The sequence below is a fragment of the Tachyglossus aculeatus genome, chromosome 18 (assembly GCF_015852505.1).
Source record: "Tachyglossus aculeatus isolate mTacAcu1 chromosome 18, mTacAcu1.pri, whole genome shotgun sequence".
Classification (NCBI taxonomy): Eukaryota; Metazoa; Chordata; class Mammalia; order Monotremata; family Tachyglossidae; genus Tachyglossus; species Tachyglossus aculeatus.
Window position 1 is genome coordinate 2826465 of NC_052083.1, and position 62161 is coordinate 2888625.

At 45.5% G+C, this 62161-nt stretch overlaps 2 protein-coding genes across 3 annotated transcripts; one reads left to right on the plus strand and one right to left on the minus strand.

Moving 5' to 3' along the window:
• Window positions 1-612: 612 nt before the first annotated feature.
• On the minus strand, window positions 613-27723 carry ATAD2 (ATPase family AAA domain containing 2). The gene is made up of 29 exons (XM_038760684.1): window positions 27670-27723; window positions 27493-27603; window positions 22240-22388; window positions 21572-21621; window positions 20671-20797; window positions 20026-20128; window positions 19630-19717; window positions 18645-18761; window positions 17960-18077; window positions 17107-17214; window positions 16577-16685; window positions 16180-16295; window positions 15681-15855; window positions 15110-15198; window positions 14678-14837; window positions 13871-13961; window positions 12359-12673; window positions 10736-10868; window positions 9788-9974; window positions 8841-9026; window positions 8382-8517; window positions 7515-7711; window positions 6760-6919; window positions 5199-5321; window positions 4927-5079; window positions 4033-4422; window positions 2703-2836; window positions 1946-2074; window positions 613-752 (listed from the first exon to the last, which is right to left on the minus strand). Exons 1-29 carry the CDS (start codon window positions 27721-27723, stop codon window positions 708-710), a joined length of 4053 nt encoding a protein of 1350 aa, XP_038616612.1. The 3' UTR covers window positions 613-707.
• A 9751-nt stretch (window positions 27724-37474) lies between these two features.
• Window positions 37475-47405, plus strand: NTAQ1 (N-terminal glutamine amidase 1). Of its 2 annotated transcripts, XM_038760390.1 has the most exons (6): window positions 37475-37607; window positions 40351-40450; window positions 40959-41009; window positions 44070-44218; window positions 45257-45381; window positions 47072-47405. In XM_038760390.1, the coding sequence occupies exons 1-6, from the start codon at window positions 37549-37551 to the stop codon at window positions 47176-47178; spliced, it is 591 nt and encodes a 196-aa protein (XP_038616318.1). In that variant the 5' UTR covers window positions 37475-37548; the 3' UTR covers window positions 47179-47405. The 2 variants fall into 2 exon arrangements, with proteins under 2 accessions (XP_038616318.1, XP_038616319.1); XM_038760391.1 differs by lacking the exon at window positions 40351-40450 and having other exon boundaries at window positions 37493-37607.
• Window positions 47406-62161: the final 14756 nt, after the last annotated feature.

Sequence of the window (62161 nt, forward strand, 5' to 3'; positions counted from 1 at the left end):
AGCCCGGGCGTTTTCCACTAAACCACGCTGCTTCTCTGAGGGTGAAGCTACTGTGATGGTGTGCTGGTGTCTTCACGTTCAGAGATTGAAGAATGACCCCTTAAAATGCTAGGGGAAAGAAGGCAGTCCCGGGGAAGAGGAGGATAGGGTGGGTACAGGATATGGGCCAAATCAAATGGAAAAAGCTGGCAGCAAATGTCTTTCAGATGCAACGGAGGGCTCTAACCCTGATTTAATTTTAAGACCTTTTCCTTACGAAAGGGAAGTGGGTGGTACAATCAGCACCGTCAACCGTTTGGAAACATTTTTCAATTACAAAAACAAGTTTAGCGACGTTTTGATACACAACTGCCCACCGAAACGAAAAACTACCTGTAGGAAAAAGGGTTTTTAATATAGGTAACGTGGGCCCTGCGAAATAGAGCTGAGCGCCAAGAGAGCTGAGCGGCTATTTGAACAAAGACGTTAAATAGCCATATAGGCGAAGCCCCGTGACCTTGTCCTGGTCTGAACTGACCCCTTAACTTCTCTCTCCAATACACAAAGTCCAAAAATTTTAAAAAACTTTATTTTCTTAACATATTTTAATTACATTTTTAAATATATGGGAAAATGATCTTGACTAGTTATACAGACCTGGCAAAAATTAACAAATTGTAAAAAAAAAAAAAGGCAGAATTTAAAGACTGCTCCATTTTCTTAGGATCTCATAATTTTGAACAATTAAAGTTTTTGACTTCTTGCTCCAGATTCTAGTGGGAGAAACAAAGAGAGAAATAAAGTTCAATACCAAAGGACAAAAAAAGAGAACATAAACGCATTACTGTATTTCAGTGTAGAAGAAGGAGGCCTTGAGGCCGTCGCTTTGTACTTTCCAAGCGCTTACAGTGCTCTGCACGCAGAAAGCACTCAATAAATCATCATCAATCGTATTTATTGAGCGCTTACTATGTGCAGAGCACTGTACTAAGCGCTTATAAATAAATAAATATGACTGATTGAATGAATAGTAATCCTAAAGATAAATTATAACTAGAAATATGTGCATATGGGTTTTTTATTATATTTTTATATAAATAAATACTATAAATAAGATAATAATAAATTATATATATTTTTATGTATGCACATATGAGATGTCCATCTCCCTTACAGTGCTATATTATCTCCCAACATTCAATCACCCACTCCCTGTAACATTACATGCAAAAAACAAAAACTAAAGTCCTGAAGACCCTACTCTAGCCCATGCTTCGAGGAAGTTGAAGCGACCTGTAGTCGAGCACCATAGTGAAATATGGGAATGGAATTGATATTCTGAGTTGCGGCTGGGGCCCAACTCGGGTGGTGGCTTATGGAAAGGGTTATTGGCTGCCACCAAGAACTGGTTCCTTGGCCTTGATTAGCACCCTATTAACGGGGACAGATATTGCCAAGACGCTTACAGCCTCAGAATGAGTGAAACTTCCCATTAGCAGGTAGCCAAGAAGAGATGGATTTGGTCCCAATATTGCCCTATCTCCTCCCACTGGGTCCCCACACACCAGGCCCATAGTGCTATTTTACGGTCAGTGCCTGTACAAGGCCTAGGAACTAGCCCTTTTAAAGGATAAAGGGTAAGCAGAGGCGGTCACTTTCTACCAGTGTTTTTCACCCAGGGACTGAAATTTCTCCAAGGGAAAATTTAAAAACCAGTTCAGCTGCTGGCCTTTCTGATGAGTTCCAAAAAGGGCCCCAAATGGACTTCACCAAGGAACACTAAATTCAATGATCAAAGTTAAGAAAAACTAAAGTAAGCAGCTTTTGAACACTGTCGACCGTGACTTCATTCTATTTTAAGAAAGCCGTTATTTGGCAGCAATTTTGAGCCCTCTTACGAGGCGTTTATGTTGAAGAATGTCAATTCTGCATTAGGCACAATGCATAATAATCTTAGACGAACTACCTGAATTAGCTGTGTCTTGTCATAGTCTTTGCGGTGTTGATAAATGCACTGGCTGATTATCGCATACAATTTTTCCAGCTGAAACACATTGTAGCCTTTACTTTTCTCAATGACAATTTTCAGTAGAAACTGAAAGGAAAGGAGAATGAATTATTAAATGCATTTTTAAATGGGCAAACCTTCTAGAATCTACATGTCGAAGGAAAGGGGGATGCTCTTAAGGAAGGAGATGAAAACCCCAACTAGAAATACGATTGAATGAATGAAGCAGGGATCTAAGAGTGAAAAAGACCCGAACGGATGGTATAATACGTTTGGATCACAATCGTATCCTATAGCTAGCCACTCAGCTTTAATTTCACCTTAAATTCCTACTCTTAAAAATAATACTAATAATAATAGTATTTGTTAAGCACTTACTATGGGCCAAGCACGGTACTCAGTGCTGGGGTAGACACAAGATAACTAGATCAGACACCAGTCCCTGTCCCACATGGCGCTCACAGTCTAAGGCAGAGGGAAGACAGGTATTACATCCCCATTTTACAGATGAGGAAAGTGAGGCACGGAGAAGTGACTTGACCTGCTCCTCTCATATTTTAGTGACCACATCTCTTAATGATCAGGCTCCCCGTCCCCCAACTCAACTCCCTAAGGGACTGAGATCTAGACACACGGGGTTAGAAAAGGGGTAAGAAGAGACACACAAAGGCAGGTAAATTGCAACTGAGACGGCGTTCGGCATCTCTCTACGCACTTTCAGCCGCTCGTGGTCTACCGTCAGTTGCGGGGTGGGCTCGGAGAGAAGCACCATGGCCTTCTTAATATCTATGAGCTGCTGCTGCTCAACTTGGGAACGGCGGGCGCGAGTCATCCGAACAACACACGTTTCTAGGAAAGAGGAGAATATTCGAAATGTTATATTGCCATTAGAGAGAGGAAAGGTCAGGACTAACAGGAAGCGAACCACTTGACATCAACTCCACCCAATGCAAATTATTCGATGATGGCTACTACTACCTCTCCACCATTCAGATGAAACGCACTGGTTCATTTTAAATTGAAATCAGCTTTTCTTTCAAATACTTTAGGCCTCAGATCAAAGTTTAATCTTGGAGAGTGACACAAACTGAGCATAAAACTAGTGCCACAGATTAAGAGACTAGGTAAATTTAATCTAGGTATAAGAAAAAGGCGCTAATGATGAAGATATGTCTATCTGAACTGGTGACTATGACATTCACCACAAAAGAGCCAACTCCACGGCACCTTCGCCATAAAATTGTTGAATATCGTTCAAATATGCCTGCAAACATTTAGAACGCTGCTGCAATAAAGAACTCAAGTTTGACATCAGTAAAACCCAAAGGTTCCCTAACCTAAAATAGATTAAAACAAACAAAAAAAACCAAAACAGCTTAACCTGCAAACCAAAATACTACTCAGGAAAGTAGTAAGAAAATTCAGATTCTGCCACTTTAGGTCCTATCTTCAAATTGACTAGAATTGTATGCCATCATCTTAGATGCCATCTCGCTCTAGAGAGGGGGAAAAAAAAATGAACGAATTCCTCTCCTCAAGGTGCCCATTTTGTGTGCCGTGAGGATTTGGGGTTGCTGACGGATGTGATTTCGGCAAAACACCCTCAGTCAAGTGAGAGGTGGTGTGGTGAAATCAGAGGCCGACCACGGGGGAATAGTTTCGGAGAACCTTCACGTTCTCTATCGCCTGCCCCGTGAGGGTAAGCTTTTCAAGAGCTGGGACCGTGTCTATCAACTGTATTGGGCCCTCCTAAAACGCTCAGTACAGTGCTCGGCCCACAGGAATTGCTCAATAAATACCGGGGATCGATCAATTCATTCAGGGGGCAGCCTTCATTCATTCATTCAATCGTATTTATTGAGCACTTACTGCGTGCAGAGCACTGTACTAAGCGCTTGGGCAGCAATGCCCCAAGACCACATCTCAGGTGTTGGCTAGGCTAAAAACAGAAAAAGAAGGTGCATTCTGGCATTGGGTCTCGTAACCTGGAACCACCACGGGAAAAGGCGGCTCACTGCAATTCACCAGTGAGGAAATCCACTTACCTTTTGCTTCACTCTCTTCAGAATTTTCTGTTTGAGAACTGGCACCGTCTCCATTACAGGCCAGGTTCTCTCTTCTCAACTCCGCTTTTTCCTTGTTGGGACCAATCGAAGTCTTGTCGTAAGCCGCCTTACTGTTTATGTTTTCTTCACCCTTTTCATTTTCGGTGCTGTTTTGCTGCTTTCCACCTTCTTCGACTGAAGAATCCCCAGTGGCTTCAGTTTCCGTGGGATCCAAACTTGTGTTGTGGTTTTCCTGATCACCACCATCGCTCTCCATTTTGTCATCCTCTGTATTTCTGCTGTCATCTTTGGCCTGGGAAATTCTCCTCCGTTTGGTTATGGTACCAAAGTACCACTTACTCTTTCTGCGAATTTTCCTCTTTGCTTGGGCTACATAAGTTTTTTTTAAAAAAAAAAAAAAAACCACAACTAAAAATGACTTGAGACTTTTAAGAACGTAAGCATTTTCTAAGGTACAAATTCTCACCTTCCTATTTGAAGCCACAAGTAGATTCACAGATGGAGAAAATGGCTATTACCATTAGAATTTTAAGACTATGATCTTGGACAGCAAATGTGTAGATTTGCTATTGCAAATTTAGAAACACTGCACATTTCCCACATTATTGCCTTCTAGGGAGATGGGGATTTTTCTGAGCAAGTTAATCTAGGACTTCTGGCTGCTAGAGTCTATAAACTGCTACACTTCAAAGGGTAGTACGACTAACACCGTATTAAATGAGTTTCCCTCAAGTGCACCCACATTTTATACATGAATTCCTTCTGCTGTTTCATCAGTGTGTAACAATTTTCCAGACCCAAACTTAAAAACAGCCAAGCCACCCCGAAACAACCCGTCTGCCCGCTCCTCGCCTCTCACACAAAGATCATCACCTGTATGAATGGAAGGAGTGCTACAGGCCAAAGGTGCATTAGGCATTTTCAGTTTTTCACTTGGCTCGGTGTCTGATCTTTTCCCCTCTGACGTGGGGTTTCCTTTCGGCATCACATAATAGTAGGAGGGTGCGTACTTGGAAGAGCTGCAACCTTAAAAAGAGAACAAAGCAGCTTAAAGATTTCCACTATCTAAAAATCACTCCCATGACTGGTTTCAAAACCCCACGTGAATACATTTATAGCGGAGGGTATGCCAAGAAATGCCATACCTCTTTTCTTGCGAGACTCCTGAATTTCTTCACAAAGCACTTCAAAGTCTTCATCCAGTTCTTCTTTAATTATTGCATATGCTGTGTCCCTTAGAGTACAAGCCCTGTGTCTGATGAGGCGATCTAAAGAAGGAAGATCAAACCAGATACTCTGGTTGTAATTGGAACCTGGAAGCTTGAGTGATTCCATTTCAGGTTTTAAATGGATAATCCTTAGGAGAACACGGTGGCAAAAGAGCATGAGAGTAGGGGCAGCTAAATAAATGAAAGCATTAAAAATTGAACACCCAAATTCTAATCTGAGTTCTCACAAGTATTGCTGAAATACCAGTGTTTAAAAATATTCTCCTACCATTCATTTTTCCATCTTTTTCTAGTTTGTTATGAAACAGAGAACTACTTTCAGAACGGAAAGCGTAAAGGTCACTGCCCCGGGGCAAATGAGGAAATTAAGTATCGGTTTTCACTACGGTTCCATTTTAGGCGATTGTGTACAAATACAGAGTAGGGGTGTTCTCAGTTTTGGTCCCCCTAGACTGCCAGCTTTGGGCAGGGAACATATCTACCAATGCTGTTATAGTGTACTCTCCCAAGCACGTAATACAGTGCTCTGCACAGGGTAAGCGTCTAGTAAAAACGATTGATTGATAGATAAAGCACGTTACACCTTTAAGAGGGAGGGGAACAAAACCTATCACTTTGCGGCACCCGCTCAGTCCCGTCTCCTCTGCCGCTGTACTGGGCAGGTTCTCGGTGGACGGTTAACGCGTAAGTTGCTGCTCGTGTTTTTTTTAAGGTATTTTAATCGCTTACTATGGGCCAGGCACTGTTCTAATTAATTAATTTAATGATGGCATTTATTAAGTGCTTACTATGTGCAAAGCACCGTTCTAAGCGCTGGGGAGGTTACAAGGTGATCAGGTTGTCCCACTGGGGGCTCACAGTCGTAATCCCCATCTTACAGATGAGGGAACTGAGGGGCAGAGAAGTGAAGTGACTTGCCCAAAGTCACACAGCTGACAATTGGCGGAGCCGGGATTTGAACCCATGACCTCCGACTCCAAAGCCCGGGCTCTTTCCCCTGAGCCACGCTGCTTCTCAAGCACTGGAGTAGATACGAGCTGATCGAGTTGGACACAGTCCCTGTCCCAGTGGGGCTCTCGGTCTTAATCCCCATTTTACCTACTAGGTAATCGAGGCCCGGAGAAGTGAAGCGACTTGCCCAAGGTCACAGAGCAGACCAGCGGCAGAGCCAGGATTAGAATCCGGGTCCTTCTGATTCCCAGACCGCTGCTCTAAGATCCACTAGGCCATGCTCCTTCCCCACGCTGCTTTGAACTCAAACCTCGCCGTCGCCCTGAGGTGGGCCAAAATAAGACCTCGCTGCTGAGTCGGGGCCACCGATCCCCTCTTGGAAATGTGGCCCTGTCCCCCTGCAGGGATTACCACCTGCCTCTGAGTCCCCCGCAGACACAGTTGGTAGCCTTCAGCAGTGCCTGAAATTTGCTCCCCTGTGATCGATGTGCAGTCAGTGTATAAAATGGAAAGGCATAATACTCACCTCCGGGATCTCTGTCTGGATTGTACTCCAAAGCGTTACTGCAGATCAGATCGATATCTCGCAGGTAGTCCTTGGCAGTCAAGTATTTGTGAAGGTCGATTTTACTGATAACAGACGAAAGATCCATCGGCTGCTTGATTACAGTAACGTAGTCAGGAACCTGTGATTTAAAGGACAGAAAACATAAATAGGTCAACCACTCTTGGGCAGTTTTCCCTCAGGCCCCCTAGTTAATAGCCATTTGTGTTACCCTGAAACAGTACTGAGTGTTGAAAGAGAAGTTCACATTTAAAAATTTCTTCAACAAAATAAGAACACTGCTGTTTTTATGTAGCCATAAATGTTGTATACCATATATACATGTACCTGTGTATACAGACAAAGATATATACATTTATACATATTTTGAAAAAACACACATGCATGCACGCATGGTAATCTCTGCCTGCTAATTTTATACAGAAAGCGTTCCTCTTACGGTGATGGGCAGGAAATAAAGAAATTCTAGCAATTGACTCTAGGAATCAGTATCAGACCACGAATGTATGCCAGAACTCATTTCTTTAGTTGGGTTAGGATGGCGACAAAAAACCACCTAAAAACCCACTGACGAACCTGGAAGTCCCCTTCTTACCCAATCTCAGATATTCTACCTAAGGAAAGTGTCTGTCGTGCACGGGTGATTATTTTATCTGCAAAGGGGTGGCGTTCAGAGGACTCATCAAAAAATGTAGGCCCAAATTGCAATTCAATACCTCATCAGGGTCAACAGGCTTGGTAAACACTCGGAAGCGTTTGTCGACAGCAAGCCTATGGGTGACATTCCTTAAAAAAATCCGAAGTTCCCGAAACGTATCTTCTTCTTGTTCCTCGAGCCGTTTCACTTCCTCTGCTGTCAGTTGCCTTGGCTCAGGAAGTGGGGCCACGGGTAGAACTTCCAATGCCTGCATAACTTTGCCAGATCAGAACATTTCAGAAGCCACATTTAGAAATCAATCAGTCAAAGGAATTTCTCAAGTGCTTACTATACTCTAAGTGCTTGGGAGAGCACAGTACAACAGAGCTGGCAGACACGTTCCCAGCCCATAACGAAGAAAGTGACAAAAATGTCTGCAAATACATTTTGCGGTATCCTCGTAGCCGCTGTGTTAAATATACAGAAGTCTTTGTTCAAATTCAAACACCTCCGTTGTGAAGGTTGTAAATTCAATTCCTCATTCACCTACTCATCTATGTCAACAAGATGCTTTAGTCCCTCTGGCATTTATTCCAGTTATCCAAAAGCATCCTCTAACGTAATGAAACAGAGGAACTCTGCAGGTTGAGACGGGCACAATTTGAATTTCAGCTTTTGTCCCTTACTTCATCAGTGCGTGCAGCACCGTGAGTGAACAAGAGAATAACTCGAGGAGCAGAAAAAATATCTTCATAGTAAACAGGGCTCTGAAGCCCCAGGGTACAAACTTGGATAACAGTGAATAACAGCTTGAGGAAGATCATTAGGTGTCGGACACCCAACTAATTTAGCAGAATGAAGATGTCCAGATGGCAAATTGAAAAACAGAACAGACAATTTGGGCAATGGGATTGGAAAATCATTCACATTTCCCCAAACAGCTAACCTGCTTTCTTCCTTGACGCTGGAGGCTTAGCAGCTTGATTAAGAATCAGATCCTCAAAAAATGTTGTTCTTTCTTCTTTACCAGGCAACCGGACGTTGTACACCTCTCCGTAATCTTTAACAAATAATTCCTGAACCTGAAACCCAGAAATACACGTTTCTAACGGCAGAGGAGGAGACTGAGGTTTGTGAATGTTTTGCAGTTTTGTACATGAGCATGATCTTAGGGATAGGCCTTTGAAGATGGGGAAAGGGTTGTGTGATCTACCACGTGGGCTGGGGGAGAGAGAGTGTCAGGCAGAAGGGAGGGCAGGAGCAGGTGGCCAGTCTCTTGAATGACGACAGCCTTTCTGGTGAATTTGACTACTGTTCGTTCCTTAAACTCGCGGTTTCTGAATAAGACAAAATAACGTCGATCTCTTTTACTGAAGCGTCGGTTTAGAGACACTGGAAAGCATACCTCTCCTGGAAGGTTACAATAGCGCTCGTCTGAAGTGGCGAGCAGCAAAACGGGAGCAAAAGATGGGATGTTTTGCAGCAACGTCGTAAAAGTAGCTTTGAGGGTGAGTGTGACGGTCTCCCACCATAAGTGAATATGTGGAACGTACACTATACTGGGTGCTGTCCTCTTAGCTTCGCGAATCATCTAAGGGGGAGAAAAGTATTGAGTCCGTCAGATGGGATTGAATGTCGAGATTAATGTCAGAGAAGCACTGAGGCCTACTGGAAAGAGAACGGGCTTGGGAGTCAGAGGACCTGGGTTCTAATCCCGGTTCTGCCACTTGCTTGCTGTGGGACCTTGGGCAAGTCCCTTCCCTCATCTGAAAAATGGGAATTCAATACTTGTTCTCCTTCCTATTTAGACTGTGGGCCCCATATGGGACCTGATGGTCTTAAATTTACCCAGCATTTAGTATAGTGCTTGGCACAAAGTAACAAACACCACAATTATTATCATCACCATCATCATTAATAATAATCAGTCTTCCTATTTGGAGTGGTGGACGTCTCTCAGGTGGATTTTAAGACCCATAGAAGACCACTGAAGTAGCGATTGTAAAAACGAGACTATCATTACAAGCTGGGTCAATATCTCCTTACAAGAAATTCTGACATCAAATGACTGTGAACCAAATAAAATTAAAGAACAGAGAAAAAGAATTCCCTTCATTGAAAAGAGTCCTAGTCGGCAAAAAAACAATACAATTAAATCCTACAATAATGACCAAAGTAAAATACCCAATTTAATCTGCTTACTTTTTTCAACAAACGTTTGAAGTTAAGTAGGGCAGATAGTGGGAAAACAATTGTTTACTTTAACAAAAACAAGACATGGAAATCCCAGTCTAATCTACAGGGAATTATTTTAACACTGAGTTCATCATTCTGGTCTTTTCTGTGAACTACCTGTGCACATGTTTCCTCGGGAGATGTGGCGTTTACTCCAAAAAGAACAGGAAGGTCCAGCGTGTATACTGTCAATTTTTCCAAAGCGTGAATTACAGCCGGTGCTAGGTGAGACCCCTGCCCAAATCCTGGCTCTCCCACTATCAAGATCCTTGGTCGGAAAGATGTAGGTTGGTGCCTGGCATTCCTAAGAAGAAAAGGGAAGCTTTGATCATTTTTTCCTAAAATACTTCCCCCTTAAAGAGCAGATATTGAAGTCTTACTACTACACCATTCAAAACGAAACTTCTCAAAAAAGATGGCCACAGCAATATTACTCTGCAAGAGGCAGTGTTGACTAGAAGGAAGCGCATGGGCCGCAGAATTAGGAGATTTAGGTTCTTAATTCCAGCTCTACCTCGAGTCTGCTACGTGACCTTGGTTTCAGTTTCCTTATCTGTGAAATGGGGATAACATACCCACTCTTGCTACCTACAGGAATAATGTCTGAACTGACCGTATCTACCTCAGGTCTTAACCTGTAGAAAGAGTCTAGTAAATACGACGATAAATTGTTGACAGCGGATTTTTATAGACAAATCTGCCATTTTTGAAAGTAAAAGTAGTTTCAAGACAATCTGAGAGGAAATTCAGGAGGAGTGCTTGCTGTTTTGACCAATGTAGTAGGACTTAGCAAAACGACAGTTCTAAAATGTCTCAGAAAATAAAGCTAAAGAACATTCCCTACATGGAGTCACTTGACAGCTAGGCAAACCAACCCTACTTTACGAGTCACAAATGCATTAGCGGTCAATCAGCGCTTAGAACAGTGCTCTGCACATAGTAAGCACTTAACAAATGCCATTATTATTATTTATGAACTGGTTCATTTTTATCTTGGTAAGTTCATTCTTATCTTTTCTTTTCAGAGAACTAATTTAACAAAAAAAAAAGACAAAGAAAACTTACCTATTAAAATTAAGGAAATTAAGTTGTTCTTTATGCCTATTCAAGGTTTTCTGAGAGAGTCCATTTTCACATACTGGTAGAGTTTCTTCGTCACTATAGGCTAAGTCGCTTTCCAAGAGAGGACCCAAGAAATCTAAAAATAAAACAAATATCCCAGGGTACACATTGGATGTATATATATATGTGTGTGTGTGTGTGTGTGTGTATATATATATGTATATATATATATATATATACACACCTGTATATATGTTTGTACATATTTATTACTCTATTTTACTTGTACATATTTATTCTATTTATTTTATTTTGTTAATATGTTTTGTTTTGTTGTCTGTCTCCCCCTTCTAGACTGTGAGCCCGCTGTTGGGTAGGGACCGTCTATATGTTGCAAACTTGTACTTCCCAAGCGCTTAGTACAGTGCTCGGCACACAGTAAGTGCTCAATAAATACGATTGAATGAATGAATGAATGATGTTAGTAACTCTCCTGGGATGTATCAAGCAGATGATTAGACGGTAACTAGAAGATCCATGCTCTGCCTGGGTAGTTTTCCCACTTTTCCTTTTCTTCTGTAATTATTTCCCCACATTCTCATCTCCTGATAACCTCTACTCTCACTCTGGTGCTTCGCCCTTGTGCTGGTCATTTGGTCTCATCCATTCCATGTCCTACTTTGTCGCTCCTACCCCCTTTTTATGCTCATTTCCACCCACTATTCAATTTTACTGTCTTTCACTGCCCCTCTCCCCCTGGGCCCCTCTTATCTTAAATTGCCTTGCAGCCTTTTTTTTTTTTTTTACTCCCCACTTTGTCCGTTGCTGGTTCTCTTTGCCTCTTCTCCCACTATTTCTTTGTACTTTTTCCACGTATCTCTCCCCATCCCCATCTTAACTCCTTCCCTTCCCCACAGCACCTGTATATATATATATATATATATATATATATATATGTTTGTACATATTTATTACTCTATTTATTTTACTTGTACATATCTATTCTATTTATTTTATTTTGTTAATATGTTTGGTTTTGTTCTCTGTCTCCCCCTTTTAGACTGTGAACCCACTATTGGGTAGCGACTGTCTCTATATGTTGCCAACTTGTACTTCCCAAGCACTTAGTACAGTGCTCTGCACACAGTAAGCACTCAAATACGATTGATGATGATGATCCTTGCCCTCTTTCTCACAGGCTGCCCATCTGCACGGAGGCAGAAGAGGGCAAGGCAAGTGCAGGCCACCAGAACTCCCCAAAGGCAGGCTTTTTTGGGGGAAGGGGTTGGCCTAGCCACCAGGCCCCAACTGGCCTCCTTGTACTCAGAAAGGAGGGAGTATTCCCTGGCCTACCCTGGAGGCAGGCCCGCATTGGTGTCCATGGGTGCAGACTATTTTAAAAGCCAAATTCATCAAATGGGCAAAAAGGATTTCTAAAGTTCTCGGGAAAGGTAAGCGGCCCTATCATCTCAGTTACTTTCCCCGCGATTCATGCTTTCCCAGCAATGTCACCCCCACCGCACAAAATATATTCCAGGAAAGCTAAAACATGTCAAAATTCAATCACTGGCAAATTCTTCACGGGCAACTCTGTTTTCCAATGTCAAAACCATGGCAATTGCATACCTGATTCCTGTCCTTTCTTTATCCCAAGCTCTGCATGGGGGAAAACTCTTCGTAGAGCCCCTAAGATCTCATTAACTGTACGTCCGAGGAGAGGTTTCACGATGGCAGAGAGGGCCTGCCCGGGTGAAGTCACGGCTCTTTGGGAGGCAGGAACGATCTTGTGCATGGCGACCAGAAAATCCTTCGCTGTGATGCTGATGGAAGAGAGATCCAACTGCAGCTTTTCACTGCTTGTGTATATCTGAGGATAACGCCTACGTAGAGCACACAGAGCGGCCTCAGCGCAGATGGACTTGATATCTGCACCACAGTACCCTAGGAGCAAAATGAGTAAGTACGTGAGCGGGAAAATTAGTTCCCCACTAACCTACAGATGATCTGCATTAAGGTGAGTGATCAAAAGGAAGCCTCTTGGGAGCCATCGACAAATTTTGGTAAAGAGGGAGGGGAGGGGGAAAAAAAAATCTGTCTCTTCCTCTCCATCCTCACAGTCCTTGCCCAGACTTCATGTAACTCAAGGACAAACGAAACCTCTTCCTTTTTCAGGGGATTGTGTCTACCACTGTATCATACTGAGCTTTCCCAACCACTTAGCACGGTGCTTTACACCCAGAAAGCGCTCAATAAATAGTACTGACAGGCTGAGTCCCCACTTTCACCCTCTTCCCTCTCTATCTCTAGCCAGATGATCACCACGTATTCTGTATCGATCACACCACAGCCCTCCTCGAATCCCTCCTTGTTACCCAAAGGATTAAGGACAGACTCCTAGAAGCAAGTTAAGGGCCTCCGATACCCTGCCGCCAACTAATTACATTTGATCCCTTATAAACTATCAGCTAGAATATAAGCTCCCTGGGGGCAGCGATCATATCTATCAACTATAATGTACTCCCCTCAAGCCCTCGGTGTCTTACACAAAGTAAGCACTCCATAAATACTACCAATTTATTGATCAGCATTCTTTACTCCAGCTAGGCAAATCTAACTTGCCCTAACTCAACTGCATCAAATCATTAACTAAAGCTGACCAAAATCTAGGTTTGCCCCCTCTCGTTTTTCTCCAGTACATTCAAACTCAAAAATCCATCCCTCTGAACCTAACCCATTCTTTCTTTGATGTCAAAATAAAACGGACTTACGGAGGATACCTAGGATATCCCCAGATGTGGTCATTTTGACACTTGGCTACTGAATCCAGAGTATCGCCTAGATTATGGGTTTTCCAATGTTTGTTGGTGTTCGCAAAAGCTTTCCCAACCTCTCAGTTGTTAAATAACATGCATAGACTGCACCTAGGTCACCCTGATTAGAAAACGTGCAAAGATAAACAACGGTGGCTAAAATCGTAGATATAATCTTTCACTCCCATGGGAAAGCAGGTTATACAATCAAGGGGAAGAAAAGAAGTTATTGAAATGTATGGGTTGGATATCAGAACTCATCAGATATCGGCCATTTTTGTGATTCATCATAACGTTTCTTTAAAAATTGGTTTCTAAAAATGTTTACCAACACATTTTTCTGCCAGTTCGTCAAGGAAGAGGTCCAGTGGTTTAGGATTCCAATCTCTCGTGTGAATCTTCAGAATTTCTTTTCGAGCCTACAAACAGAGGCATTCCTCTTTTTAAAAACCAAAAAGTGCTGCTAGATAATACAATTAAAACCAACTCCAAGGGTTTCTGCATATTATCAAAAAGGTCCATCTACAGCAGATTGCTCAAACGAAGCCAAAGAACCGATCTGTTGATTACACTGTACAACTATACAGTACTGAGAAGCGGTGGATAGAGCACGGGCCCGAGAGTCAGAAAGACGTGGGTTCCAATCCCGGCTCTGCCATTTGTCTGCTGTGAGACAGGCAGGTCACAACTTCTGTGCGCCTCAGTTCCCTCATCTGTAAAATGGGGATTAAGACTGTGTGCCCCACATGGGACACGGACTGTGCCCAACCTAATTAGCTTATACCTATCCCAGTACTTAATACAGTGCCTGGCACATAGTACTTGCTTAACAAATCATAAAAAAAATTTAAAAAACCTAAAAAGCAGTAGAGGGGAGAAAAGGAAGATGAAACAGACTTTTAAATTTTCATTAAACAACCCTCAATCGGAGCATTTTTTTTCTCATAACTATAAGAAACCGTCTCTGGTCTTCACTCCTGATTACTAAAGGACAACACTATTCAGAAATAGTCCTCTACTTGGTCAAGTTCATGACTCAAGTTTCCCAGCCTCCACCGTGCCAAGCCTTGGTTAACATCGAAGTTGGTGATCACTGACGTCTTTGTAAAAAATCTATTTGATTCACAGTTCTTACATCTTTATCTGGCAAATTGAAAAGGAATTCTCTGTCAAAGCGGCCGGGCCTTCGCAGAGCAGGATCGATAGAATCCAGCCGATTGGTAGCCCCGATGACCACGATTTCTCCCCGACTGTCCAATCCGTCCATAAGGGCCAGTAAGGTAGACACGATGGAACTGAAAAAGAAACAAGTTTGTCGGTAAATTTTGAACAAACGTAAGCTTTGCAGTTATAAGAAGCCACTTATAATTGCATCCATCCCAGACTTAACCCGTGCCCTCCAATGACCCTCTTCAAGGTGGCCCATTTAAAAAGAGCATTACACATGGCTCCATTTCCCAAGAGGTCATACTCCAGCTCCCGGCTTAATGCGAAACCCAGACTTGCGGAAAAAGTCATCCACAATTGTCGTTTCTTACTGTCAAGATTCTTTCACATGACGCTTTACCTGTGAATTTGATCTTGCCGGCTTGATCGGACGGGAGCCAGGCCGTCAATCTCATCGAAAAAGATGATGGAAGGGCGCATCTGATAAGCCTGAGAGACAAGATTTAATGTTGCATTTGACACTCTCAAATACATCTCAGAAATACATCCTGTCTTCACTTAATTACCACCCAAGTCAGTCGCACAAACCTAAATGAAACTGAAGAGCTTTTTGGGAGGGAGGGTTAAGGGAGAGGAGAGAGAAAACTTGTAACCTTACCTATCGAGTTGTGATAACGGAAGTGACAAACGACCAAGGTCCATCAGATAAAAAGAATGGTTGAAAATCTAACTTCGGTCCATCAATAACACGAATTGACCTCAATCCAGCCCGTTCTCCTCAGATAAATAGCTTTTGCAAAGTGGCACATTGACGGAATTATGTCGATAGAGACCGTTCAGTGTTTGACGGGACCGCGAGGTTTAAGTGATTTTCCAGCTTACGATTTACAGGCGTAATCAGCCCTCATCTCATCTGAATACTTCTAAGAAGGACCACGAGTGGACATGAGCAAATCATCTGTCTTTCTTACCTGATCAAATAACAGGCGCAGTTGCCGCTCAGACTCTCCTACCCATTTACTCAGACAATCAGCGCCTTTTCTCATGAAGAAGGCTACTCTTTTATCACCCCGACTGCACTCGTTGGCCAAGGCCCTGGCAACCAGGGTTTTTCCGGTACCCGGAGGGCCGTAGAACAAGCAACCCCTGAAAGACAACATTCAAATATTTTAGCTGCGCGTTAAAAACCAGAGACATGACTTAAATCAAATTTGTAAATGGAACTACCGAATCAAGCTCTTCAGAGTCTGTTTTTAGAGAAAGAAATCGCTGAAAACATTCACGCATCTTGTGGTTCAATACTACAGTTTTCAAAGGTGACAGGCTAAATCGTTTTGGCGGCCACCTTTGACGGGAAAGTTACAGCTAAGGCGTAGCTCCCCACGCTTAAGTAACACCAACCATTTTCGACAACAAATAATAGTATGTGCAACTGCCTTCAGGCATGGAGGCAAGCAATAACTGGATTACCTTGGAGGCTGAATTTTAAATCTTTCGAAGACCTCTGGATAAAGCAATGGAAAAACCACCATCTCCTTGAGCGCTGAAATATGATTAGAGAGCCCTCCAACGCTATCAAATCGTACCTAATTATGGGAGTGAAGATTTGAAATTTAGAATTAAAAAAAAAACAAAACACACAGAAAAAAAATCATACTGCATATAACATTTCCTAGATTAGACTTTGGGCATTAGAGCCCGTTATCTAAAAGACCAAATCGCTTTGGATTTAGAGCACTTAAAAACAACGATAATTTGTTTCTTCTCACAAGTTTCTGCTTTTTAGATAACTTCTCCCTTGAACCTTACACATAGCCAAAACAATCTCATACACCACCCTTTGAACCGAAGAGATGCTAGCACTCACTGAAGAATCAATTTGCATTGGATCAACATCAGCTAAACTTGCTCCAATCTTCATCCGGTCTTTATGAATTCCTTTTAAGTCATCTTTCCGAAAATTCAGTGGCAGGCATCTATTTAAAAAAATTTAAAATCAAACTAAATTATGAAAACAGAAAATCTGGAAAAAGGGATTTTTTTAAAGACTGTGCAGAGACCAATAATATGGAGTATTCACTAATATGGCTAAAAAGATGGCAAATGCATCTCATTATTTTTAGAAAAGGGCACTTGTCACCAAAATCTCTTCTTCCCTGCCTTAAATCAGTGACGGAATGAACTAAATGCAGAAAAATCATTGAGGTTAAGATTTTGGAGAGTGGAAGTCATACTGTAATTGAAAGTACAAACTTTCCCCGAAGATACGTGTTCTTTGGCAAACCAACTACTAACACCCTGAAATTGCTCCTGTTCTCCGATTCAACATTCATTCAGTGAACTTTTTCTGTGATGAGAATATAGATCTGCACTGTCCAAAGCAGCAGTGACGTTCACCTGCTTATGGCTATATTGCGGCTTCTTTTCCTTCGCCTCTCAAATTGTTGCTCATCGTCCGAAGAGGAGGAAGATGTAGAATCGCTATTGTGGATGGCATGTCTTCGTCTGCAAAATGGTTAAAGAGGAAAGTTTTGTCACTGGAGAACCACCATGAAGGTACAATAAATTAATTGATTCATCAGAACCAGAATCAAGACACACCACAAAGTTAACTCGTTTACCAGGACTCAATCTAACCCCCTCACCCCTCCCTGGTATTCAGGATGACGGCAATTTCCACACCCGGACGCCCGGCTCTGCAACTCCCGCTTTTTCCCGGTTATGCCAAGGATGACTGTATTTTTTCCTGTTGTTCTTTTTGGTTTTCCCACATACTGCTTTGGCTTTTAGCCTCCTCTTTCCAAAGCGGGAAACCCCCAATCCTACATCCCCGCCCTCACTAAAGTCACTCTGAATATCACACCCAGTGACAACTGACAAGATGAGTCAGGGCCAAGGGCCGATCGCTCCTGTTGAGGCCTCGGATTTTCTGTTCCACGACCACACGTCACATCCATTCTCCCTACAGCCGGGCTAGGATGGCGGTCAGTACGAACCGTCATCACTACTGCCAAGACGACTTCAAGCTCATGTTCTAAGGGCATACTTCCTCTCTTCCTGTCCAGGGCCTGAGCAACACTCTCTTTAAATGGCAGAGCGCCGGGAAAGCAGCACTCAGTGACTCGGATTCTCACTTTGTCGGACCATAAGGCCATCATCATCCATTGGAAGGGAAAAAACCCTCTGAACTGCCCTGTAAACTGAACAGGCTCCCGATATTCGGGAGGCCAATTAGCCGCTAACAACGAACCGGTTCATCCTTTTACAGTAGGGACTTCTTGGTCCTGCAGAACCAAACCGATATCGTTGTCTTTCAGGAGAGGCTGGGACACGATAAAACATGTTGCGTTTCCTCTGATGCTGGGGTTCTATTTAAAAAAAAAAAAAAAAATGTTATAACAGGTATATTGAACTTCAGCATTTTGCATCCAAAGGCTCAAGGGCTTATTTAGGAGATCCTAAAATGATCTTCCTTGCTTAAAAACGGCTGAAGAGAAATGATACAAAAATGTATCATGATTAAAGCATGATTACTAGAAGCAGTTAAAAGGAAATATAAAATAATTACAACATACATGACTACCGAGAGCAGTTAAAAGGAAACATAATTACAAGTTCACTAAGAAAAAGAACTTCAAAAAATAGCTGAAGAAGTGACTGCACATAATTGTTCAAAATAAGCCCAATTAGAACCACACTTTTAAAAAGCTGACCAGAGATGTAATACTGATCTCATGCCATCAAATCTAGCTTGCTTCCGAGCAGCTTCAATGGCTTGATGAGAGAGAAGCGGAAGGGCAGTGAGTATTGAAAAATTGCATAAAAAGAAATGTAAAATAAGTCTCTCCCCAACCGACATTTTCACATCAACCAGAAGATAAACACTTCTTAAAAACCCCTTTTCCATTCTGCCAACAAGTGCGTAAGATGCTCACTTGCCAATGGCGCCTGGTAAAGTACAGTGGCTTTTCTCTGCCGGAGGTCATAACGCTTCTGATTATCTCCTCCGTCTTCATCCTCATCTTCCTGATCTTCACCTTCTTCAGAAGACTCTGGAATTGCGGAATACTCTGTTTTAGTGTAAATGAAATATGCTCAAGCTAAAACATGACAGCGCTGTCGGTGTAAAAAAAGCAAAACAAAGAAGAAACAAAAACAAAAGCCGTAGAAAAGCCTTCAACTTGGCAATTCATATTGGGAAGAACTTCTTTAAAACTGAACGCCAAAAATCCCCAACACCTATGTTTCCAAAAAAAAAAAAAAAGAAAAGAAAGAAAGAAAAGGAAAGAAAAACCCACCAACCCTTCCACCACCTCGACTGTTAAATAACCCAGGTTAACAAATTAACAGAATAGATACTCTACTACATCCACCTCAAATGAAGGGGGGTTCTGAACAGTACAAATTCCTGGGTAGATGTGGGTGTCTGTGTGTAGAGCTACCCCCATCCAGCTTTGCCGACGACGCATTCTGCAAAGGCAGAATAGAACAAAATGGCATTTTACTTAAAATTCCACATCTTCTAAGTGTTAAAATGAATAGTCGGTGAATGGGAAGCAATCAGGAGCGACTGGAGCTATGTGGTTCTAAGAGACACTTCCTGTGAACATGCATGGACATTGGGTCTCGGTCACCTGCGTCAGCCAGTGCTACGCAGCTAAGCCCAACGTGTTTTGTTTGTTTCATGGTATCTGTCAAGCACTTACTATGGGTCAAGCACTGATCTAGGCACTGGGGTAGATACAGTTTGGACACAGACTTCTTTCTCCTGGGCTCAGTTAACTTGCTCGGGTCTGTCCCTACCTACGGATTTGCCTGTCAAAAACGGCCTGGCTGCCTTACAAAACGACTCGCGACTAATCAAAAACGTACTGAAATGGTTCACGACCTAACGGAAGCAACCCTGACATCGACACTAACCTTCACTGCCCTCTTGATTATCAGTGGTTTCTTCATCCGTTCTTTGAACGCTTTTCTGTTTTCCTCTAGAGTACATATCTAGATTTTCCTAAGAGTGATTTAATGGAGACTGTTAGGAAAATGTAAACGAAAGGGTTTCAGACCCAACAAAACAACAGTAAAAAGCATCACAAATCTACCTTGACGGACGAGGTACTCAGTCTTACTGAAAGATGGATCGAGTTGGGCATAACGGTTAATTTTTTCATGATTAACTTCCTCCTCCCCACCCTCCCCCTTTGGGAAAAGGTGGCGTTTGACTCAGTGGCTTAAGCGCTGGGCCGTTGCCAAGGATCGAAAGAAAGATAAGTTGGAAGACTCATCTGGCATTGTGAATAAAAGTTAACATATATTTACTTCTTCCGCGTCATTGAACACTCCTAAGTCTTCCAAGTCTATCATTCGACGTCTACGCATCTTCTTCATGTCATCCATCTTCTGAAGTACGGCTTCTGCGGTGCTTTATTAGAAAACAGCTTGATATGAAAACAGGCCGACAACCACCGGGGGGAAATTTAATAGACCCCAAATTTCAAAGTATAAAAACGGAGAAGTGTCAGTTTAGAACATTACGAGGGAGTTGCAATAAATTGCCTGAGAAGGTCTGGACTCAGCAACACTTTAAAGTAACTTTTGTAGCATTGCGCGTTAAGACCGAAAAGCGCACGACCCCTCTCCCTTTGAACAACAGGAACTTCTGAACCACAAATCAAACTGCATTTCAAAACGCGTGGGTTGTTATTCTTTGAGCTGGAATCGTTGACTACACCAAACCTCCAGGAACACGCACAGTTTAACAAGAAGCAAAATGAAAAAAGATGGGGTTTTGAGCAGACACATTCACCCCTTATTCAGGCAGGAAATTTGAGATCTCTAAATATCAAAGCACGTAGGGTAGAAAGAATCCAGATTTCCTAACTTGTCGTTTTCTGATTGGAAACATTTACCGTGCCGTGGGTAAAAATATGAGCTTGCTTCAGCGTTCCCACGTACTGTACTTACTTTGTTATAAGTTTGTCAAACAGCACGGACTGGTTCATCGAACTGTAGCGACTTCTGATCCTGCAACTTCGGCGAACTTCCACGTCGCCATTCTCTTCGTGGAGATTCTCTGAAGCTCCGACTTTGTCTACGGGAACAAAATTGAGATCCGTTGTTCCCCGAAATCCAAAAATCTTGCGGGAAAACTACTAATAGTGTGACGTGCTCTCTCAAGCGCTTAATACAGTAGGAGCTCAGTATCACTGATGATGATGATGTGAACGCCCTTTAACATCTAAATTTACAATTGAATGGTTTTACTATTACGTACTTAAAACGCTCCATTCAACCTTGGAAACCGATGATTAAATAATTTACAATGGCTTTTTAATACCAGGAGTGTTGAAGTTAAAGTGATCCAGAATGGTCCTAAAGCTTCCCGGCATTTAATCTTTTCCTCCTTAAGCAACAGAAATGAGATTTTCATAGTGACTCCTTCACTCGGAACAAAAATCAATGACGTTTGCAATTAGCTTAATGGAGAACCTTGAGTATTTTTGAGAATCTTTTCGAGAGTATCGCAATACCAAAGCAATGAAAACCTACCTAACTACTCCGGCCTCCTCTACCTCGTCGGCAAAATGGGGGCTACAGCCGTGAGCCCCATATGGGGCCTGAGCTGTGTCCACCCTGCTTGTCTTGTACCTACCCCGGTGCCTTGCACAGTGCCTGGGGAAATAGTAAGTGCTTAACAAAGACCACTGAGGGGAAAAAAAAGATGAATACTAACGCCACTAGTCAATGGCAATGTACTATTAGACTGTGGATCCAAAGACTCTTTGTGCAACTCGTATTGAAGGGGTCGAACTTAGAAACAGTGGTGTACGGACACGATAAAACTTTAAAAAGTCTTTAACATTACCTTCTTTGCGATCTTCATTTTTTTTGACAGCCTGTAACCTGGCAGTTTGCCTACATGAGAAAGAAAGTTATTCAACCAATTTTTTAAAAACCGCGTAAACGTCACCCTTAAATGTAAAAATTCTCTTACTTCCACAGGCCAAGCTAAACCACTTTAACCTTCCAAATATATTTAAAAGAAACACCAAACTAACACGGCGGAAGAAACTCTTTAGAAGCAATGAAAAATGGGTCTTGAAGAATGTTAAAATGAGGTGAATGCTCCTTAAAACAGAAATGAACCCATCTCCCTTAAACTCTCATCTCCTGGGGTCCTCATCCTGATAAACCAATGTATTCTTAAAACAGACGGAGAAACTCCTGCAGTTCTCCGATGGAGTAACTGTCCATCCTGTCTGGTATGAGAGGCAGCCAGCAGCTCAGTGAGAGTCGGAACCATTATTCTTACCAAATAAAGGAAAATCTAGAACTGTACTGAGGGCATCCACCCTTGTTTCTACCTCGACATAAACTCCAGAAGATACTACATTCTGATAATGGTTACGTTTGGGCAACACTGGCTTCTCTGGCCTGGACCACGGAAATGCGCTATTAAGCACAAACTGTTTCAAATCACACTTTTCATAGACAGCTAATCCAGAAATGTCAAAAACCATATTTTTTAATTACCTGGTAAAGTGCCTTCCGTTAATGTTATTTTCACTTGATAACTCCGTATTCTTGTCAAAGCTGGAATCTGAAGAGTGTTGACCGTTTTTCTTCAATGATCTTAGCCAGTGCGTATTGAAGTTTTTGACTTCTTTACCCAGAGAACGATCCTTTAAAGAAAAATGTCAGACTTTAAAAACTCTCAGTGGGTTGCACGTCAAAACTTTGGGAACTACTGCTCTGTTCCAAAACAGGACTCCTCGTTTCCCATCCAAACCCTGCCCACTGCCCCCATCTTTCCCATCGCTGCTAAACGCCACCACCGCCCTCCCTGTTTCACAAGTCCGTAGCCTTGGCGCTGTCCTCGACTCTTCTCTCGCATTCGACTCACACGTTCAGTCTGTCACCAAATCCTGTCGGTCCTCCCTTCGCCACACTGCTAAACTCTGCCCTTTCCTCTCTATCCAAACTTGTATTATGCGGATCCAAGCGCTTTTCAGCCTCCATGATGACCTGCCTGCCACCTGTCTTTCTCCACCTCATCCCATAATTTACTCTGCTGCCCAGATCATTCTGTATAAAAAATATTCCGTCCGTGTTTCCCCACTCCTCAAGGACCTCCAGGGGTGGTCCACCCACCTCCGCATCAAACGGAAACTCCTTGCTCAATCACCTTGCTCCCTCTTGCCTTTCGTCTCTGATTTCCTAGTATAACCCAGCCCGCACGCTTCGCTCCTCTGAGGCCCAATTACTCAGTGCCCTGGATCTCATCTATCTCACTGCCAACCCCTTGCCCACGTCCTCCCTCTGGCCTGGAATTCCCTCCCCGTCCATATTCGACAGACCGCCACTCTCTCCACCTTCAAAGCCTTCTTCTAAAACCTCATCTCCTCCAAGAGGCCTTCCCCGATTAAGTCCTCGTGGCCATCGTTCCCTGTCCCTTCTGTTGCCTATGCACTATCATCTGTACCCTTTGAGCACCTGATGGTCACCTCAAGCCCCACTGCACTTCTGTACATACCCGTAATGTATATACAGTAACGTGTCTCCCCCTCTAGACGGTAAGCTCTTTGTGGGCAGGGAGTGTGCCCACTGATTCCTTTGTACTGTACTCTCTCAGCCGCTTAGCGCGGTGCTCGACACCGAGTAAGCCGTCAACAAATACCACTGACTGATTGAAGTATTACCCTTCCCTGAAACGGAGTGCTTCTCTTCCCCTCCGACCCTTCTTTCCTGCAAAATCCCACCGTGCGTCAAATAGAAACTCCTTCCTATTGGGATCCCGGCTCCCCACCGGCCCTTTCCAGCTTCCGCATCAGCTCTTTCCCCACTTACAGCCCACCTCGCACCCTTCGCTCCTCCCCAGCTCGCCTAAAGGTACCTTGCTGATAAGTACCCTGCTTCTGGACCCTCGCCTGGAAACTCCTCCCCATTCAAAGCCACCAGACCACAGCGCTCTCCATCTTCGAAACACCCAGCTGAAAGCCCCTCAAATAACTCCCACCGCCCCAAACGGCATCAACCTTACAACCACCCTCAGGAGTTAAGGATTTAACTCCGTAGCCCCCATCCACGTTTATCGTTCCCAGAGGGAAATGGCCCGCCTCCTTTCGAGATGTATTTCCTCCACCTGCTCCCTCGACCCCATCCCTTCACACCTTATGAAAACATTTGCATCCTTCCTTCCTTCCCTCCCTGCCGGCTGTCTTTAGCCGCCAGCCCTCCAACAGCTCCTTCCCCTCCGCTTTCAAACACAGCCCTGTAACTTGTACCCTAAAAAAACTGTCCCTTGATGCCACCGCAGCCTCCAGCTATCCCCGCCGTCTCCCTCCTTCGATTCCTGCCGACGCCTCTGGAACCTGTGGTTTACTCCCTCTACCTCCTCTCCTCGTCCTCCCTCCGGTCCAGTCTCTGCCCCTCCGCTCCGCTGAAACTGTCCTTTCCAAAGTCACCGATGGCTCCTCCTTGCCGAATTTAACCCGCTACTCAATCCTAATTTTCCAGGATGATACCGAGGACCGCCCCTTCCTCCTGAAAACACAGTCTAATCTTGGTTTCTCTGTCCCTGTCCTCTTCTGGTTCTCCTCCTACTTCTCTGGCCGCTCCTTCTTGGGTTTCGTTTCCCGACCGCTCCTCTGCCACCCAGACTTCAAATGTGGGGTGGGGAGGAGGGGGTCCCTCAATGCTCTCCACTTACACTCGCTCCCCTGAAGAACCCACAGTTTCAACTGTGCGGCCAATTCCCAAACCTTCCTCTCCAGTCCCAACCTCTCTCCTCCGCAAGCTCACCATGCCTCCTGCCTTCAGGACATCTCCGCTTGGATGGTCAGCAGACAGAGCTAATCAAGTTGGGCAAAGGCCATGCCCTTCCCCTACCCGCAAAGTATTTTAATGCCTCTCCTCATGCTCCTCGCAGGCAGGAACCGTGTCTTACCAACTCTATTATACCGGACTCTCCCCAGCGCTTACTACAGGACTCTGCACCCAGTAAGTACTCTAGACTGTAAGTTCGTCGTGGGCGGGGAACGTGTCTACCAACGGTTACCCTGTACTCTCCCACGCGCTTAGTACGGTGCTCTTCAGCGAGAAGGCTCTCAGTCGATACCATCGATTGATCGTACGCTTGCTGTGGGCGTGGAATGCGCCAACCGACTCTGTTCCACTGCACTCTCCGAAGCGCTTAGCGCAGTGCTCTTTGCTGAGTTAAGCGCTCAGTAAAAAGAACTGATTGACTTCCAGCCTGCAGACGCTTTGTGGGCGAGGAACGCGTCTACCGACCGTCGGGGTGTCCTGTCCCCGGCGCTCCTCGGAGGGGTCTGTGCCCGGTAAGCGCTCAGTAAGGGCGATGGGTTGACAGTAGGTGCAGTGGGCTGCTTGACGGGGTGAGAAGGGGAGAACCCTGTCTTGACGGGGTGAGAAGGGGAGACCCCTGTCTCTCCCCACTTCAGTCTGCTTCACTTCACGCTGCTGCCCGGATCATCTTTGTGCAGAAACGCTCTGGGCATGGTACTCCCCTTCTCAAAAATCTCCGGTGGCTGCCTGTCAACCTACGCATCAAAAACTCCTCGCTCTCGGCTTCAAGGCTGTCCATAACCTCGCCCCCTCCTACCTCACCTCCCTTCTCTCCTTCTCCAGCCCAGCCCGCACCCTCCGCTCCTCCACGCATCCGCCAACTTAGCTCTCTTCCTCCCTTCAAAGTCCTACTGAGCTCACCTCCTCCCAGAGGCCTTCCCAGACTGAGCCCCCTTTCTCCTCTCCTCCTCCCCATCCCCCCCGGCCCTACCTCCTTCCCCTCCCCACAGCACCTGTATATATGTTTGCACAGATTTATTGCTCTATTTTACTTGTATATATTTATTGTATTTTGTTACTGGTGTGCATAGAGCTATAATTTAGTCTGACGGTTTTCACACCCGTCTACATGTTTCGTTTTGCTGTCTGTCTCCCCCTCCTAGACCGTGGGCCCGTTGTCAGGTAGGGACCGTCTCCACCTGTTGCCGACTCGTACTCTCGTAAGCGCTTAGTCCAGTTCTCTGCACACGGTACGTGCTCAATCAACACGACTGAATGACTGGGGGCAAACTGGGCCAGCCAGCCTCCTGTCCGGCCCCCTGCCAATCAGTCTGTCCGTCCCCCCGTCCTCCTTCTGTCCGTCCCCGGGCCGGGCAGTCTGTCCATCTGTCCTCCCCCGCCCTCGTCCTGCCCGTCTGTTCATCCTGTCCGTCCGTCCGTCCCCCTGCCCGCCCGTCTGACGCCCTGCCCATCGGTCCACCAGCCCGTCCGATGCCCTGCCCATCAGTCTGCCCATCCATCTGATGCCCTGCCCATCAGTCCGCCCATCCGCCTGACGCCCTGCCCGTCAGTCTGCCCGTCTGTCTGTGCCCCTGCCCATCTATCTGCCCGGCCGTCTGCCCCCTGCCCATCTATCTGCCCGGCCGTCTGCCCCCTGCCCATCAGTCTCTCCCCTACCCGTCCATCTGCCTGACTGTCCCCCTGCCTATCAGTCTATCCCCCTGCCCATCGGTCGGTCCGTCCGTCCCCCTGCCCGCCCGTCTCTCCCCCGCCCATCAGTCCGTCTGTGTGCCCCCTGCCCGCCTGTCTGCCCCCTGCCCATCGGTCCGTCCGCCCCCCTGCCCGCCTGTCTCTCCCCCACCCGTCCATCCGTCTGTCCGTCCCCCGGCCTATCAATCAGTCTATCCCCCCCCTGCCCATCGGTCCGTCTGTCCCCCTGCCCATCGGTCGGTCTGCCCCCCTGCCCGCCCGTCTCTCCCCCGCCCATCAGTCCGTCTGTCCGTCCCCCTGCCCATCAGTCCATCCCCCTGCCCATCGGTCCGTCTGTCCCCCCGCCTATCGGTCCGTCTGTCCCCCTGCCCGTCTGTCTGTCCCCCGCCCATCAGTCCATCCGTCTATCCCCCTGCCCATCGGTCCGTCGGTCCCCCTGCCCCCCTGCCTCTCCCCCGCCCATCAGTCCGTCTGTCTGTCCCCCCACCCATCGGTCCGTCCCCCCGCCCGCCCGTGTGCCCCCTGCCCGCCCGCCCGCCTCTCCCCGGCCCATCAGTCCGCCCGCCCGTCCGCCCCCCGCCCATCGGTCCGTCGGTCCCCGTGCCCTAGGGTCTGTCCCCCCCATCACCCTGTCCGTCCCCCCGCCCATAGGTTCGTCCGTCCCCCCGCCCATCAGTCCGTCCGCCCCCCGCCCATCGGTCCGTCGGTCCCCGTGCCCTAGGGTCTGTCCCCCCATCACCCTGTCCGCCCCGCCGCCCATCGGTCCGTCTGCCCCCCTGCCCATCGGTCCGTCTGCCCCCCTGCCCCCGTCTGTCCCCCGCCCATCGGTCCGTCTGTCCGTCCCCCCTCCCATCAGTCCGCCCACCCATCGGCCCGTCCCCCCACCCATCGGTCCGTCCCCCCGCCCATCGGTCCGCCCGTCCCCCTGCCCGGCCGTGTGCCCCCTGCCCACCAGTCCGTCCCCCCGCCCATCGGTCCGTCCGTCGGTCCCCGTGCCCTAGGGTCCCCCCGCCCCCCGGCCCGTCCCCCGCCCGCCCCCCCGCCCGCCGGCCCGTCTGTTTTCCCGCCGATCAGTCCGTGCCCCTGCCCCTCGGGCCGCCCGCCCTCCCTCCCGCGGGTCCCGCCCTTCCCGCCGCCCGCGGGGCCCCTTCCTCTTCCTGCCCGCCCGCCCGCCCCGGGACCCCGCCCCCTCCTTCCCCCTCCCCCCCTCCTCCCCCTCCAACCGTCGCCCCCCCGCCCGCCCGCCGTGGGCCCCCCCTCCGGGGCACTCACCGCGGAGGCGGCCCCTCGCTCCGCCCGCCCCGCCCGGGGGCTCCGGGGGCTCCGCGGGCTCCGGGGGCTCCGCGGGGTCCGGAGAGTCCGGGCCGGCGGCGGCGGCGGCGGCTGCGGCGGGCCCCGGGGGGCCGGGCGGCGGAGGCGGAGGCGGCGGCGGGGGCCGGCGGCGGCGGCGGCGGCGGCGGCGGCGGGGGGGTCCAGGGACAGGAACTCGGAGCTGGAGTCCATGAGGTCGGACAGGCTGCGGCCCGACGGGTCCGCGCTGCTCCGGAGGACCACCATCTCCCACCCGCCGACCGACCGACGGGCGGGCGGACCCGTCCCTCTCCTCCTCCTCCTCCTCCTCCTCCTCCTCCTCTCCGTCCTCCTCCTGCTCCGCGCTCCGGATTCTGGCGCCCCGAGCCGCCCGCTCTCCCCCGGCCGCCGGCAGCCCCCTCGCTCGCGCGCGCGAGTCGGATCCCTCCGCCGGAGGCCCCGCCCCTCGGTGACGTCACCGGGCCCTCGCCGCCCGCGGCATCCCCTTCCCCACGCGCGCGCGCCCGCCCGCTCGCTCAAGTCCCGGCACCCCGGCGCGCGGCGGAGGGACACCCGGGCGGTGAAGCGGCTTGTTTAGAATTTTGGCGCGTGCGAGGCGCGGGACGGGGGGTTGGCGCAAGCGCTGATTGGTCCGTCACACACACTCTCACACACACACACACACACACACACACTCACTCTCCCCCTCCCTCCCACTATCATTCATTCACTCATTCAGTCGTATTTATTGAGCGCTTACTGTGCGCACGGCACTGTACTAAGCGCTTGGGAAGGACAAGCCATCATCACCATCAATCATATTTATTGAGCGCTTACTATGTGCAGAGCACTGGACTAAGCGCTTGGGAAGTACAAATTGGCAACACATAGAGACAGTCCCTACCCAACAGTGGGCTCACAGTCTAAAAGGGGGAGACGGAGAACAAAACCAAACATACTAACGAAATAAAATAAATAGAATAGATATGTACAAGTAAAATAGAGTAATAAATATGTATAAACATATATACATCTATACAGGTGCTGTGGGGAAGGGGAGGAGGGAAGATGGGGGGGATGGAGAGGGGGACGAGGGGGAGAGGAAGGAAGGGGCTCAGTGTGGGAAGGCCTCCTGGAGGAGGTGAGCTCTCAGCAGGGCCTTGAAGGGAGGAAGAGAGCTAGCTTGGCAGATGGGCAGAGGGATTGGGGGCATTCCAGGCCCGGGGGCAACATATCGTCGTCATTATTCTCATTATTGATAGTAGTTGTCACTAACAGTTGCTTTCGTGTGGTGTGTCAATGTCATCGTCAAGTGCCACGGTTCTCATCATTATTATTATTATCAATCAATCATCAATCGTATTTATTGAGCGCTTACTATGCGCACAGCACTGTACTAAGCGCTTGGGAAGTACAAGTCGGCAACATATCGTCGTCATTATTCTCATTATTGATAGTAGTTGTTATCAATAACAATTGCTTTCGTGTGGTGTGTCAATGTCAAGTGCCACGATTCTCATCATTATTATTATTATTATCAATAAATCAATCATCAATCGTATTTATTGAGCGCTTACTGTGCGCACAGCACTGTACTAAGCGCTTGGGAAGTACAAGTCGACAACATATCGTCGTCATTATTCTCATTATTGATAGTAGTTGTCACTAACAGTTGCTTACGTGTGGTGTGTCAATGTCATCGTCAAGTGCCATGATTCTCATCATTATTATTATAATCAATCATCAATCGTATTTATTGAGCGCTTACTGTGCGCACAGCACTGTACTAAGCGCTTGGGAAGTACAAGTCGGCAACATATCGTCGTCATTATTCTCATTATTGATAGTAGTTGTTATCACTAAGAATTGCTTTCGTGTGGTGTGTCAATGTCAAGTGCCATGATTCTCATCATTATTATTATTATTATCAATCAATCATCAATCGTATTTATTGAGCGCTTACTGTGCGCACAGCACTGTACTAAGCGCTTGGGAATCAATCAATCAATCAATCAATCGTATTTATTGAGCGCTTACTATGTGCAGAGCACTGTACTAAGCGCTTGGGAAGTACAAATTGGCATCACATAGAGACAGTCCCTACCCAACAGTGGGCTCACAGTCTAAAAGGGGGAGACAGAGAACAGAACCAAACATACCAACAAAATAAAATAAGTAGGATAGAAATGTACAAGTAAAATAAATAAATGAATAAATAAATAGAGTAATAAATATGTACAACCATATATACATATATACAGGTGCTGTGGGGAAGGGAAGGAGGTAAGACGGGGGGATGGAGAGGGGGACGAGGGGGGAGAGGAAAGAAGGGGCTCAGTCTGGGAAGGCCTCCTGGAGGAGGTGAGCTCTCAGCAGGGCCTTGAAGGGAGGAAGAGAGCTAGCTTGGCGGATGGGCAGAGGGAGGGCATTCCAGGCCCGGGGGAGGACGTGGGCCGGGGGTCGATGGCGGGACAGGCGAGAGCGAGGTACAGTGAGGAGATTAGTGGTGGAGGAGCGGAGGGTGCGGGCTGGGCAGTAGAAGGAGAGAAGGGAGGTGAGGTAGGAGGGGGCGAGGTGATGGAGAGCCTTGAAGCACAGGGTGAGGAATTTCTGCTTGATGCGCAGATTGATCGGTAGCCATTGGAGGTTTTTGAGGAGGGGAGTAATATGTCCAGAGCGTTTCTGGACAAAGATAATCCGGGCAGCAGCATGAAGTATGGATTGAAGTGGAGAGAGACACGAGGATGGGAGATCAGAGAGAAGGCTAGTGCAGTAGTCCAGACGGGATAGGATGAGAGCTTGAATTAGCAGGGAAGGACAAGTCGGCAACATATCGTCATTATTATCATTATTGATAGTAGTTGTCACTAACAGTTGCTTTCGCGTGGTGTGTCAATGTCATCGTCAAGTGCCATGATTCTCATCATTATTATTATTATCAATCAATCATCAATTGTATTTATTGAGCGCTTACTGTGTGCACAGCACTGTACTAAGCGCTTGGGAAGTACAAGTCGGCAACATATCGTCGTCATTATTCTCATTATTGATAGTAGTTGTTATCACTAACAATTGCTTTCGTGTGGTGTGTCAGTGTCATCGTCAAGTGCCACGGTTCTCATCATCATTATTATTATTATCAATCATCAATCGTATTTATTGAGCGCTTACTATGCGCACAGCACTGTACTAAGCGCTTGGGAAGTACAAGTCGGCAACATATCGTCGTCATTATTCTCATTATTGATAGTAGTTGTCACTAACAATTGCTTTCGTGTGGTGTGTCAATGTCAAGTGCCATGATTCTCATCATTATTATTATTATTATTATTATTATCAATCAATCAATCATCAATCGTATTTATTGAGCACTTACTGTGCGCACAGCACTGTGCTAAGCGCTTGGGAAGTACAAGTCGGCAACATATCGTCGTCATTATCATTATTGATAGTAGTTACTAACAATTGCTTTCGTGTGGTGTCAGTGTCATCGTCAAGTGCCACGGTTCTCATCATTATTATTATTATCAATCATCAATCGTATTTATTGAGCACTTACTATGCGCACAGCACTGTACTAAGCGCTTGGGAAGTACAAGTCGGCAACATATCGTCGTCATTATTCTCATTATTGATAGTAGTTGTCACTAACAATTGCTTTCGTGTGGTGTGTCAATGTCAAGTGCCATGATTCTCATCATTATTATTATTATTATTATTATTATTATCAATCAATCAATCATCAATCGTATTTATTGAGCACTTACTGTGCGCACAGCACTGTGCTAAGCGCTTGGGAAGTACAAGTCGGCAACATATCGTCGTCATTATCATTATTGATAGTAGTTACTAACAATTGCTTTCGTGTGGTGTGTCAATGACATCAAGTGCCATGATTCTCATCATTATTATTATTATCAATAAACCAATCATCAATCGTATTTATTGAGCGCTTACTGTGCGCACAGCACTGTACTAAGCGCTTGGGAAGGACAAGTCGGCAACATATCGTCATTATTATCATTATTGATAGTAGTTGTCACTAACAGTTGCTTTCGCGTGGTGTGTCAATGTCATCGTCAAATGCCATGATTCTCATCATTATTATTATTATCAATCAATCATCAATTGTATTTATTGAGCGCTTACTGTGTGCACAGCACTGTACTAAGCGCTTGGGAAGTACAAGTCGGCAACATATCGTCATTATTATTATTAATATTGATAGTAGTTATTACTAACTTTCGTGTGATGTGTTAATGTCATCGTCAAGTGCCCTGATTCTCATCATTATTATTTTTATTATTAATAGTGATTGTGATTACTAACCATTGCTTCGATGTGCTGATGGGTTACATGATGTCTTCATTCATTCAATCGCATTATCATTGTCCAGGGCCGTTAATAATAATAGTGATGGTATTTGTTCATTCATTCATTCATTCATTCAATCGTATTTATTGAGGCTTACTGTGTGCAGAGCATTGTACTAAGCGCTTGGGAAGTACAAGTCGGCAATATATCATTATTATTATTATTGATAGTAGTTGTTATTACTAACAATTGCTTTTGTGTGATGTGTTAATGTCATTGTCAAGTGCCACGATTCTCATCATCATCATTATTATTAACAGCAATTGTTATTCCTAACAATTGCTTTGCCGTACTGGTGTCTTACATGATGTATTAATGGTATTATCATTGTCAAGGGCAGTTAATAATAATAGTGATGCTATTTGTTCATTCATTCATTCAATCGTATTTATTGAGCGCTTACTGTGTGGAGAGCACTGCACTAAGCACTTGGGAAGTACAAGTCGGCAACATATCGCCATTATTATTATTATTATTATTATTATTATTATTATTAAGAGTACCCGTTATTACTAACAGTTGCTTTCATGTGATGTGTTAATGTCATTGTCAAGTGCCATGATTCTCATTATTATTATTATTATTATATTGAGAGTACCTGTTATTACTAACAGTTGCTTTCGTGTGATGTGTTAATGTCATTGTCAAGTGCCATGATCATCATCATCATCATCATTATTATTATTAATAATAATAATAGTGATTGTTATTACTAAAAATTGCTTTGATGTCGTGATAATAATAATAATGGCATTTATTAACCGCTTATTATGTGCACAGCACTGTTCTAAGCACTAGGGTGGTTACAAGGTGATCAGGTTGTCCCACGGGAGGGGCTCACAGTCTTAATCCCCATTTTCCAGATGAGGGTACTGAGGCCCAGAGAAGTGAAGTGACTTGCTCAAAGTCACACAGCTGACAAGTGGCGGATGCGATGATAATATCCGATAGCACATACTATGTGCAAAGCACTGTACTCAGCGCCGTGGTGGCTGTAAGAGGGACAGGATGGAAACGTAGCCTGTCCCACATGGGGTTTACGATCTCAATCCCCATTTTATATTCAAGGAAACCGAGACACAGAGAAGTGAAATGACTTGCCCAAAGTCACACAGCTGACAAGCGGCGGAGTCAGGATTAGAACCCACGACCTCTGACTCCCAAGCCCGGGCTCTTCCCACTGAGCCACCCTGCTTCTCTGTACTCTCCTAAGCCCTTAGTTCAGTGCTTTGCACACAGAAAGCGCTCAATAAATATGATCGAAGGAATTAATGAAATAGTAGAGATGGAAAACCTGTATATATGTATATATGTTTGTACATATTTATTACTCTATTTATTTATTTATTTTACTTGCACATATCTATTCTATTTATTTTATTTTGTTAGTATGTTTGGTTTTGTTCTCTGTCTCCCCGTTTTTAGACTGTGAGCCCACTGTTGGGTAGGGACTGTCTCTATATGTTGCCAACTTGTACTTCCCAAGCGCTTAGTACAGTGCTCTGCACACAGTAAGCACTCAATAAATACGATTGATTGATTGATTGATTGAAAACGACATGAACAGAAATGCGACAGCTCCTTGGACTTCCCAAGCGCTTAGTCCAGTGCTCTGCACACAGTAAGCGCTCAATAAATACGATTGAATGGATGAATGAATTCGATTATGAGCTTTTTACTCCAAGGAGCTGTCGCATTTCTGTTCATGTCGTTTTCAGTCAATCAATCAATCAATCGTATTTATTGAGCGCTTACTGTGTGCAGAGCACTGGACTAAGCGCTTGGGAAGTACAAGTTGGCAACATATAGAGACAGTCCCTACCCAACAGCGGGCTCATAATAGTAATAATGATGATTATTAAGCCCTTACTATGTGCAAGGCACTGTTCTAAGCACTGGGGAGGTTACAAGGTGATCAAGTTGTCCCACGGGGGGCTCACAGTCTTCACCCCCACTTTACAGATGAGGGAACTGAGGCACAGAGAAGTTACGTGACTTGCCCAAAGTCACACAGCTGTCGGCAGTTGGCAGAATCGGGATTCGAACCCATGACCTCTGACTCCAAAGCCCGGGCTCTTTCCACTGAGCCATGCTGCTCCTCATGTCATATGTCTAATGTCATACGAAAGTCATATGCTCGAGAAAAGTATGATCTCATGGTATATGTATATCATTAAGCGCCTAGTCCAGTGCTCAAGCGCTTAGTCCAGTGCTCTGCACACAGTAAGCACTCAATAAATACGATTGATTGATTCATTCATTCATTTATTATACTTCCATCGAATGCTACTTGATGACACTGGTTTTTGCGTTTGCTGATATTGTTAACTGTCGTTTGAGAAGCAGCAGGGTTCAGTGGAAAGAGCCCGGGCTTTGGAGTCAGAGGTCATGGGTTCGAATCCCGACTCCGCCACATGTCTGCCGTGTGACCTTGGGCAAGTCACTTAACTTCTCTGCGCCTCAGTTACCTCATTCGTAAACTGGGAATTAAGACTTTGAGCCCCACGTGGGACAACTTAAATCACCTTGTATCCCCCCCAGCACTTAGAACAGTGCTCTGCACATAGTAAGCGCTTAACAAATGCCATTATTATTATTATTATTATTGTTATTATTATTAAATAACCTCGATAGCAGGGCTTCCATCATTAATCTCCTTTACAGTAATGTGCAAATCTAGCCACCAGATGGAAGAAACAGCCGAGTGGATGTCTTCATCCCTGCCGTAATTGCTGCTAGGAAGAAGCCAAAGTTTTACAGATATTCTCACTATAATAGTAATAATAATAATAATAATAATAGTATTTGTTAAGCACTTACTATGTGCAAAGCACTGTTCTAAGCGCTGGGGAGGTTACAAGGTGATCAGGTTGTCCCATGGCACTATCTGAGAATAGTAGTTTTGCAGAGATTCTCAGGATCTGAGAATAGGAGAGAAGCAGCGTGGCTCAGTGGAAAGAGCCCGAGGCTTTGGAGTCGGAGGTCATGGGTTCGAATCCCGGCTCCGCCAAGTGTCAGCTATGTGACTTGGGGCAAGTCACTTCACTTCACTTCTCTGGGCCTCAGTGACCTCATCTGGAAAATGGGGATTAAGACTGGGAGCCCCACGAGGGACAACCTGATCACCTTGTAACCTCCACAGCGCTTAGAACAGTGCTTTGCACATAATAAGCGCTTAATAAATGCCATTATTATTATTATTATCTGGGCCCCTGGCTAATCTCAGCAGTGAATAGCAGAGAAGCAGCGTGGCTCAGTGGAAAGAGCCCGGGCTTTGGAGTCAGAGGTCATGGGTTCGAATGCCACCTCCGCCAAGTGTCAGCTCTGTGACTTTGGGCAAGTCACTTCACTTCTCTGGGCCTCAGTTACCTCATCTGGAAAATGGGGATTAAGACTGGGAGCCCCACGAGGTACAACCTGATCACCTTGTAACCTCCCCAGCGTTTAGAACAGTGCTTTGCACATAGTAAGCACTCAATAAATGCCATTATTATTATTATTATCTGGGCCCCTGGCTAATCTCAGCAGTGAATAGCAGAGAAGCAGCGTGGCTCAGTGGAAAGAGCCCGGGCTTTGGAGTCAGAGGTCATGGGTTCGAATCCCAGCTCCGCCAAGTGTCAGCTCTGTGACTTTGGGCAAATCACTTCACTTCTCTGGGCCTCAGTGACCTCATCTGGAAAATGGGGATTAAGACTGGGAGCGCCACGAGGGACAATCTGATCACCTTGCAACCTCCCCAGCGCTTAGAACAGTGCTTTGCACATAGTAAGTGCTTAATAAATGACATTATTATTATTATTATTATCTGGGCCTCTGGCTGCTTCAATCTCAGCAGGGAAACTTTCGTCCCTCGGAGCTGTAGAAAATACGAAAATTTGGGAATTTCCCTCCCCCCAAAAAAGTTAAACAAGTCACACACTGACCCCAGAAGGCTTGGTTTCGAGACTGCTTCCTTTCATTCAATCGTATTTATTGAGCGCTTACTGTGTGCAGAGCACTGTACTAAGCGCTTGGGAAGTCCAAGTTGGCAACATATAGAGACGGTCCCTACCCAACAGCGGGCTCACAGTCTAGAAGGGGGAGACAGACGACAAAACAAAACGTATTAACAAAATAAAATCAATATTTCCCTGGTCACTAATTTCAGGGTTCACCTTGCCACCTGGGATGGTTTGTATCGACCCCAGGGCGGAGAAGCAGCGTGGCTCAGTGGAAAGAGCTTGGGCTTAGTACAGTAAGTACTACAGTAAGTTACAGTAAGTACTAAGCGCTTAGTACAGCGCTTTGCACACAGTAAGCGCTCAATAAATACGATGAATTGATTGATTGGGCTTGGGAGTCCGAGGCCCCGCCCACCGAGGTCAGGCCACGCCCCCTAAGGTCGGACCCCGCTCCCATAGGCCAGGTCCCTCCGAGGCCCCGCCCACCGAGCCCCCGCCCTCATAGGCCAGTTCGCTCCGAGGCCCCGCCCACTGAGTTCGGACTCCACTCCCATAGGCCAGGTCCCTCCGAGGCCCCGCCCACCGAGCCCCTCTCCCATAAACCAGGCCGCTTCGAGGCCCCACCCTCTGAGGTCGGGCCACGCCCCCTTACGTCAGATTCCCGCTCCCATTGGCCAGCTCCCTCCGAGGCCCCGCCCACTGAGGTCGGGACACACCCCCTAAGGTCAGACCCCGTTCCCATAGGCCAGCTCCCTCCGAGGCCCCGCCCACTGAGGTCAGACCGCGCCCGCTAAGGTCCGACTCCGCTCCCATAGGCCAGCTTCCTCCGAGGCCCCGCCCACCGAGCCCCCGCTCTCATAGGCCAGCTCCCTCCGAGGCCCCGCCCACTGAGGTCGGGACACACCCCTAAGGTCAGACCCCGCTCCCGTAGGCCGGGTCCCGCCGAGGCCCCGCCCACCGAGTCCCCGCCCCCATAGGTCGGGTCCCTCTAGGGCCCGCCCCCTAAGGTCAGCCCCCGCTCCCACAGGCCAGGCCCCTCCGAGGCCCCGCCCACCAAGCCCCCGCTCCCATAGGCCAGCTCCCACCGAAGCCCCGCCCACCGAGCCCTCGCTCCCATAGGCCAGGCCCCTCTGAGGCCCCGCCCGCCGAGGTCAGGCCACGCCCCCTAAAGTCAGGCCCTGCTCGCATAGGCCAGGCCCCCTCCGAGGCCCCGCCCACCGAAACCCTCGCCCCATTGGCCAGAGCCCTCCGAGGCCCCGCCCACCGAGCCCTCGCTCCCATAGGCCAGGCCCCTCCGAGGCCCCGCCCACCGAGGCCAAGCCCCGCTCCCATAGGCCAGCTCCCTCCGAGGCCCCGCCCACTGAGGTCGGGACCCCCCCCCCCCAGTCAGAGCCCGCTCCATAGGCCAGGCCCCCCAGAGCCCCGCCCGCTGAGGTCAGGCCACGCCCACTAAGGTCCGGCTCCGCTCCCATAGGCCAGGCCCCTCCTAGGCCCCGCCCACCGAGGCCAAGCCCCGCTCCCATAGGCCAGGCCCCCCTCTGAGGCCCCGCCCACCGAGGCCCGGCCCCGCCCCCGCCCCTCGCGCTCGGTCAGGCCGGGGCCGGGCGGATCCCCCGCGAGGGCTGTGGGCGGCTCCTCATCCCCGAGGCCCGGACCGGCCCGGACCGGCTCGGACCGGATCGGACCGGACGGGACCGGACAGAACCGGCCCGGCCCGCCCGCCATGGAGGAGGCGGGGCCCGTCCCCTCCCGGGGCGCATGCGCCTACAGCAGCTGCTACTGGTGAGGCCGCCTTCTCCATCAATCAATCAATCAATCAATCAATGGTATTTATTGAGCGCCTACCGTGTGCAGAGCACTAAGCAAAGCGTCAGTGCAGTGCTTTGCACGTAGTAAGCGCTTAATAAGTACCATTATTATTATTGGGAGCCGGAGGTTGTGGGTTCTAATCCCACCTCCGGCACTGTCTGGACCTCAATTCCCTCATCTGTAAAGTGGGGGTTAATAATAGTAATAATTTGGGCATTTGTTAAGCGCTTACTATGTGCAAAGCACTGTCCTAAGCACTGGGGAGGATACAAGGGGAACCAGGTTGTCGCACGTGGGGCTCACAGTCTTAATCCCCATTTTACAGATGAGGGAACTGAGGCCCAGAGAAGTCAAGTGACTTGCCCGAAGTCACACAGCTGACAAGGCTGGATTAAGACTGTGAGCCCCACGTGGGGCATCTTGATCACCTTGTATCCACCCCAGCGCTTAGAACAGTGCTTGGCACATAGTAAGCGCTTCATAAACACCATCATCATTATTATTAATCCCCATTCTACGGATGAGGTAACTGAGGCCCAGAGAAGTGAGGTGACTTGCCCAAAGCCACCCAACTGACAAGTGGCGGAGCTGGGATTTGAACCCACGACCTCCGACTCCAAACCCCAGGCTCTTTCCACTGAGCCACGCCGCTTCTCAAGCAGTGCAGTCTTAAGTAATAATAATAATAATGGCATTTATTAAGCGCTTACTATGTGCAAAGCACTATACTAAGTGCTGGGGAGGTTACAAGGTGATCAGGTTGTCCCTTGTGGGGCTCACAGTCTTCATCCCCGTTTTACAGATGAGGGAACTGAGGCCCAGAGAAGTGAGGTGACTTGCCCAAAGTCACCCAACTGACAAGTGGCGGAGCTGGGATTTGAACCCACGACCTCCGACTCCAAACCCCGGGCTCTTTCCACTGAGCCACGCTGCTTCTCAAGCAGTGCAGTCTTAAGTAATAATAATAATAATAATGGCATTTATTAAGCGCTTACTATGTGCAAAGCACTGTACTAAGTGCTGGGGAGGTTACAAGGTGATCAGGTTGTCCCATGTGGGGCTCACAGTCTTCATCCCCATTTTACAGATGAGGGAACTGAGGCCCAGAGAAGTGAGGTGACTTGCCCAAAGTCACCAAACTGACAAGTGGCGGAGCTGGGATTTGAACCCACGACCTCCGACTCCAAACCCCGGGCTATTTCCACTGAGCCACGCTGCTTCTCAAGCAGTGCAGTCTTAGGTAATAATAATAATAATAATGGCATTTATTAAGCGCTTACTATGTGCAAAGCACTGTACTAAGTGCTGGGGAGGTTACAAGGTGATCAGGTTGTCCCATGTGGGGCTCACAGTCTTCATCCCCATTTTACAGATGAGGGAACTGAGGCCCAGAGAAGTGAGGTGACTTGCCCAAAGTCACCCAACTGACAAGTGGCAGAGCCGGGATTTGAACCCACGACCTCTGACTCCAAACCCTGGGCTCTTTCCACTGAGCCATGCTGCTTCTCAAGCAGTGCAGTCTTAAGTAATAATAATAATAATGGCATTTATTAAGCACTTACTATGTGCAAAGCACTCTACGAAGCGCTGGGGAGGTTACAAGGTGATCAGGTTGTCCCGTGTGGGGCTCACAGTCTTCATCCCCATTTTACAGATGAGGGAACTGAGGCCCAGAGAAGTGAGGTGACTTGCCCAAAGTCACCCAACTGACAAGTGGCGGAGCTGGGATTTGAACCCATGACCTCCGACTCCAAACCCCGGGCTCTTTCCACTGAGCCACGCTGCTTCTCAAGCAGTGCAGTCTTAACTAATAATAATAATAATGGCATTTATTAAGCACTTACTATGTGCAAAGCACTGTACTAAGTGCTGGGGAGGTTACAGGGTGATCAGGTTGTCCCATGTGGGGCTCACAGTCTTCATCCCCATTTTACAGATGAGAGAACTGAGGCCCAGAGAAGTGAGGTGACTTGCCCAAAGTCACACAGCTGACAATTGGCGGAGCCAGGATTTGAACCCACGACCTCTGACTCCAAAGGCCGGACTGTTTCCACTGAGCCATGCTGCTTCTCTAGCAGTGCAGAATAACTATTGTGTACTGGGAAGAGCCAGAAATAGATCTATTATCATCTATTATCTATCTATTGAGAAGCAGCGTGGCTCAGTGGAAAGAGCCCGGGCTTTGGAGTCAGAGGTCATGGGTTCGAATGCCGCTCCGCCACATGTCTGCTGCGTGGCCTTGGGCAAGTCACTTCACTTCTCTGAGCGTCAGTTCCCTCATCTGTAAAATGGGGATTAAGACTGTGAGCCCCACGTGGGACAACTTGGTCACCTTGTATCCCCCCCAGCGCTTAGAACAGTGCTTTGCACATAGTAAGCGCTTAACAAATACTATCATTATTATTATTATTATTATTATTGTTATCTATCCACTGTCATGACAGCTCTCTTTGAGCCAAGGCCTCACACGGTCCACATGTCCAAGGATCATAGCGAGAACTAACTAGACGCCTTCGATCAATGACTGTAGTAGCCAACTGGCAGACTGGCTTCCTTCCTTAGGTACAGATGAACAAATATATATTCTATATTGTTATGGTTTTTTATTTGTTAAGCACTTACTATGTGCCAGACACTGTACCAAGCACCTGGGGAGGTACAAGAGAGGTTGCACCGAGTCTATGACAAAATATTCAGAATATTAATCTTATTTCAGTGAGGAAAATATTTGGAAGCTATGTGAATACATCCAAACCCATAGTCGGTATCCTCTGGAAGAATTTTATGCTGTCTTCATATCTAATGAGAGAAAGATGGTAAGTCGTTGATTTTTGGTGGAAAAAAGAAAAATACTTTATGTGGGCTATATTGACGAATAGAGTGGGATGTAGATATTTTGAGTTTTTTCCAACTTTTGAAAGCTCCCATTAATACAGTTGCTTTCTTTTGTCTGTCTTTCCATTTTTTAAAAGATGAAATCTTACAACTATAATATGGTATTAGGACATTGCCGTCCCATGTGCCGTATTAGTTCCCAAGATCTAATCTGTGGTGGGAAGCATCTGCAGTTGAGATCTCTTTTGTCGCTCGTTTTTTAATGATTTATTTTTTAATTTTAGATTATATAGTGATGCTAGCGGTCAAGCCAAACCTCCGATGAATTTGTATCTTTTAAATAATCAATTGGAAGGAAAATCAGTGCAAAAGAAGATGATGTAGTGCTCTCTATCCTAGCAGACTAGTCTATGCTCTTTCCATGTTTATATTCATTTAAGAGGTGTTAAAAGTGTTTAAACTGACCTTAATCCCCCCTGCATTTTGAAGGTTCCAATCTGGAAGCAACAAGCCAAGCCAGGAGATGGACCCGTAATCTGGGTGAGGCAAACCACATACGCACCAAAAACTCATGAAAATTGTGCACGCAAATGGTGACTTTTTTATGGCATTTGTTAAGCGCTTAGTATTTTTTTTAATGGCATTTATCAAGCGCTTACTATGTGCAAAGCACTGTTCTAAGTGCTGGAGAGGTTACAAGGTGATCAGGTTGTCCCACGGGGGGCTCACAGGACACAGTCCTGCCTGGGTCTCATATATATATTACATTATATTATATTATATTATATTATATTATATTATATCATATATTATATTTTATATTGTATTATATTATTATATTATATTGTATTATTATGTATTGTATTATATTATTTTATATTATATTACATTATATCATATATCATATTATATTAAATATTATATTATATCACATCATTATATTGTATCATATTATTATATCATACATTGTATTATATTATAAAGATATAATTATATGTTATATTATATTATATTATATATTATATCATATATTATATCATATTATATTATATTATATTGTATTGTATTATATTATTTTATATTACATTATATTATATTGTATGTCATATTAAATATTATATTACATTATTATATATTGTATCATATTATATCATATTATATTATACATTGTATTATATTATTATAATATATTATGTATTGTTTTATGCTACGTTATGTTATGCTATGCTATATTATATTATATTATATATTATATGATATATGATATTATATGATATTATATTATTATGTTATATTTATTATATTATTATATCTATTTTATTTGTGCATATTTATTCTATTTATTTTATTTTGTTAATATGTGTTGTGTTCTCTGTCTCCCCCTTCTAGACTGTGAGCCCACTGTTGGGTAAGGACCGTCTCTCTATGTTACCAACTTGTACTCCCCAAGCGCTTAGTACAGTGCTCTGCACACAGTAAGCGCCCAATAAATACGACTGATTGATTGATTATAAATAGGAGGGAGAACAGTGGCAGGTGAGCCCACTGTTGGGTAGGGGCCGTCTCTATATGTTGCCAACTTGTACTTCCCAAGCGCTTAGTACAGTGCTCTGCACACAGGAAGCGCTCAATAAATACGATTGAATGAATGAATGGTAAAATAGGAGTGATCACGGCATCCTAGCTCAGACTAAACGAAGCTGATTGTGGAAGCCTAAAATAATTTAGTCACGGGCCAGAAGGAATGGTTTGAAGTTGCCAGCCTGACACAGCTGAAGTTTCTCTTGAATATTTGTCTTATTAGTGTCAAGACCGAAATAGTTTTCCCTGCCAATGGTAGAATTCAAACCTCAAGTTGTAATAATAATCATTTCTTGGGTTTTTTTCCCCCATTTGGAGAGTAAACGCACTGTAATTGAGGGCTAGAAGTCAAATGAAATATCTTCCTGCCTCGCCCCGAGGTGGGGATGGGCAGACAGCCAGGGAGGAATTACCCTGAAGCAGTCGCACAACCTTCCCTGCTCAATTCCAAATCATCGATCGTATTTATGGAGCGCTTACTCTGTGCAGAGCACTGTACTAAGCGCTTGGGAAGTACCAATTGGCAACCTATAGAGACAGTCCCTACCCAACAGTGGGCTCACAGTCTAACAGGTAGCTAGTGGATGGGAAGGGCACAGAGTAAAGATGCTGTCAGAAACGAAAGTCCAACTTGGCTTCTACTCACTCAGTGGGTGGCTAAACTGAGACCCCCCACCAACACACAGCTAGATTTAATATAATAATTATGGTATTTTTAAGCCCTTTCTGTGTGTCAAACACTGTTTTCAACACCATGGTAGATTGCAAGGTAAGTGATCAATCAGTCATATTGAATGCTTACTGTGTGCAGAGCACTGGACTAAGCACTTTGGAGAGTACAGGATAAAATAATAATAATAATAATTCCCTTCCCCACAGCACCTGTATACATGTATAGATGTTTGTACATATTTATTACTCTATTTATTTATTTATTTATTTATTTTATTTGTACATATCTATTCTATTTATTTTATTTTGTTAGTATGTTTGGTTTTGTCTCCCCCTTTTATACTGTGAACCCACTATTGGGTAGGGACTGTCTCTATATGTTGCCAATTTGTACTTCCCAAGCGCTTAGTACAGTGCTCTGCACACAGTAAGCGCTCAATAAATACGATTGATGATGATGATGATGATGATATCTGTAATTTAGCGCCCCGCTCGAGACTCTAAGGTCGTCGTGGGCAGGGACTGCACCTACCAATCCTATTATACTGTACTCTCCCAAGTGCTTAGTGCAATGCTCTGCACACAGTAAGCGCTCAATAAATGCAATCGATTGATTGAAAATCAAGAGCGAGGAACGCACCGAGTACTGCGTTCGGGTACCTCTCTGCTTCGGTGGTTATTTACTGCGTTGGCGCTGATCGGGAAGTGCTGAAGGCAGGGAAACCAGTAAGTTAGGTTTGTTACAATCAGCCAGCTGGGTGGTGGTGAGGTGTGTCACCATTGTGTTAGTCACAGGTGTTAGAGGAAAGGAAGCATCTGGGAAGATATTTAGAAACCAGTAAGGTGGGAGTAAGTGACTGACAGGAGTCAAAGATAGGCATTGTGTGCCTGAAAAGGTGATTTCCCAGATGTGCTAATTAATCCAGCAAATTAGTTTGTTTTTCAGTGCTCACTTCTCCTTGGTTAAACTACATCTCTCTTGACTGTGTACAGATAGGCATCTGAAAAGCCTCTGGCCCGCAAAGCACTTTCCTCCCACTCCAGGCCTTTTATCTGTAGCTATTTTTTTTTTTAAAACCTTCAACTAGTCCCTTCGTGCTCATTTTTACCACAAATAGATTTCCTGTCAGTTTACGATTAATCTTCTTGCATCTCAAAGAACAGATTGGTTGAGAAAACCAGCATTATGATAGCTTAGTTTTCTCAGGTACAGCGGGTCTCAAATTAGTCCTTTTTGTAATGGAGATTATTTTACAGAGCAAGTACACGGCTCCATCTGTAGTAATTCACCTCCACTTGCCTGTAATTTGAATTTATCTCATTAACTGAAGGAACCTTCACTCGTAGGATTACCATGTAGTTCTGCTTCATGTTTCCAGCGGAGGTCAGAGCTTCATCTATGACCTTGACACCGTGTTGCCATTTCCCTGTGCCTTCGACACGTATGTAGAGGACAGCTTCAAATCGGACGAGGACATTCTACCTCAGTTTAGAAGGTGAGCAAACGGACGCGACCCCAGTTCTTTTTTCAGATATCCAGTCATTCTTCGTCGTTCGGTCCCACTGTCACCCTCGAAGACCCTGTCAGGGTAAAGGACGAACAGGCCTTGGTCCCATCACGGAGACTTTGGGGGTGAGAACGTGTGTGAAGGAATGGATCGTAATGTGAGGGATTTGCACGACGGCATTCGCACTCGCTCCCTCCCCGCCTCTCGTCTTCCCACTGGGGCACAGGGCGCAACGAGCGAGCAAGGCTGCACATGATAGAGTCCAGTCGTGGTCCTAGAAATAATAATAGCGGTATTTAAGTGCTTACTATGTGCCAAGGACTATTCCAGATGCTGGGGTAGATACAAGATAATGAGGTCAGACACAGTCTCCGTCCCGGATGGGGCTAAAAGGTAGGAAAGAGTTCAGGTTTCGAATCCCCATTTTACGATGAGGAAACTGAGGCACCGAGGAGTTAAATGACGTGGCCAAGGTCACACAGCAGACAAGTGGCAGAGGGAGGATTAGAACCCAGGCCACGCTGCTTCTCATATAGTACTGTATTCAGCTATAGTCGTACACTGCCTTCTCTGGGTTTTGTTGTTCCTTTGATTTGTGTTTGCCTCGGTTTATGTACCTGTCCTTCTGTAATTTATTTTATTGCCTGCCTCCCCCTCTAGTCTGTCAGCTCCTTGTGGGAAAAGATTGTATTCATCTACTTTATTGTAGTGACCTCTCCCAAGCGCTTAGCACAGTGCTCTGCTCGTAGTAAGCACTCCATAAATGCTACTGATCGACTGATGGTAAAGTCTCTCTTTGTTATTTGTAACAATTCAGGTCCTTCAACCTCCTCCCACGGGGAACTTACACTCTGACAGAGGAGACGGACGTGCGTTAACGAATAGCGAAACCAAAATAAATAATGGACCGTGCAATCGAATAAACAGACACACGGGTGCTGAGAATGGGAATAGGCAAGGAGAGAAGTGGTGGAGATGGCGGGTGAGGTGGTTGGCCGAGCTAAGAAGCGTTCGGTTTGTCTCTAGGAAACTGAGAGTGATTCGAGCAGATTCTTATTTGAAGAACTTTGCTTCTGACCGATCGCACATGAAAGATTCCAGCGGCAATTGGCGGGCTCCTCCTCCCCTCTACCCCTGCATTGAAACTGCAGGTAAAGTCCAACCCTTGACAGTTCTGATCTCCGGGAGGCTGAAGAACAAGTTGAGAAAGATCTAATGCCTAAATATGGAAAGATCATCTATAGTAATCATAATAATCATGGTATTCAAATGCTTAGTATGTACTAAGGACTGGGGTAGAGAAAACATAATCAGGATGGATACATTCCCTGTCCCACAAGAGGCTCACAGCCTAGGTAGGAGGGAGAACAGGTATATAATCCCTTTTCACAGCTAGGGTAACTGAGGCACAGAGAAGTTAAGTGACTTGCCCAAGGTCACGCTTCAGACAAGTGGCAGAGCCAAGATTGGAACCCGGATCTTTCCCACTTTCTTTTCATTAGGCCATTCTGCTTCTCATTGTTCACATGGTGAAAGTACAGTTTTTGACAAAACCAAATTACTCCTCACCTGTGCCCTAGTCTTAACCAATCAATCAATCAGTCAATAATATCGATTGAGCAACTACTCTGTGCAGAGCACTGTACTAAGTACTTAGGGGAATGCAAAACAACCTTAACTCTACCACTAATGCTGATACTGTTAGGTTGATTTTACATGGGGGAAATGCTGATGACTGAAATTTGTCAGTGTCTGGTGATAAATGTTCTGTTTTAGGCCATTTGTTTGCCTCTGAGGAACTCCCAATCACTTTTCCACCAAGCCAAATTTATCTTCGGAGTCTTTAAGATGTTGAGAGGTGGCTACAGCCATAATTATGAAAAACTGACTGTCAGGGAAACCGAGGTTCAGAGAGGTTGAGTGACTTAGTGCTGCTACCCAGCTTACTGACTTACCACCTCTTCAGATGGGTTGGCCCCATTCCACAGCTCAGTAAATTCATTCATTCATTCAATCATATTTATTGAGCGCTTACTGTGTGCAGAGCACTGTACTAAGCGCTTGGGAAGTACAAGTTGAATCCAACTGCAGGAGAGACAGGCACTAAACTGTAAACTTCATGAGGGTGGGGAGCCCACCTTTTCCTCTGCTCCTCCTCCCTTCCCTCTGCTTTACCCCCTTCCTCACCCCACAGCACTTGTGTATGCATGTACATATTTATTATTCTATATATTTTATTAATCAATCAATCAATCGCTCAATCAGTAAGCACTCAATAAATATAATTGATTGATTGATTATGAGACACCCAGATGCCAGTCCCGGGAGGCAGATGTGTTCAGCAGTGAGGATGGGCCAGGTTTATAAACCCTTCCTACACCTTTTCATACTTAAGAAAAACACTGCCCAGAGTGCTGTAGATTTTCTCATTCATTCAATCATATTTATTGAGCGCTTACTGGGTGCAGAGCACTGTACTAAGCGCTTGGGAAGTACAAGTTGGCAACATATAGAGACGCTCCCTACCCAACAGTGGGCTCTCATCATCATCAATCGTATTTATTGAGCGCTTACGGTGTGCAGAGCTCTCATCTTATAAGATGGAAAATAAGCCGAGCAACTAAGCTGTTTCCCCAGTGGTATCAGTTCGATGGGGTAAGACTGATTACGATAGTTTTCCTCCTCATCATCAGTGATCAATTATTCCGGTCCTGGGCCTAAGGGATCCCTTATTGATGTATCCTGTTTATTATAATTACGTCCGAATGGTCTCATGCTGTCCGTTTTATTGAGAGAGTTGACAATGTGAGGTAACATTCTCTCCTGTGATATTTTCTGTAGACAGCAAGATGAACCTGGACAATTTTATCAGTATGAATCCTGAGACGGGGTGGGGGGCCGTGTACCCCCTTCCCGACTTCGTGCGTCGATTCAGCTGCAAGTGCTGAGCTCGGCAGCTGGACGTGGAACCGTGGCGTGATGCAGGGCCCGGTGCCTGCCTCCTCTTTGCGACGACTTCAGATGCGGTGCCGTGGGTCTGTAAATCCTTGACGAGGTGGCTGGTTTGGCGTCATCTCCGTTTTCACCCACTCCAGTGACCGCGGGGGTCCGGCGGAGATTAGGAACTGAACGAAAGAGACTTTGAGGGGACCAGAATTAAAGGGCGTCCAAGAAAGTCCAACTTTCTCTGTTTCTGTTGTTTAGATTCCCTGCCTCAGCAAATGATGGTCTGTCCGGGGAGGAATACTGTAATTTTGGTAGAAGAGATGAAAGTATCTGTCCACTGTAATTTGTTCGCCTGGTTTCTGTCTTCTTGGACTGCACTGAAAGGAGGGATCAGAACACAGGATCATTAATAATAATGACAATTACAATAATAATAATAATAATGATGGTGGTAATTACCAAGTGCTTACTATGTACCCAGTACTGTGCCAAGCGGTGGAATAAGTACAAAACAATCAGATCAGACACAGTCTCTCTCAATCAATCAATCAATCAATCAATCGCATTTATCGAGCGCTTACCGTTTGCAGGGCGTATCCCATGTGGGGCTCATAATCTCAGAGGAGACCTAGGCCAGAGAAGCCCTTGGTGGGCTTCACCTCTTCATCACCTTCATCTTCTTCCCCTGCCCCCTTCTCACTTTCACTTTCTGCCCCTCCCCACCTTTCACCTTTTCACCCTCCCCACAGAAAGCAAGTGGTAGAGTCAGGATTAGAACCCAGGTCTCCTGACTTCTTCTAGTCCACCCTGCTTCTTAATCATTGATACTCAAACCAAAGTGGCAGGAGGGACAGCTGTTATTTGGGTTTTGCCTCAGAGGTTGGTGAGTGTTGTAACGTCGTGGTTCATGTGATCGTCATCTCTTTGTCTTTAGACTTCAGATCAGCTTTTTATCGATTCCTTGTTTTATTTGGCCTCTCGTTTTGAGCATCTTCCTGTAGAGAGAACATCCGTTTCCGAACCTCCACCTGAGGAGCAAGGAACAAACATTGATCCAGATTTCAAACTCGGGTTATGTCTGGTCCCAGTTGCCGCAGAGGAGCTGAAGATGCTCTTGAGAGACAGTCTGTGACAGTTTGATGGAAAACAGTTGCATTTTTAGCCATTTTCACTGGCTTCCAGGAAAAAGAAAATCTTATATACAGTTTGGAATCAATCAATCAATCCATCGTATTTACTGAGCACTTACTATGTGCAGAGCACTGTATTAAGGGCTTGTGAGAGTACAAGTGAAGCAGCATGGCCTAGTGGAAAGAGCACGGGCCTGGGGTTCAGAGGACCTGAGTTCTAATCGTGGCTCGGCCAGTTGCTCTGCCAACTCCTAGTTTGTTCAAGTCACTTAACTTCTCCGTACCTCAGTTTCCTCAACTATAAAATGGGCATTCAATACCTGATCTCCCTCCCCCTTAAGACTGTGAACCCCATGTGGGGCAGGGACTGTGTCCAACCTAATTGACTTGTATCAGTGCGGAGAAATAGAACAATGTAACAACCAAATTCCCTGCCCACAATGAGCTGACAGTCTAGAGGGAATAAGAGTTGCCTTTCATAGAATAATTTGGAGACTTTTCTTGGTAGTTAGATCACATAGTTATTTTGAAAGCTTAAAGTCTGTCAGCAGTCATATAAAGAGCAAAAATTATTTGCGTTCATTTTTCCTCTTGTATTACTAAGCCTTTAAAAAGGGAAAGCTACATTTTTTTTTCCAGTTTTTCATCTGTACGATTGAGACAACCACCTACCTCACCTGCCTGATAGGAAGAAATCCCTGAAAATCAATCAATCAGTGGTACTTATTGAGCACTTAACTGGGTGAGGAGCACTTTACTAAGAACAAGGGAGAGTACAATACATTACAGTTGGTAGACACCTTCCTTGATTTACAACAACAGTTGTAAAGTAGCTTGCAAGGTGAAGCTCTGTGGGTCATTACTTTGAAATGGAAGAATAAAAAACAACTCTGATTTAATGAATCAGGAGCCCTGACATGTTTAACTTCAGGAAGTAGCTAAAATCTCCCTTGATGGTGACATGGGAGCAGGAAGACTGGGAAGGGTTTTCGGACTTCCGAATGGAAACTCACGGATGGTTTATTGTCCTGGAATGAGATATTTACCGAGCTACAGATGGGATGATCGTCAGAAAACAGATCATTGTTTCTCTTGCTTTTTGGACAGAGGATATTGAGACTGAGACCTGGAAGGGACTTTGGTGGGAAATTAGATTTAATCCCCGAGGAAACAGTGCAGTGTGACCCATGAACCGGAGTCAAATCCACCCACAAGAGCGACAAAAAGGAGGAACTCCCTTCTGTGTCGCCCTTGCGTTTGCTGCCTTTATTCTCCCCGCCCTCAGTCCCACAGCACTTTTGTACCTATCCAATATTTACTTACATCAACATCTGTCTCCCCCTTTAGATTGTCAGCTCATTATGGCCAGGGAACGTATGTAGGTACGTTCAATTCTGTATATTCTGTACAGAATATTACCTATTCTGTAATATTGTAGTCTCCCAAGCGCTTAGTACAGTGCTCTGTACACACTAAGCAGATTGAGCCCCAGACTGAGCCCCCTTTTTCCTCTCCCCCTCCCCTCCATCCTACCTCCTTCCCTTCCCCACAGCACTTGTATATATACTTGTACAGATTTATTACTCTATTTATCTTGACCATATTTACTATTCTATTTATTTTGCTAATGACGTGCTTATAGCTTTAATTCTATTTGTTCTGACGATTTTGACACCTGTCTACATGTTTTGTTTTGTTGTCTGTCTCCCCCTTCTAGACTGTGAGCCTGTTGTTGGGTAGGGACCATCTCTGTATGTTGCCAACTTGTACTTCCCAAGCGCTCAATCATCATCATCATCATCAATCGTATTTATTGAGCGCTTACTGTGTGCAGAGCACCGTACTAAGCGCTTGGGAAGTACAAATTGGCAACATATAGAGACAGTCCCTACCCAACAGTGGGCTCACAGTCTAAAAGGGGGAGACAAAACCAAACATACTAACAAAATAAAATAAATAGAATAGATATGTACAAGTAAGATAAATAGAGTAATAAATATGTACAAACATATATCCATATATACAGGTGCTGTGGGGAAGGGAAGGAGGAAAGATGGGGGAGATGGAGAGGGGGACGGGGGGGAGAGGAAGGAAGGGGCTCAGTCTGGGAAGGCCTCCTGGAGGAGGTGAGCTCTCAGTAGGGCCTTGAAGGGAGGAAGAGAGCTAGCTTGGCGGAGGGGCAGAGGGATTGGGGGCATTCCAGGCCTGGGGGAGGACGTGGGCCGGGGGTCGATGGCGGGACAGGCGAGAACGAGGCCTAACGGGGAGGAGATTAGCGGCGGAGGAGCGGAGGGTGCGGGCTGGGCTGGAGAAGGAGAGAAGGGAGGTGAGGTTCAATAAATACGATTAATGAATAATGAATGAATGCAGCACAAAGCTGGGTCCATAGCTGGTTCTCAGTGGTCCTCCTTTTTTTATGATAGTTGTTAAGCGCTTACTATGTGTCAAGCACTGTTCTAAACACTGGGGTAGATACAAGTTAATTAGGTCGATCACTGTTCCTATCCCATAAGGGCCTCGCAATCTAGAGAAGCAGTGTGGCTCAGTGGAAAAGAGCCCGGGCTTTGGAATCAGAGGTCATGGGTTCAAGTGCCGGCTACTCCAATTGTCAGCTGTGTGACTTTGGGTAAGTCACTTAACTTCTCTGTGCCTCAGTCACCTCATCTGTAAAATGGGGTTTAAGACTGTGAGACCCCCGTGGGGACAACCTGATCACCTTGTAACCTCCCCAGCGCTTAGAACAGTGCTTTGCACATAGTAAGGGCTTAACAAATGCCATCATTATTATTATTATTATTATAAAATAGGAGGAAGAATAGGAGAGCCGAGGCCCAGAGAAGTAAAGTGATTTGCCCAAGGTCACAGAGCAAACAGCTGATAGAGCCGGTATTCGAACCCAGGTCCTCTGACTCCCAGGCCTGGGCTCAGTGGAAAGAGCACAGGCTCTGGAGACGGAGGTCATGGGTTCAAATCCCGGCTCTGCCAGTTGTCATCTGTGTGACTTGGGGCAAGTCACTTCACTTCTCTGTGCCTCAGTTACCTCATCTGTAAAATGGGGATTAAGACTGTGAGCCCCACATGGTACAACCTGATCACCTTGTATCCTCCCCAGCGCTTAGAACAGTGCTTTGCACGTAGTAAGCACTTAATAAATGCCATTATTATTATTATTATTAGGCCTTCCTGCTTCTTCCTCTTGAGTCTGAGGAGGCTCGCTTTTCCGCCTTTGACTGCATTTCTGATTCTCCCACCGTGACTCTACTTTACCTTTCATTCATTCATTTCACTCATTCATTCAGTCGTATTCGTTGAGCGCTTACTGTGTGCAGAGCACTGGACTAAGCGCTTGGGAAGCCCAAGTTGGCAACATAGAGAGACGGTCCCTACCCAGCGGCGGGCTCACAGTCTAGAAGGGGGAGACGGAGAACGAAACAAAAACCGATTAACAAAATAAAATAAATAGAATAAAGATGTACAAATAAAATAGAGTAATAAATACGGATATACATATATACAGGTGCTGTGGGGAGGGGAAGAGGAAGGAGGGGACTCAGTCTGGCAGCCTTTCTCCTTTCCCCATCTTCACCTTCTTCTCCTCCCCACCTTCACCCCTTCACTCCCTTCACCTCCTGCTCCTCCTGGTCGTCATCTTTTCCCCCTCCCCATCTTCTGCCCCTCCTTAGCCATTCCACACCATTTCTCAGGGTCCGAGGCTACTTCTCCGCTGCCCCCCTACTAGCCCCGTGTGACTGAGCTCGCTCAGCCCTCCATACCGGGGCTGCCCATCCAAAACGATCGAAAAAGAAAAAAATAACACCCGGGAAAACAAATGAGCCGGGCAAGCAAGAGTGAAGAAAAAAACCGTCTAAACCGCTGTCCCACAAGAAACGTCTTTGAATTGGTCCACCCCATTTTGGTTAAAAGTACAGGGTGCAAATCAGTGCCCTTACAGATTACTTTTTTATAAAAAAACAGGAAAAGATAAATGCTCCTTCTGTTCAGAAGAGGGAGCGTTAGTCTAAGAAAGCGTGCTTCAAGGCTTCACGCTGTGCGTATGCTTGTGCCCAAATGCACAGAAACCATGGCCATCTGGCTCCAGACGGAGTTGAGAAGAAAACAACTGATTGATCCAGGCCACAGATAAACAAGGATTCATGACTGCTGTTGCTTTGCCTTATGCAGAGCCCTACTCCCATCCGGCCTCCTGGGTCTTGACTCAGTCGGTCGGTCGTATTTATTGAGCACCACTGTGTGCGGAGCACTGTACTAAGCGCTTGGGAGGGTACAACGGACATTCCCCGTCCACAGCGAGCTTAGAGTGTAGATGGGAAGACAGGCAGGAATATAAATAAATTCCGGATATGTACATGAGTGCCGAGGGGCTGGGACGGGGGATGAATAAAGGGAGCAAGTCAGAGTGTCCAGAAACGCTCTGGACATGTTACTCCCCTCCTCAAAAATCTCCAGTGGCTCCCAATCAATCTGCGCATCAGGCAGAAACTCCTCACCCTGGGCTTCAAGGCTGTCCATCACCTCGCCCCCTCCTACCTCACCTCCCTTCTCTCCTTCTCCAGCCCAGCCCGCACCCTCCGCTCTTCTGCCGCTAATCTCCTCACCATACCTCGTTCTCGCCTGTCCCGCCATCGACCCCCAGCCCACGTCATCCCCCGGGCCTGGAATGCCCCCAATCCCTCTGCCCATCCGCCAAGCTAGCTCTCTTCCTCCCTTCAAGGCTCTACTGAGAGCTCACCTCCTCCAGGAGGCCTTCCCAGACTGAGCCCCTTCCTTCCTCGTCCCCCTCTCCGTCCCCCCCCATCTTACCTCCTTCCCTTCCCCACAGCACCTGTATATATGTATATATGTTTGTACATATTTATTACTCTATTTTACTTGTACATATCTATTCTATTTATTTTATTTTGTTAGTATGTTTGGTTTTGTTCTCTGTCTCCCCCTTTTAGACTGTGAGCCCACTGTTGGGTAGGGACTGTCTCTATATGTTGCCAATTTGTACTTCCCAAGTGCTTTGTACAGTGCTCTGCATATAGTAAGCACTCAATAAATACGATTGATGATGATGATGATCACTGGGCACACGACTGAAAAAAGGTACAAAGAACAAATTTTAATATTTCTGTTCAAAAATGGCACCTGCTCAGATGTACATCCTCAACAAGAGGGAAATCCTCCTCCCTTTTTGTTACCCCTCCTTACCCCTTCCCCTTTGACTCCATACTTGCCCCCAAATCAAAATATTCATTCATTCATTCACTCAATCGTATTTATTGAGCGCTTACTGTGTGCAGAGCACTGTACTAAACGCTTGGGAAGTACAAGTTGGCAACATATAGGGACAGTCCCTACCCAACAACAGGCTCCAGTTCCCAGGGGAAGGGATGTGTATCAGAGAAGTAGGAAGGCCAGTGTCGGGCATCTTCTGATATATAGTCTGGAGGGACATCAAATCCGCCAAGCTCGCTCTCTTCCTCCCTTCAAGGCCCTGCTGAGAGCTCACCTCCTCCAGGAGGCCTTCCCCGACTGAGCCCCTTCCTTCCTCGCCCCCTCGTCCCCCTCTCCATCCCCCCATCTTACCTCCTTCCCTTCCCCACAGCACCTGTATATATGTATATATGTTTGTACATATTTTTTTACTCTATTTATTTATTTTATTTGTACATATCTATTCTATTTATTTTATTTTATTAGTATGTTTGGTTTTGTTCTCTGTCTCCCCCTTTTAGACTGTGAGCCCACTGTTGGGTAGGGACTGTCTCTATATGTTGCCAATTTGTACTTCCCAAGCGCTTAGTACAGTGCTCTGCACATAGTAAGCGCTCAATAAATACGATTGATGATCAAATCCGGGAGTTTCAGCCCAACGCGTCTCCAACTCACTCGGGCCACTTACTAGAAATCGGCAGGTAACGGCACAGGCAGTAACTATGACTGTTTAAATCCCCAAGGAGCCAAGCGCTCAGTACAGCGCACTGCAGACACCCAATCAGTACTGTCGATTGAAGCGGGAAATGAGTCATCGGCACTCCCAACTGACAGCGCTTAACCAGTTATGCTATACCATCATCATCATCAATCGTATTTATTGAGCGCTTACTATGTGCAGAGCACTGTACTAAGTGCTTGGGAAGTACAAATTGGCAACATCTAGAGACAGTCCCTACCCACCAGTGGGCTCACAGTCTAAAAGGGGGAGACAGAGAACAAAACCAAACATACTAACAAAATAAAATAAATAGAATAGATATGTACAAGTAAAATAAATAAATAGAGTAATAAATATGTACAAACATATATACATGTTTGCTGCCTTATCTGCCTACAGTCTAGCCTATTCACTTGACCAAGAGAATATAACATTAGATATTCCTGGATAACTCTTCCATGTTCTGCCCAACCTCCTCCTGCTGAAACAGTTCCTCTGCCGAGCTGCTCTCTTCCCAGGACGCTTGCGAAAATGCTCGAATCCCTAAATAGCTGTTTCTCGGGAAAAGGTAGAAACCTCCCATTTTTCCTCCGCCACACATTTCTGCATTTAAACCTTCTATTTTTAAACCCAGTGGTGGGGTTCGGGGCTAGTGGTAGCTGGATTATTGTCTAGACAGTTGAGGAAAACAGGAAATGAGTAGCATTGTCGTAAAATAGGATAATTTAACCTTTTGTCTTCTAGGCCCTATCTGGGCCCAATTTAAAAATTACTCTACTCCAGAGAATTTTAGAGAGTTTAAGGGAATTGAAATAATGCAACCTCTTCAGAAATTAAAGACAACTAGCAAAAAAGAACCGCTAAATAAACATAGCCACCCTGAGGGATAGTTTTACTCTCCTCTTATTGCAGTGCGGCAGCAGTAAATGTAGGACATGAAGAAACCTTAGGCAAAGGATTCTTGGTAGACACTCATGTACATACCCCCTTTTCCTTTTTCCCGTACTTGTAAATTAATGATATTTGTTGAAAGATTACTGTATACAGATCACTGGTATTTGGAAGAATACAATGGAGTTGGTACTTACAATCCCTGCCCTGGAGGAACTTACAGTCTAGTGTGGGAGACAGATGCTAAAATCAATTACAGATTGGGAAAATAACAGAGGATGTAACATAAGTGCTGTAGGGTTAGGTTTATTTATTTTACTTGTACATATCTATTCTATTTATTTTATTTTGTTAGTTTGTTTGGTTTTGTTCTCTGTCTCCCCCTTTTAGACTGTGAGCCCACTGTTGGGTAGGGACTGTCTCTATATGTTGCCAATTTGTACTTCCCAAGCGCTTAGTACAGTGCTCTGCACACAGTAAGCGCTCAATAAATACGATTGATGATGATGATGATGATGACTGGGGTCTCAAAGAGCTACGGTGCACATATTCATTCATTCATTCAATTGTATTTATTGAGCGCTTACTGTGTGCAGAGTACTGTACTAAGCGCTTGGAAAGTACAATTCGGCAACAGAGACAATCCCTACCCAGCAACGGACTCACAGTCTAGAAGATCACCCATAGTTTAGTGCCTGCCTCCCTTGTTAGATTGTAAGCTTCTTGAGGGCGGGAATCATGTCTACTAACGCTACTGGACTCTCCCGAATGTTTAGTACAGTGCTCTGCTCTCTGTCGACACCACTCAATAAATAGTATCGACTGAGCAAATGATTGACTGAGGGAACTCTGTGGTCACTGCCTCCTGGCCTTGGCTTCGTGTAGGGCTGAACCATCTAACCATCATCTTAACCATTAACCATCTTTGTTAATATGTTTTGTTTTGTTGTCTGTCTTCCCCTTCTAGACTGTGAGCCCGCTGTTGGGTAGGGACCGTCTGTACATGTTGCCAACTTGTACTTCCCAAGCGCTCAGTACAGTGCTCTGCACACAGTAAGCGCTCGATAAATACGATTGAATGAATGAATGAATCTAACATTCCTTACTTTTCCCCTCTCCACCCCTAATGTCCTAGTAACCTGTTATGGACTACTCCTCCTTGGTAGATTCAGTGATTTGAACCCCCTGATTTTTTCTGCATGCACAATTTCCCACTACAACCAAGTCCATTCCCTTACCGCTTGCTGGGAGGAAAAATATTCCCTTTATTTGTTTTGAACCTTCCACCTTCAAGGCTCAGTGAGCATTTCCTGGGAGCTTCATTAAAAGAAAATCAGTGAAAAAAGTATTATTATTATTAATAGTACTTGTTAAGCACCTATTATGTGCTGAGGACTGGGATAGATACAAGATAATGATGATAATAATAATTTTGGTATTTGTTAAGCACTTACTATGTGCTAAGCATTGTTCTAAGCACTGGGGGAGATACGAGCCGATCAGGATGTCCCACGTAGGGCTCACAGTCTTAATCCCCATTTTCCAGATGAGGGAACTGAGGCACAAATAAGTGAAGTGACTTGCCCAAAGTCACACAGCTGACCAGCGGCGGAGCCGGGATTAGAACCCATGACCTCTGAGTCCCAAGCCCACGCTCTTTGATTGACTGATTGATTTCCACTGAACCACGCTGCTTCTCTGATCATCCCTGCAGAGAATCCTCTAGAAGGCAAAGTGATCCACGGGTGTGATGTTATTAAAATTAGTAGACTAATTTACTAAAGAAACAAAACCTGACAAAGAGAAAAAACTGATTGATAGATATTATAGGCTTATAACAATAATAATCAATCAGTGGTATTTATTAAGTGCTTAGCATGTGTAGAGCACTGTACTAAGGGCTTGGGAGAGTACAATACAATTCATTCATTCATTCATTTATTTATTGAGCGCTTACTGTGTGCAGAGCACTGTACTAAGCGCTTGGGAAGTACAAGTTGGCAACATATAGAGACAGTCCCTGCCCAACAGCAGGCTCACAGTCTACCACAGAGTTAGCAGGCATGTTTCCAGCCCACAACGAGCTTCCAGCCTAGAATCTACAGTCTGTAGTCTACTATCATAATAATAATTATGGTATTTGTTAAGCACTTACTCTGCGCTAAGCACTGTTTTAAGCACTGGGGTGGACACAAGGTAAGCAGGTTGTCCCACGTGGGACTCACAGTCTTAATCCCTATTTTACAGATGAGGTAACTGAAGCACAGAGAAGCCAAGTGACTTGCCCAGAGTCACCCAGCTGACAAGTTGCGGAGCGGGGATAAGAACCCACGACCTCTGACTCCCAAGCCCGGGCTCCTTCCACTAAGACACGCTGCTTCTCATAATGGTAATGATTCTACTATAACGATAGTAAGTGTAATATTATTTTTTAAGCATTTACTATGTACCAAACACTATACCGAGTCCTGGGGTAGATAAAAGAAAACCAAGTTGGACACACTCCCTGTCCCACGTGGAACTCGTGGTTTTAAAGTTCATCGGGGTAGCAGCAGCCCTGAACCAAGTTCAGGGCTCCTTCCTGCTGAAGGGTGAGAGCCACCTCCTTTGATTCTTTTTTCTCCCCTTTCCTTCTTCTTCCATTTCCTTCTCTTCCTCCACCTATCTCTCTTCCTTTTCCATTTCTTCCACCCCTCCTCCTTCTGCTCAACTTCTTCTCCATCCCTTTCTCCTTTCCCTTCATGTTCCTCCTGGTCCTGTTCCTCCTTCCTCCTCTTCCTTCTTCCCTTTTCCTCCACCCTACATGGTCATGGCTGAGGTCTCCCTGTTGGCCACTTTGGCTATAATTTAACCCCTAACGGGGCTGAAGCCAAAATTGGGAATTTCTCACTCAGTGTGGGCTGTTTGGTGTCAGGCAGATAAGCTGAGCTAGTCAGTGTACTTCTTGAGCTCTTACTGTGTGTAGAGCACTGTACTTTGAAGTGCTTGAGAGAATACAATAACGGAGTTGGTAGACACCCCCCCAACCACAATGAGCTTACAGTCTAGAAGGGGAGACAAGACATTAGTATAAATAAATTGTGGATACGTACATAAGTTCTGTGGGGCTGAGGGAAATGGCTTTTGATTGATCTTTAGTAAATTGCGTTTTCCTCCTGCCCTATCTTAACACTATCCAAATGGACGTTTCTCAGACTGCAAGCCCCCCTTTTTTGATAGCCAGGCCCCTGGGGGCCAGAGATTGTGTGTGTTTGCCACCCATGAATTATTTCCCAGTGCTTATAATGCAATGCTCAGTACACAGTAAGTGCGTAATCAGTCCTGTGACCCCTGCATTAGTAGGTATGGATCTAGTCAAACACCAGAAGAGTATACAATTTAAACGCACCTTCCCTGGTGTCATTTCGATCTTAGCGGTCGATGGCCATTCTGAAATGAATTCCCCCGCAGCAGTTCAGGCTCTGGTTGCTCAGACCTAGGAAAATGACTTTCAAGAAATATAGTGTCTGAAAATCTACAAACTTAACCTTAATGTCTGTTATTTGGGCATGAAAATAACCAGTGGAGAGATACATTAGAAAGTGCAGGTAAATCAACTAAGTGTATTTATGGAGTGCTTACTGTGCGCAGAGCACTGTACTAAGCACTTGGGAGACCCTAATATAACAGAGTTGGGAGACACATTCCCTAGATACACCGCAGACTTGGCGTGTTCGATCCACAAACTTGTTCTGTTCCTCGTTCTACTTCTATTAATAAATATTTTGTCCAACTCCCCCCATTAGACTGTAAACTGCTTGTGGGCAGGATAAGTGTCTTCTGCTTCTATTGTACTTTCTCAAGTGCTTAGTGCAGTGCTTTCTGGGATCAATAAATATGACTTTACTGGCCATTGGATAGGTATTTGTTTCTAAAAGACCCTAATTTGGGGATCTCAATGAAAGCACCGATTCATGTAGGTTGAACAGTATTTATTGCAGTTTGGTGTCCAAAAAAAAATACTTTACAAAAATATGCCACCATTCAGTACAAACAACTGTACATATCAGTTGTCCATGCAAGGAAGGAGTGCAAATCTATAAGGGAGAATTCAGGCCACACAGAAATATTAGATACAGTACAAGTCTTATAGTAGTTCCGTGGGAAACCCCGCCTAGGTTATTATTCTTCACCACTCCAATGGACTTCCACATGATAAATATGCATACTTTTTTTTAACCCTGTAGAATAGCTTCTTTGCTTAGTACATTCCCTCCAAGCAGCCAGGCTCCCAAGATGGCTTATTGGCCATGTGTCAAGTGATTCCTGAATTTAGGATACACGTCACAGCTGAAATAGATTTTTTCCCTCCGGAAAATAGAACTGGCCGCATCAAAATCTCACCCACAGGTGCTCACTTCATGGCGGGGAGAGGGAAGCGCAATGAGGGTGATCATCCTACAGCTGTCTGACTTGGATTTCCAGCCTTATTTATTCATTCAATTCAATCGTATTTATTGAGCGCTTACTGTGGCAGAGCACTGTGCTAAGTGCTTGGGAGAGCACAATATAACAATAAACAGAAACATTCCCTGCCCACAGTGAGCTTACAGTCTAGATCAGCCTTACTCATCTCAGATCTCATCCCCCTTTTCATAGTCAGCATCTATGGGCCAATCCACTGTGAACATCTGTGTGGCAGGAGCTCAGGACTTCACAATTATTGCTGCTAGGAACTCTCACTGGTGGAAAGAATTCAGAAACCCTTCTATTACCTCCTCTATCTGATAATAGAGTGAGTGGGAAAAAAAAGCAACAACAAAAAAATCACCATGCAGGTGTCTAATGTCACATGTAATATGGTTATCTTACTACTGAAGGGAGGGAGGAATAGGGAGAGTTTAAACCTCTCTAAATAAGGAGGCCCTTAATATTTGTGCAGCTTCTTAAATTAGAAAGGTCCAGTATTTTATTTTGGTGGGGGAAGGGTATCTGTTAGTTTTTGGATATAACTCTGGGGTTGGGGCGGCACATTACGGCTGTGAGGAAAAGCCCATTTTAAGAAGCCTCCTGGTTGCTCATCTTTGCCATTTTTTTTTATTAAAAAAGGATTAATAGGTATAAAACAGGTTTGTCAGAACAAGTAGCTTTCACTAAAGCAAGTCAAGTGTGTAGAACCTAATCTGCTCAAAATTTAATAAGGTCTAGGTACGGGTAATCTATCCACAGTGATTCCCGGCTGCTAGACAGCACGGAGAAGGAACTGAAAAGAACTGGAAAAGTTAGCAGCGAGAAGTTGTTGGCCAGACAGAGGATTACTAATTTTCTCCTTTCCCTCTTTACAAAACTGATTAGAAGGGTTTATTTTGGCTAACAAAAAGCTTGTAACACAGACTATGTATAGAGACTTCACAGAATCAAATGTACTTCTGGTCTGTTTTTGGTTTGAGATATTCAGGGCCAAAGATATATTGAAGAGAAATCTCTTTGCCTTTGCCTAGGAGTTCCAGAAGTGGAATAATTAGAGTATCACAGAAATGTTAGCAAACAGGTTAGTGAGGATGTGTTCACTGATGCCAAAGCTCGGAAATAGAAGATTAACAAAACAGAAAAATGTGGAGAAATATACCTGGTGTGGATTTTAGAGAATAGCAGATTAAAAAAAAAACTCAGGTGTGCATTTATAACCAACATTATCCTCTTGAAAACTAACTTCTACCTTGAAATTCTCTCTCTTGTTGGGAGAAGACAAGAGGTTTTAACAGTTTATCAAATGAAAAAGCAAATCTGTCCTCTTTCACCCAAGGAGTCCCTGTGAGACTACCTCGTATGAAACATTCCAAGTATTCTGAAGTAGTTGGTATATATTTAGAACCCCTGAGGGGTACTTCCATTCATAAATGTAGCCCACTATCTTAAAATGGTTTTACGGTGGAAATAAAAGCTCAAAACTAGATCCTCCCCCTCTTCATCATTGGCCAGACTGAAATCTTCTCCCCGCAAATCTCCCTGAAGTCTTTTCTTCACTGCCCTGAATCTTACACTCTTTTCACCCCCTATTATAATTGAGAAGATGATGCAGTAAATGAAAGGAATAGGACTTAAAACCCCTGCTCTCTCAGAAGATAGCATTCGGTGAACCTGGTCTGGCCTGTTTGAAATTCAGTCTTCTTACAATATAATGTCTCATTTTCATCCTCAACACGAGGTGAAGGATCTTTAATTGTACTAACAAGGGGTTTCTTTTACCTAGTCACGTCTTTGAACATCAACCATTGGCACTTCCTGAGAGCCTACCATGTGCAGAGTGCTGCTATAGCAGGCGCTTGGGAGAGAGCGATACGAGGAATGAACAGCACGAGACATTCGCGTCGGACACACGGCATAAGTGGCTGACCATCTGAGATGATCGCGTGAGCCCCTCTGACCACTTCAATCCATTGTGCTAAGTATCGATTCATATCACATATAGAGTAATGTATAGGAAGGGATGGGAGTAGGAAATGGGCCCCCATTTCTTCCTAAACTTTCCATTAGGGCATCTTGAATAGGCGTCAGACCAGTGGTTCATTCTTGGACTTGTTCTCTGTTCCCTAATGCCCCCATCTCTCCCCTCCTTTGATCATCTCAGTTCATTTTTGTAATTACTGTCTGCACATTAAAATCATATATTGTATTTTTTTCCTACAAAATTTAAATTATTTGAGGGCAGGTACCTTCTTCACTCCTACTATTTAGCCCAAGCACCAGTTCTAGCAGGGCTGCTTAAAAGTGCTTGGCACATAGTGAGCGCTTAACAAATGCCATAATAATAATAATAATTATTAATATTACTAAAAATATTTATCCAACTGATTTGCTTATCACCATATATCTATAGGCCTATCTTTGTCCTTAAGTTCCTACTAGCCCTTTCTTCTTTAGAACATCCCTTTGTCTTTCTCCTGTCCATAGCACCTTCTGGCCTCAAGGATTCCCAAAATATAATTTGTGAAAATTCCTCGTCGACTCTAAAGAAACACCAAGTTCACGTTAACTTGCTTT

Bases quoted from the DNA above. Each gene is read 5' to 3' on its own strand.
- NTAQ1 (XM_038760390.1), top strand. From the start codon at position 37,549: ATGGAGGAGGCGGGGCCCGTCCCCTCCCGGGGCGCATGCGCCTACAGC. The intron at 37,608-40,350 runs GTGAGGCCGCCT...ATCTTATTTCAG, and splicing joins GCCTACAGCAGCTGCTACTG to TGAGGAAAATATTTGGAAGC. The intron at 44,219-45,256 runs GTGAGCAAACGG...GTTTGTCTCTAG, and splicing joins ATTCTACCTCAGTTTAGAAG to GAAACTGAGAGTGATTCGAG.
- ATAD2 (XM_038760684.1), bottom strand. From the start codon at position 27,723: ATGGACTCCAGCTCCGAGTTCCTGTCCCTGGACCCCCCCGCCGCCGCC. The intron at 17,215-17,959 runs GTTCGTTGTTAG...ACCATTTTGCAG, and splicing joins TACTGTAAAAGGATGAACCG to ACGAAGACATGCCATCCACA. The intron at 6,920-7,514 runs GTATTGAATTGC...TTTAAATCACAG, and splicing joins AGCCTGTTGACCCTGATGAG to GTTCCTGACTACGTTACTGT.